At 45.5% G+C, this 72089-nt stretch overlaps 1 long non-coding RNA gene across 1 annotated transcript; it reads right to left on the bottom strand.

The window, feature by feature from the left end:
* Positions 1-31995: 31995 nt before the first annotated feature.
* LOC144694713 (uncharacterized) lies at positions 31996-68262 on the bottom strand. The gene is made up of 3 exons (XR_013579817.1): positions 68190-68262; positions 67604-67701; positions 31996-32053 (listed from the first exon to the last, which is right to left on the bottom strand). It is a non-coding gene; the product is annotated as an uncharacterized LOC144694713 (long non-coding RNA).
* Positions 68263-72089: the final 3827 nt, after the last annotated feature.

Below are 72089 nucleotides of genomic sequence, written 5' to 3'. Positions count from 1 at the left end.
TCCCACTATGCTTTGGCAATAATGCAAATATTGTCGGACGATTTGGTTTGATTACTACCAGGACTTTCAACATGTTTGTAACATGATAGCAACTAGAGGAAATTTCCCTTCTACAATTGTTACAGGTCACAACCACAACAGGAAGGGAAAAGCTTTGATACTATCTGATTTCAAATGGGGAACGTTTGAATGGGTCAAAATGTATAGTCTATGATGCTGTCCTGTCTCAATAGCTATTGCAAAGTTGTTGAGCTGGGATTTAGGTTCTGCTCCCTCCATGACCAATCCTGCTTCTGAGGCTCCCGTAATGATTTCTCAGGGTGACAACCATTTACATGTATACCTCAGCTGGGTTCCCCACCTGCCTTGTGCTGCAGTGTGGCTCTCAGCTTCTGAGTGATAAAAACAGGAAGATAGAGTGTAATCAGTAATTCTGTGGCTGATGATACTTCCTTGTGGCCTGTAATGCTGAAATCCACCACTTTCCACACCGAATCAACAAGGTACACCAGAAATACAAGGCATTCCTCATGCCCAACAACAGCATGCATTTATATAGCACCGTTAACATGGAAATACTCCCAAAGTGCTTCACAAGAGCATTATTAAACAAAAGGCAGTGTCAGCTGATACCGCGTCAGGTCCTGGCACCATATTTAAAAGGCTCGCAACCCTAAATTCACTGCTTGACTGCCTTCTATGTCCTACTGACTGCCTGCTAAACACCAGAGACTGCCTTCCTGGAATTCAGATTGAACAGTAACTTGCAGCCATACAGTGGCTGACGGAAGATCCCAGATGGCCCCACGGTTCAGCATCGCCTCCCTTCAGGCTCTCCTCCAGGCTGCAAAAGCAAGGCGGAAGATCCCCTTCCCCAGAGATGGAAGGAGGAGGCTAACCTGCCTGACCAAGCAAGCCTGGATGGAGATCGCAGAAGAGGATAGCAGCCAAGGGGACATTTCTGGATTGTGGCTGCATACAGATAGCATTAGTGTGCACCCATCGCAGATTACCGTGCTGCCGCTAGGGTAGCTGTTGTGCTTGTCTCCATAAGGAAAATAACAGTGTTCATTTTTGGTTTTGCTGGAGAAAGTGGCCCATAACATGAAAGAAAGGGCCAGGGTGATGGAGGGGTCCATATCTACACACCCTGGTCCACCTGGAGAAGGAGGCCTTGGAACTGGAAGGGCAGCAGAGCAATTGCACTATCGCTGATGGTCAAGCGGGAGTGAATGAAGATTGTGAATGAGCGAGTGAAGAGATGCAAGGGTGTACCTGGCACACACGAGGCAGAGAGCTCATGTGTCCACCACTGGACACGTGGAGCACTGCAGTTGGGATAGTGGAATGATGGAATGGAAAGGCCATAATCCTTCAGTCTATCTGTTCTCTCATGTAGGTCAGGGTCATGCTAAGGAGTGGGACACTAGAGAGGCTGAGGGCGAGGCTGTGTAAGATGACAAATAAATCAGAGAAAAGTTGCTTCAAGTGAAAATTTGCACTGGTGTCATATTTGGCACTGCCCTTTGAAACCAATTCTAATTCTTATGGATTATTTAGGAAAATAATCTCTGCTGATAAATCTTTGGCCTGACAATACAGCTCATTCCTAATAACCTGGACATTTCATTTGAATTAGTGAACAATTTTAATCTAAATTGGACTAAAATAAAATCCTGAATTGTTATTTTATTTCAGGGGCTGAATTCAAATTATTGATCATTCAGATTTCAAATTGTCAGCACAGACTGATAATTCACCATGGAATACCAACATCCGAGCACCTAATGCAATCGTCTGACAGCCCTCTCTCTGCTGTTTTAGCACTATTCTATTCTTATTCTTTTTTGAACAAAATTAAGCCTGTCCTTAAGCAGCAACGAAGCCTCAGATTATTGTATTAATCATTCATAAGCTGGTATCCCATCTTGTATTTTCAGGGTTTTAGTGCAGTCCTGAGGGAGGGCTGCATTGTTGGAGATGCCGTCTTTTGAATGAGCCTTTAAACTAAGGCCCCTTTTGGCATCTCAAGCAGATGTGAAAGATTCCATGACGTCATTTCAAAGAAGAGCACGGGAATTCTTCCCAATGTCTTAGCCAATATTTATCCCACTTCTAATTATAAAAAGCAGAAAATCTGCTCATTGTCTGATTGTTTGTGGGAATTTGCTGTGTGCAAATGACTGCCACATTTCCTACATGACAAGAGCTTCAAAAGTACTTTATTGGCTGTAAAGACATCCTGAAGTGGTGAAGGGCACTATATAAATGAAAGTCTTTCTTTCTTATTCAAAGCAAGCATGAAAAGCTGACTTCAAAACTAATTTATGCATGTTTATCAGAAACAAAATTAAAAATTTGGCTCATTTTGACCAGCCTCACTCCTTACTATATGGCTTTGTTGAGACTTTACACAATGGCGGTGATTTATAGTTCTACTATTGATAAAGGAAATGTAATGTTATAACATTACCACACACAGAACAATCCTGGCCGCTTATGTTTGGGCTTGCTTTATTTTTATAAACAGTTTTAAGTTTCAACTGAAAGAAAGACATACAGGAGTTGACCATTCAGGGTCATCACATCATGGCAAATTTGCATCAGTTTGGTAAATAATTTTAAGTAGTGAAAGAAACCAATGGATTATCAGAATGTCACAGCACTAAAGAACCCCTTTCACCTGGTATGCCAGGCAATAATTGTTAGAAACCAACCAGTATCACAGGTCTTTTAACCAGCCCGTTGTGTTGGAAAAATAAAGGCTACAAGCAACAAAAAGCAGTCCTTGGGGACTTATGAGATTCTAGTACAGAAATGTATTTTCAAAAGGAGAGTGCATTCTTTATCTCTTCAAATTTCATTGATACGTTGGGCGATTTATCCTGTAACAAGCTGAGAGATCAGGTGCGTTGTTATTTAATGATGGAATTCAGAGCTATGAGTTGTAGCGACCTGTTGCAATACATCCAGCAGCTCCCCGCGTTTCTTTGTTCTTTCTCTTCCATGACACACGGCTGCTTAATCGGTACAACAAATGTGCACAGGAAGAAAGAAGTATCGTGCATTTACATAGTGCCTTTCACGACCTTGGGACATCCCAAAACGCTTTACACCCACTGGCGCACGTCTGAATGTTGCAAATGCAGAAATATGCAGCAGTCAATTTTCACCCAGCAACATGATCGTGACTAGATAACTCGTTTTAGTGATGTTGGCTGAGAGGTAAATATTCGATAGAACACGAGGGAGAGCTCCCCCGACCGAGAGGGCAGATGCAGACATGGCTTAATGTCTCATTCTAAAGAAGGAAACATTAAAGATAGAGGGCAAAATTTGCATTTATATAGTGCCTTGCACACCCGCAGGACACTCGCTCCCAAAGAACTTTACAGTCAATGAAGTACTTATTGAAGTGAGTCACTGCCACATCCAACGACACAATACCATCTCCGAGCTCCCGAGCATTACTGTAGATTTTGTTCTCAAGGGCTGGATTTTACAGGGTGCCATTTTCCACACCACCAACGCACCCCCCCTCCCCCAAGCCACTGACAGAAATGGCGGTCGTCAGCTCCCTCGCAGTGATGTGTCGGGCAGCAGCCCTAATTGTTTCAGATTGGGACTCCCAACCCCCACCTGGGAGGAAGTCCCGAGCTGGAGCTCGGATCTGATTGGCCGGCAGCTCTGATGTCCCAGCAGTGGCCACACCACTCAAACCCGGTGCTGCTGGGAAGACAGGGCAGTCGCCCAAAAGGCTGCTGGGAAGGTAAGGCTGGAATTGTGGAAGGGCCTGGGTGGCAGACCCCAGCAAAGTGGGGGAGGGAGCGCGGGGGCTGGGAGAGGCTGGTAGGAGAAGGTTAAACATGGGGGATGATCTTGGGAGAGGGGCTCCCAATGGGCACTGGGTAACCCAAAAGGAGCTACTCCACTTCCTGCCTGACAACAGCCTGCGCAGTGAAAGCTGCTGGGATACCCACCTTGCCTCTGCCTTCCCCTGCCACATATAAGGTAGCAGTGGAGGCAGAATGAGGCCCTTAAGTGACCATTAATTGTCCACGTAAAGGTCTCAGTAGGCCTAGGTTGCCTTCCTATTGACTTCCCGCCCGATCCCATCTGCCATGATATGGGAGACAGCTCAGGGGTGGCCTTTGGAGTTTAGAAGAGTAAGAGGCAACTTGATTGAAACATGTAAGATCCTGAAGTGTCTTGACAGGGTCGATGTGGAGAGGATGTTTCCTCTTGTGGAAGAATCTAGAACTAGATGTCACTGTTTAAAAATAAGCGGTCGCCCATTTAAAACAGAGATGAGGTGAAATTTTTTCACTCAGAGGGTGGTGAGTCTTGAAGCTCTCTGCCTGAAAAAGTGCTGGAAGCAGAGCCTTTGAATATTTTTAAGGCAGTAGTGGGTAGGTTCTCAGCAATCAAGGGGGTGATCGGTTATCGGCGGTAGGTGGGATGCAGATTTCATATTAGTATCAGATCAGCCACGATCTTATTAAATAGTGGAACAGACTCGAGGGGCTGAATGGCCTACTCCTGATCTTTGCTCGTGTGTTCGTATGTTAACAGATCTCAGGTTACAAACAGTTCAGAATGTGCCGCCACCCAAAGAGTTGGTGAAGAGCATTAATTGGTTAGAGATGGGACTTCTGACCCTCACTTGGAACTCCCATCGCAGATAACTGCTGAAAAACCCGATCGGCCGCAGACCTGTAGCCGCAGCAGTGCCACTGTCAGCAGCGACCAGGACTGGGACTACATGCAGTCTCCAGATTCTAACTCACAGAGCCCAGGAACAGGTAAGTGCAGGAGGTCTCACAGCAGGGAGAGAAGGTGAGGCCCGGGGAGCGGTGGGGAGAGAGGGGTGGGGGCCCTGATGGAGAGGCCGGGGTGGGAGGAGTGCCTGATGTGGAAAGGGGGCCCTTGAGGCAGACGCCCACCCTCACTCCACTGCCTGCCTGAGGACCAAGCAGGGTGACCTGCCAGGTTTATCCCCCTCCACCCCCTGCCCCAGAACTCCTCCTACCAGCTTCAAAATTGAGGCCAGGCAGGACGTGGCCCTTAAGTGCCCAATAATTGACTACTTGAGGGCATCAATTGAGGTGAAGATAGGTGGGCTCCCCTCGGTCTCACCCATCCCATTTAAAATTGCAGACAGGTCAGGGGTGGGCAGGAGGGCAGGGGGATGGCCACTCAGGGAATTTCAAAGGCCCGTTCCCACCCCCCTCCCCCCCACCAGAAAACCCACTGGCAAGGGACCATAAAATTCTGCCCAGTCTTTTCATTCGTTGCTTTACTTCTGGCCTATATTCAACACTCAGCCATACTTCCATGTTGCAAATAATGTCAATGAAATAATATAAATTGAAACGTTTTATTTGTAAAAGTCAATTGTTGCATATTGGTCTAAGTCAGAGGGCATTTAACTGTAACTACAATCCCAGCTTTTTCCATTTCAATTTGTTTGCAATCTCTGTCTCAACAAAGAAACATAGGGGTGGATTTTGGCCTTCATTGCCTGGTTGTTAAGCAATGCCTGGGGCCCGCTTGATTTTTCCCAAATCTGGCCTGTTCTGTTACCGCCATGTGAACCCTTCCACCCAACCTGTCAAATGACCTTCCTGAGCCCCGCCCAGCTCTTGCTCCCTCGCTTTTCAGAAGTCCGATCATGCCAATACCCATCTTGTTACTGCAGCATCAGATCTGCTATAAGGAAATAGGACTGACAGTGAGTGAGGGAAGTGCCATTTACATGTATTTATTCTCTTTGGTATATCACACATGATGTGCAATGAGTTTTGTCTCACTACTCAGCCACCCGAAGTTGGGTGAGTGCAATGGTGTTCCAAAGTTGCTCAGTGAGTCTCCTTTAGTTGCCGGCTGCAGGTACTGAGGTGGAAGAAAATCAACACAGACTTGCTCCAATAAATGGATTTGGCCAGAAATTTTTTCACGTTGAATTGACTCCAGACTTCTCACTACTGGAAATAGACAGGACAGAAAGTGGAATCACACCTTCATTTATAAGGTGTCCAACAGGATATAAACCAGGGGCATTGATCACAGAGATATCAGCACAACTAATTGCTGCAATCCCAAACCAGTGCCATTTTGCAACAAACCAGCAGGAGTTTGATACCAAATTTCTAGTACAACAACAGGATAAAATACACTGAAGCAGAGTGAGGATTTTTCAGGCACTGACTACACTTTCAATTTAGTGTTTCCCTAATAGCCTTGGAATGTTAGATCATTTTACTACTGATCCAGAACTGCTGCATCACAAATGAACTCCATGCAGTAACCCACAGAGCAAAATTGCAAAGTCTTCATTACATGGGACTGAATCTAAAGCAGGCAGACCCCAAAATTAAAAAGTGTTAAATCCGATTACAGCACGTAGGCGTTTTAGGATTTGATGGACTTTGCATAATTTAAAGCCAGAATAAACAGCAAGATTGAATATCTTATATGCCTTTGAGTTGTTTAAACACTACAGTTATTTCATTATTGTTCATTGGACCTGCAGAAGACTTAAAAAGGAATGACACTATGGGAGAGGATCTTTATTAACCTGTAATTTTCCGCCACTCCATTTTTGTTTTGACTCCAGTTTTTTAAACCACCATATGATTCATTCTCTTTTACTGAGTTTAGTTTATTGAGATCTCCTTTACTGGTAAGCAACCAGAGAAAATAACCTGCTATAAAAAGGCTTTATAATAAGAATTTGTAATAATGACACTCTGCCATAACTTGGAGCCCAAATGGTTAAAAAGAAGTTATCTTCAAATTGGCAGTAATAAACTTTATAACCAAGCTGCTTCTGATGTTAGCAATGTTGCCAGCAATAGTTCTGTACATTGGCTCCAGTTCTTATTCTGTTTGTTCACCAGAGATAAAAACCCGCTTGCCTGCACATTTCATTGCCTCCTTGTGTGCGCAGTACATCATCCGTGACCATAGCAACTTGACATAATGAACTGTTGTTTTTCTTTGATATCTTACCAAACTGGAGAAACAATTTTCTGCAAGCTTTTAATGGACTTTCAGTTGGTTCAACAACAAAAAGGTCAGACATGTGAAGTGCTGTTGAATGGCCATTATGGACAAACCTGAATTATGTACCGTCTAGATTTGGTTCTAACATGTTTCTCACACTATGATACATGTTCTTACATTGAACTGGAGTGCACTTAAACTGGCAAAGTGGCAAAGTTCAGTATTGTTCCTATATTCTGTTAATTGATAGTAGGATGAATTGATAGTAGGATAGTAAACAATGGCTTGAACTTATATCGTGCCTTCAACTTATAATAAAACATTTCAAAGGCACTTCACAGGAGCATTATAAAGCAAAGTCTGACACCGAGCCACTTCCAACGCTGTTATAGCAAATAGCCAAAAGCTTAATCAAATAGGTAGGCCTCAAGAAACACCCTAAAGGAGGAGCAAGGTAGAAATGTAAAGAGATTTAGAGAGGAATTTCAGAGCTTAGCCCCCAAGGCAAAACCACAAATGGCAGAGTGATTAAAATCAGGGATGCTCGAGAATTAGATGAGTGCAGGAATTGGAGGTTTGTGGGGCTGGGAGGAGGTTACAGAGATGGAGGGAGGCAAAGTCATGGAGCATGAGCACACTGAGAAGAGGGCTTATGGTTGAAACAGGCTGAGGGCAGAATTTTCTGCCTGTCGGGCGGGCAGGCCTGACCCAATCTCCGGCGGGTGGGGAGCCGATCTCCACCGGAGAAACAGGCCCCGCTGCCATTTTACGTGGGCGGGCAAATTAAGGCCCACCCAGCGTGACATCCGGCGGGAAGCGCTATGCACTTCCTGTGCGGGCGGGGGGGGGGGGGGGTGGGATTCCCTAAAAGCAAGAGTGCGCATGCGCATGAAAGAGCGCACATCTCCCTGAGGCTAAGCGCAGCCTCAGGGACATCGCTTCCACTTTGAAAAATATTAAAAATAGAAAAAAAAAAATTCCTTAACATGTCCTGCCCCTTGTGACAATGTCACATGAGATGGGGCATGTTCATAATTTACATAATAACTTTACTAAAATTTTGAAATCCCTGCATGAAACCTCATCCCCCCGAATACTTTGCTGCGCCCCCGCCTTCCTGAATATTTAAATGGGGCGGGATGATGTTGGGGGTTCCGTCCAATATCATCCCGTGTCATTTTATGCGTCGGCGAGCAGGCCCCGCCCCCTGCTCACCGACGGCATAACTCTGCCCTTAGCGTGAGTTCGGACACGGGCGGTAGAGGTTTGGATGATTTCAACTGACACTCTGGAGAGAGTTAGATAGATCAGCTCTGATTGGACCAGAGCGCAGATATGTAATTTAGTTGTCAATTTAGAGTGATTGGGTAGTTTTTAACTTCAGACACATTCAGATGGGAAATGGGAGGAGTGTTTGCTACTTTGATAACCTTGGTCAACTGTGAGCACTGTTTACACTTAGGCAGTGATTCAACCACAGAATTGCACTGGATATTTCCTTCTCAGGGAAAGGGGCACGAGTAGTTGTCTAGTGAGGCATGAGGGATTACAGGCAGGCTGGAAGATTTTCAGGAGTCCAAAAATATTTCTAAAAGAACAGAAATTTAGCTGCTTTGGGTATGGCCTGCAGAGGTCCCTTTAAGGATCAGCACCAGGTACCCCATGAGCATAAGGTGAGAAGAGTCATACAGACTTGAAATGTAAACCCTGCTTCTCTCTCCACAGATGCTGCCAGACCTGCTGAGTTTTTATTTCACGTTTCCAGCTTCCGCAGTATTTTGCTTTTAGCATAAGGTGAGAGTTGCTTTGAAATTACATTGGGGACCTTGTAGCTGACATAGGACCTGGGATTTTGTGTTGAAAATAGGGTCCCACCTGGAACAAGTTGGCACCTGGGTTACCTTATTGAAGACCTTGAAAGAAAATTACATTGGCCATACTGGGCTGAAATAGAGGTTATAAGTGGAGTACTGCCATATTTCATCTGCTACCACACCATTGCAGTGAGCGTCAGCCCCATATACTCTGCCTTAATGTTTGTATTGCCATTATAAAATTGCCATTAAACTAGAAAGTGGGGGGCGGGGGAGGGAAGGGTAAAACTCCAAGAAGTATGACTAATGGGAAACAAAGCAGCAGGTTAGCATGTGGGGGGGTGGATTCAACTTCATGGAAAATTATGAAAAAACTGAAAAGAAAGGAGAGCCCAGGAGAGGCTACTAAAGTCTCCAGAACACAAAATAGGACAGAGTGTTTGGAAAGGGCAAGGAATCTAACTTCAAGCACATCAGGTAAAGGGACGACAATGAGAAAGGGGACAGGAAATACAGGACTGAAGGTGTTGTATCTGAATGCACGCAGTATACGAAATAAGGTAAATGAGCTTGTGGCGCAAATTGAAATTGGCAGGTATGATGTGGTGGGCATTACGGAGACATGGCTGCAAGGGGATCAGGACTGGGAGCTAAATATCCAAGGATATACATCCTATCGAAAAGATAGGCAGGTTGGCAGAGGGGGTGGGGTTGCTTTGTTATTAAGAAATGAAATTAAATCGATAGCAAGAAATGACGTGGGGTCAGATGATATAGAATCTGTGTGGGTAGAGTTGAGGAACCGCAAAGGTAAAAAAACCATAATGGGAGTTATGTACAGGCCTCCAAACAGTAGTCAGGATGTGGGGCACAAGATACACCAGGAGATGGAAAAGGCATGTAAGAAAGGCAAGGTTACAGTGATCATGGGGGATTTCAATATGCAGGTAGACTGAGAAAATCAGGTTGGTAGTGGATCCCAAGAAAAGGAATTTGTGGAATGTCTACGAGATGGCTTTTTGGAGCAGCTTGTGGTGGAGCCCACTAGGGAACAGGCAATTCTAGATTTAGTGATGTGTAATGAGGCAGATTTGATAAGGGAACTTAAGGTGAAGGAACCCTTAGGAGGAAGTGACCATAATATGATAGAATTCACCCTGCAATTTGAGAGGGAAAAGCTGGAATCAGATGTAACGGTATTACAGCTGAATAAAGGCAACTATAGAGGCATGAGGGAGGAGCTGGCCAGAATTGACTGGGAGATGAGCCTAGCAGGAAAGACAATGGAACAGCAATGGCAGGAGTTTCTGGGAGTAATTTGGGAGACACAGCAAAAATTCATCCCTAGGAAGAAGAAGCATACTAAAAGGAGGACGAGGCAACCATGGCTGACAAGGGAAGTCAGGAACAGCATAAAAGCTAAAGAGAAAGCATACAATGCGGCGAAGAGCAGTGGGAAACCAGGGGATTGGGAAGCCTATAAAGACCAACAGAGGACAACTAAAAAAGAAATGAGGAGGGAGAAGATTAAATATGAGGGTAAACTAGCCAGTAATATAAAAGAAGATTGCAAGAGTTTTTTTAGATATATAAAGGGTAAGAGAGAGGCAAAAGGGGACATTGGGCCACTGGAAAATGACGCTGGAGAAGTAGTAGTGGGGAACAAAGAAATGGCGGAGGAACTGAATAGGTACTTTGTGTCAGTCTTCACGGTGGAAGACATGAGTAACATCCCCAAAGTTCAAGAGAGTCGGTGGGCAGAGGTGAGTATGGTGGCCATTACCAAGGAGAAGGTGCTAGGAAAACTGGAAGGTCTGAAGATGGATAAATCACCTGGACCAGATGGATTACACCCCAGAGTTCTGAAGGAGATAGCTGAAGACATAGTGGAGGCGTTAATGGGGTGATCTTTCAGGAATCACTCAAGTCAGGGAGGGTCCCAGAGGACTGGAAAATCGCTAACGTAACCCCCCCTGTTTAAGAAGGGAGTGAGACAAAAGATGGGAAATTACAGGCCGATTAGCCTGACCTCGGTCGTTGGTAAGATTTTAGAGTCCATTATTAAGGATGAGATTTCAGAATACTTGGAAGTGCATGGTAAAATAGGGCAAAGTCAGCATGGTTTCATCAAGAAGAGGTTATGCCTGACAAATCTTTTAGAATTCTTTGAGGAGGTAACGAGTAGGTTAGACAAAGGAGAGCCAATGCATGTTATCTACTTGGACTTTCAGAAGGCCTTTGACAAGGTGCCGCACAGGAGGCTGCTCAGTAAGATAAGAGCCCATGGTGTTAGAGGCAAGGTACTAGCATGGATAGAAGATTGGCTGTCTGGCAGGAGGCAGAGAGTGGGGATAAGGGAATCCTTCTCAGGATGGTGGCTGGTGACCAGTGGAGTTCCGCAGGGGTCAGTGTTTGGACCACAACTTTTCACTTTATACATTAATGATCTAGATGAAGGAACTGAGGGCATTCTGGCTAAGTTTGCAGATGATACAAAGATAGGTGGAGGTACAGGTAGTATTGAGGAGACAGGGAGGCTGCAGAAGGATTTGGACAGGTTAGGAGAATGGGCAAAGAAGTGGCAGATGGAATATAACGTGGGGAAGTGTGAGGTCATGCACTTTGGTAGGAAGAATAGAGGCATAGACTATTTTCTAAATGGGGAGAGAATTCAGAAATCTGGAGTGCAAAGGGACTTGGGAGTCCTAGTCCAGGATTCTCTTAAGGTTAACTTGCAGGTTGACGCGGTAGTTAGGAAGGCAAATGCAATGTTGGCATTTATTTCGAGAGGACTGGAATATAAAAGCAGGGATGTGCTGCTGAGGCTTTATAAGGCTCTGGTCAGACCACATTTAGAATATTGTGAGCAATTTTGGGCCCCGTATCTCAGGAAGGATGTGCTGGCCTTGGAGAGGGTCCAGAGGAGGCTCACGAGAATGATCCCAGGAATGAAAGGCTTAACATATGAGGAACATTTGAGGACTCTGGGTCTATACTCGATGGAGTTTAGAAGGACGAGGGGGGATCTGATTGAAACTTACAGAATACTGAAAAGGCCTGGATAGAGTGGACGTGGGGAAGATGTTTCCATTAGTAGGAGAGACTAGGACCCGAAGGCACAGCCTCAGAGTAAAGGGAAGACCTTTTAGAACAGAGATGAGGAGAAACTTCTTTAGCCAGAGAGTGGTGAGTCTATGGAATTCATTGCCACAGAAGGCTGTGGAGGCCAGGTCATTGAGTGTATTTAAGACCGAGATAGATAGGTTCTTGATTGGTAAGGGGATCAAAGGTTATGGGGCGAAGGCAGGAGAATGGGGTTGAGAAACTTATCAGCCATGATTGAATGGCGGAGCAGACTCGATGGGCCAAATGGCCTAATTTCTGCTCCTATGTCTTATGGTCTATGGTCTTATAAATGCCAAATTCTACAGTCAAAACTGTCCATGTAATCTTGTAACCACCTTGCTAACAAAGACTGTACAGCACCACCAGGAGAAAAGCATGATATACCTATGAAGAAGGGGAATCAGTAGTGTGTTTAGATAGTTCTACTGAATTGTACTGTTGTGCAAGAGCAACAGCTTAAAAGAATGAAGGACCATCGAATTGACAAAGGGGCCGGGGACTCAGCTGTTAGTGGGACTCTGTATGAAGACAGAAAGTCTGACTGATATAAGATTATGGTGAGTGACCTGAATTGAATGGTAAATTGGCGATGGTGTTACCTGCGCTGTATTTGGTGTTATGTCAATGTATGGAGATTGTACAGATCAGCCGTGCTTTCACTGAATAGGTTTTGAGGGGCTGAATGGTCTACCCCTGCTCTGGTATCCTAGGAGTAAATTGGATAATTGATTCAATGTGATGTCTACAGGATGGACTCAAATTTATAGTTGACTCAGAAACAAAAACATAAATTGCTGGAAAAACTCAGCAGGTTTGATAGCAGCTGTGGAGAGAAAGTCAGAGTTAACATTTCGAGTCCATATGACTCTTCTTCAGAACTAAAGAGAAGTAAAAATGTAGTGAAATATATACTGTTAAAGGGGGTGGGACAGGTAAAGCTGGACAGAAGGCCAGCGATAGGTGGAGGCAAAGGAGAGATTGCGAAAGATGTCATAAACAAAAGGTCAAAGGGGTGTTGATGGTGATACTGGCTAAAGGAGGTGCTAATGGTGACATTAGGAGTAAAAAGCAGGGTGAGCAAGTGACAGATGGCCCTAGTGGGGTTGGGGTGGGGAGGCGTGATGGTGTGGAAGATAAGATCAAAATAGGCTAAAAGGTAGGGATAAACAATGAATGGAAATAAATTTTAAAAATAATAATAATAATAGAAATAGGTGGGAAAAAATATATATATAAAAATTTTAAAATAAATATAAGGAAAAATGGGATCAAAAAGGGATGAGGATGGAGGAGCGAGATCATGATCTGAAGTTGTTGAACTCAATATTCAGTTCGGAAGACTGTAAAGTGCTTAGTCGGAAGATGAGGTGCTGTTCCTCCAGTTTGCGTTGAACTTCACAGGAACATTGCAGCAGGCCAAGGACGGACATGTGGGCATGAGAGCAGGGTGGAGTGTTGAAATGGCAAGCGACAGGGAGGTCTGGACCATGCTTGTGGACAGACCGAAGGTGTTCCGCAAAGCGTTTGGTCTCTCCAATGTAGAGGAGACCACATTGGGAACAGCGAATGCATTAGACCAAATTGAGAGAAGTGCAAGTGAAATGCTGCTTCACTTGAAAGGAGTGTTTGGGCCCTTGGAGGGTGAGGAGGAGGGAAGTAAAGGGGCAGACTCAGGATTGTTCTCAGGTAGAAGGAAGTTAGACAGGAAGAATTGGTTGAAATTAACCATCTGGGAAAACATTTTATGAAAGCATGAAGGCAGTAATTGGGATTTATTTAAACCAAAGGTTTAGTGTGGGATGTGCTAAATGCTTTGGTAAACACAGATGAGCTAACAATTATTACCGATATGGACACAGGATGGTATTATATTATCCATGATAAACAAAGGATCACAAATATATCCGCTATCATAGAAAGGTGGGGACAGAGATTACGTTTGTAACACTTTAAATCTTTTTCCAGCATTCTATTTACAGACTATTAAACCCATTAGTTGCCGCTTTGTGAAAGTAGTAAGCATACTTGAATTCAATTAACTTATTTTTATCACTTAATGTAAAAACAGCAATACTCCACCGGTCCGACAGCGTCTGTAGAGAGAGAAACGCTGTTAATGTTTCAGACTGATGATTTTTGGGAATGTTTTTACACACTAGGTACTCACCTGACTGGATTTCTAATGCTGATTTCTAAATGGGCAGTAAACCCAGAGCATATCAGATACACTGGCCAAAGGACTTGAAGGCACAGATTCAAGCTTATGATAGTTGCTGGGAAGTATTTCTTGACAGAGGATGAGTGACAGCTGGACTGAGCTGGCATGAAGATTGTATTTGAGTGTAAAAAAAATACTAGATGCTGTATTGAGAAGGCAGTGAGGTTAATATTCTGGAAAAATGAGACTAAATGGTACTAACGGCCTTCTTCATCCAAATCCAACTTTTGTGGTACTCTTGAGTTTATGAGTAACCAGCAACACTTTTTCCAATGATTCAGTCAAATCAGAATTATTGAAATTAATTTTTTTTATGAATTATAACTTGTGCACTGGCTAAATGCTAAAATATTGGCTGAACATTCCTCACAAACACATTCTTTACTTTCCATTTTCCCCCTGTTGACATTAGTGGAAGGACCATATGAACATACAAATATGAACATACAAATAGGAGTAGTGGGCCATTCGGCCCCTTGAACCTGCTCTGCCTTTGGATAAAATCATGGCTGATCTTATTGTGTCCTCAACTCCACTTTCCTGTCTTCCTCCTACAACCTGTGACTCCCTTGTCTATCAAGAATCTATCTAACCCAGCCTTTAAAATATTCAACAAACCAGCCTCCACTGCTCGCTGGGGACATTCCACATACTAATGACCCTCTGAAAGAAAGAATTTCTCCTCACCTCCATCTTAAATGGGAAACCCCTTATTTTAAACTGTGTCCCCTGGTTCTAGTCTCTCCCACAAAGGGAAACACCCTCCCGGTATCCACCCTATCAAGTCCCCTCAGGATCCTGTGTGTTTCAATAAACTCACCTCTCAGTCTTCTAAACTCCAATGGATACAGGCCCAATCTGTCCAACCTTTCCCGATAACCCCTTCACCCCAGAATCATTCGAGTGAACCTTCACTGAATTGCTTCAAATGCAATTATATCCTTTCTTAAGTAAGGAGACCAATATTGTACACAATACTCCACATGTGATCTCACCAATGCTCTATACAACTGTAACAAGACTTCCCTACATTTATACTTGATTCCCTATGCCATAAACAACAACATCCCATTTGCCTTCCTAATCACTTTGTTGTACCTGCAGAATAACATTTTGTGATTCATGTACCAAGGCACCCAGTTCCCCCTGTACTGCAGAGTTCTGCAATCTCTCTCCACTTAAGTAACCTATTGTTTTTCTGTTCTTCCTGCCGAAGTGGACAAGTTCACATTTTCCCACATTATACTCCATCTGCCAAATTTTTGCCCACTCACTTAACCTATTTATATCCCTTTGCAGACTCCTATGTCCTCTTCACATCCTACTCTCTGACCTATCTTTGTGTCATTATGGTTATCATATCACTGATTTTTACTACCAAACAATTATTATTATTATATCATTAAGCTTGAACCTGTGCCCTAGTACTTCTGTCAGTGTATATGATATCATTATTATTATGACCATTATGGGCAATGCCCTCTGGCACTGCACATATGGCACCTGCAGCTGAGCCTCGGCAAGTTCCACCTGTACTCTCCATGCTGATTGCTTCATGGCTGCACTGAATAGAAGTAATGCCTAAAAATAAAGTATTTAGGTTGTTTTAAAAATGAAAGCGATGATTCTTCATATGTAAGACCCGCAGAATCCCTGGTGCATTGGTAATACACCACCTTTCCCACCTTGCCAAGCCCATTCCAAAATATATCACCTCTGAATTCAGACACTGAGAGCTTGAACAGCAAGCAAGAAAGTTGACATAAAATAAAACTAAAAGGCGTCAGGCAAGGGGGAGGTGGTGGCATAGTGACGTAGTGGTATTGTCACTGGACTAATAATCCTGGGTTCGAATCCAGCCATGGTGGAATATGAATTCAATAAAAATCTGGAATTTAAAGTCTAATGATGACCATGAAACCATTGTTGTAAAAACCCATCTGGTTTACTAATCCCCTTTGGGGAAGGAAATCTGCTGTCATTACCTGGTCTGGCCTACAATGTGGTTGACTTAAATGCTTTCTGAGCAAGGGGTAATTTGGGATGGGCAATAAATGCTGGCCAAGCCAGTGATGCCCACATCCCATGAATGAATAGAAAAAAATAGATCAGAAATTGTTAAATTCCCCCCTAAGGGAACTGTGGATATGTAGAATAGACTATCAAAAAAAGGTAGTCAATTGGCACCTTTAAAAAGGAACTAGATCAATACTGTCACTTAGCTGTGAAAATGGACAACTGTCAAGAAAGAAAACTCAACAACTTTCATCTTCGCTCTTTGTGGCACATTCTGGGCATTTCATGGAGGAACAAAATCATGAATGATGCAGTCCTCTCAGAAGCAAAGTTCCCAAGTATGTTGGCAGTCATCATGCAGAGGCAACTTTGCTGGCTCATGTTCACAGGATGGAAGATGGTTGCACACCTAAGGATGTTCTGTATGGCAAGGTAGTCAGAGCCAGATGACCAATAGGATGCCTGTTATGTCTTCTGGTTCCCATAAGTTAGAAATGACCACACTTTAGACTCTCAATGCTGGAGCTTCATTGGGTGCATATCTTGCTGTTCTCCATGTGGCTGGTAGACTGATAGACTGATACATCATTACTCAGCACATGACTACTGTGCAGCAGTGAATGTGGCATCCCGGGATATATATTCATATTACAATTATTTTCTAGCTCTTTACGAATAATATAACAATATAACATCGCTCTTTTTAAAATATATATATATTTAAAATCAATATAACTGTTCCAATCATTAACTGTTTTCTCTAAACTAAAAAAATTAACAATCGACTTTTATAAGTCAACTGAACACCTTAAAATTCTTTTATAGCTGGTTTTCATTATTCATGGTGACACGTTGGTGGAAGGCTGCTGTGCCTCCATCCTGTAGATTGGGCATTCATCGCTCTCAGTGCTGAGTTGGCATGCTGCACAGGCAAGGTTGTGCATGGCTCCTGGGGCGGACTTTTACGGCCTCTCCCGCTGGTGGGATTTTCGAGTCCCGCCGAAATCAACAGATTTTTGAACTACTTGCCACATTTTATGGCCCCACCCCCACAGTGACAGGGATGTAAAACTCCGACACTGGTGTAGTAGGAGTTGTACTTGATGCTACTGCTGTTATGTCACTTATCGTTGTTGTTGATGTCTCACTACTTGTTGGTGATGCTGTTGATGTTGTCTCACTGGTTGGTGATATTGCTGGTGTTGTTGATGATCTTTTCTGCTTTTCCAGCTCTGGTGTAGGTGGTATATGAACTCTCTTCCTTCTCATATGCTCACTGATTTCTGTCTCAATGATATACGACCTTGGACACTCAGCTTCATCAACAACTTTTGCTGGGTTCCAGGTTTTCATGATTGGATGCTGTACATGTTACAATTAGTTTCTAGCTCTTTGCAAATAATGTAACAATGCCCAAAGGTGATGGATAATTGTAAGCATGACATGAAGACCCTAAAGGTTGATTCTTGCATCTGGGAGACACTAACTGATGACTGAGAAAAGTGGCATCACCACCTGTGGGCCAGCATACACCATCATGATGATCAGTGGCTACAGCAGCTTGGCAACAAGAGCCAGCAACAAAAACAACAGCCCACAATGACACCTGATAACCACTTCGTATGTGACAGAACCTGCCTTTCACGTATTGCTCTCTTCATACATCAGCAAAAGAGCACCATATGACGCTACCTCTTCACCAACAGACTTGATTTCTTGCATGTCCATCATCTTATGCAGATGGAAGGATGTTGACAATGTCATGAAAAGCTGATTATAGCCACAAATTAATTAAGGCCTATTGAACTTTTTAAGGAAGACGTGTGTGTGTTTTTTTAAAGTAATACAAGCAAGGACATTCAATGGCATTACCATCACTGAATCCACCACTATCAACATCCTGGGGGTTACCATTGACCAGAAACTGAACTGAACTAGCCATATAAATACTGTGGCTACAAGAGCAGGTCAGGGGCTAGGAATCCTGTAACTCACGAGTAACTCACCTCCTGACTCCCCAAAGCCTGTCCACAATCTACAAGACACAAGTCAGGAGTGTGATGGAATACTCTCCACTTGCCTGAATGAGTGCAGCTCCTACAACACTCAAGAAGCTTGACACCACCCAGGTCAAAGCAACCCGCTTGATTGGCACCACATCCACAAACACTCACTCCCTCCATCACTGACACACAGTAGCAGCAGTGTGTACCAAATACAAAATGCACTGCGGGAATTCACCAAGGCTTCTTCGACAGCACCTTCCAAACCCACGACCACTACCATCTAGAAGGACAAGGGCAGCAGACTCACAGGAACACCACCACCTGGAAGTTCCCCTCCAAGTCACTCACCATCCTGCCCTGGAAATATATCGCCGTTCCTTCACTGTCACTGGGTCAAAATCCTGGAACTCCCTCCCTAACAGCACTGTGGGTGTACCTACACCACAGGGACTGCAGCAGTTCAAGAAGGCAGCTCACCACCACCTTCTCAAGGGCAATTAGGGACGGCCACATCCCATGAATGAATTTTAAAAACTGAGCAAAAGATGGCTGATAATGGAAAATTCCTCTGTGGATTATACTGACAGACCTATCCTGAGAGGACATGGAATGTCACACCTGAAAAGGTGTCATGGCCTTCTTCAAGTAGAGACACTTGAAAGGAGATGGAAAGATGAAAAAAATTAATCTCTTGTGGTTATTGAGATAAGGACTAATTACCACATCTCAGCAGTCATCTGGTCTCTGTATCCTGTTGATTGATGTCTCAGAATGTGTAAAATGGTTGGATATGAAAGAAAGCAGCCTTTCAGCACAAGACATGTTTTTTTTCCCTTACAGGAATACACAGGAAAAATGGGATAAAAAGCCAGCTGCAGAGCAGTGCACTATGTGTTGGTCTGATGTGTGTGTGGCAGCAAGTCATCACTGCAGCTGCAGACGAAGCCTCTCTCTCTCTGTCACTGAGGGCAAGGCTCAGCAGAAGCCATGGTCAAAGAGGAAATAGGACAGCCTCTTCAGCCAACCTGCAGGACTAAGTGTCTCCAAACCAACTGCAAAACCACCAGAGTCAGCTCTACCAGAATCACCCCAACTTAACGGCTGCAACATATCCCATTTACGCCCCACAGACAAGCCAAAGACTGATTTGTATATTTTTTTAACTTTTATTTGGACTCTTAACTATTCATTTCAGAGCTGTGTGTATGTGTGTTGTGTTTTTATTATTTTTCTCAGGGTTTGAGCACCTAATAAACTTACTCTTTCTTTGACTCAAGAAAGCCTGGTTAAATTGGCTCCTTCTAAAAAATAGATACATTTGGACCGGGCATTCCTCCTCATCCGGGAGCATAACAAAATTGGGGTCCCGTTTGGGAAGTCAGCGAATCGGGGGACCTCACCCGGGGACTGGTCGCAACAGCAATAACTATCAAGAAAGGAGATTAAGGTGACAGAAATATTAATGGCTCCATTTGATTCACATGGGGGTTAGGAGTCAACCTAGTGACCTTGAGTCAGGAGTCCATGAGAGAGATAGTCATGTGTGAACCGTGAAAGATGCGGACTCGATGAGCTGAATGCTCTTTTCTCATTCCAAGCTTCTAATGTGCAAACTCATACTTCTGACGGGCAATAGGTTTCAACAGGCAGATTTTTACGGCCCCTTCATGGTGGGGGTGGGGGGGGTGGCGGGGCCATAAAATGCGGCGAGCCGTTCGAAATTCCATTGACTGCGGCAGGACCGTTAAATTCCGCCCAATACTTTTTCTCCCTTTATTCTTGTGAAACTCTTGGAAATTGTACAGAACAGAACAAGCAAGACGTACAAAACAAGATTATTTTTCCTTTTAAAAGAGCTCTTTGCAACAAATGATTCTGAACAAAGGTATTTTCATCAATGACTTTCTAAGGCCACCAGGATGCCCGAGGCAGGTTTGAGGTAGAAAGCAGCTCGCCACTTGCTACAACAAACTGCCTATTTAGTCTAAAATAGATGATCTGTCCACTGTATCAATACCAAGCAAGTTATATGTATTACAGGTGCTAGATTGTAACTTATGTCTCCCTTTGCTTCCCGAAATGTAATTGCGGTTCCTTTAATTTGTCGCTTGACATTTCTTTTTTTTTCCCTTTCATTCTATCAGATGCTGGTCCTCGTAGCCACAGGCATAAATCTTTTAATAAAACAGCCTCTGTTTACATCAAAATGGTATTAAGAGCAAGGTTTCTAAGGTAGCCCCTAGGTGAGGCAAAGGAGCCAAACTATCCTGTAGCTTCTAACTCAGCTCTGCAAACAACCAGCTCCCGTCCATAAGACTGATCGCAAACAGGAAAGAAATCCTTCCATTTAAAGTGACTTATCGGTAATTGAAATCTCTGATCACAGTACCTAACATAGGACTAATAGAAAAGTATTAGGTCATAACAGCAGTGACAGACAGTAAACCCACAGAGAATTTAGTAGCACTGAAAGGCTTGCAACATGGATGGGGCTATGTTGTCATGTTCTTTTTTTATTCATTGGCTGGTTGTGGGCTTCGCTGGCTGGGCCAGCATTTATTGCCCATCCCTAATTGCCCCTTGAGAAGGTGGTGGTGAGCTGTCTTCTTGAACCGCTGCAGTACATGTGGTGTAGGTACACCCACAGTGCTGTTAGGGAGGGAGTTCCAGGATTTTGACCCAGCGACAGTGAAGGAACGGCGATATATTTCCAAGTCAGGATGGTGAGTGACTTGGAGGGGAACTTCCAGTTGGTGATGTTCCTATCTATCTGCTGCCCTTGTCCTTCTAGATGGTAGTGGGCGTGGGTTTGGAAGGTGCTGCCTAAGGAGCCTTGGTGAATTCTTGAACTGAGAGGAAGAAGGAAAATATTATTGAATAGGCACTGAGGATGTACTCAGTTCAATGAATGAGTTAACTCTCCAGAGACAGTCAGGGAATTTAAAATCATTAACTCCCAGTGCCTACAGCTGCAGATCATTGCCTTTTTCCCTACGGGCATTTCGTATCCGAATTTTCTCACTTCCTTCTCCGAGGTTGCGACGATTGGGAGTTCATATTCAACTTGACTATTAACTCTGTTTCTCCCTCCACAGATGCTGCCAGGCCTGCTGAGCATTTCCAGCACTTACTGGCCAGGATTTCCAGGTTGGCAAGCGGGGGGGTGGGGCCCGCTCACCGACGCGGGATGATGTCGGGCGGAACTCCCGGCGTCATCCCGCCCCATTTCAATTTTCAGGTCAGCGGGGGCTCAGCCGAATCAGCTGTGCGGCCGCTGACCGGTCACTGGCCAACTGAGGCCATTGACAAAGTAATTGATGTAATTAGTGGAACTGCCCGTCCAACCTTAAGGGAGACCTGGCGGGTATTAGAAAAAGCATAAAACCTCATCCACGGGCAGAATGAGGCTTCATGTAGGTTTTTAAACATTTAATAAAAGTGTAACTAAAAGTGATGGACATGTCCCAACTCATATGACAATGTCACATGAGGGGACATGTCAGGGGAATTTTTTTTTTCTGTTTTTAACATTTTTTAATGTGGAGCCGATCTCCCTGAGGCAGCACTTAGCCTAAGGGAGATGTGTCGCTCTTTCGTGTGCACATGCATGAAAGATGCACTTTCGGCTCAGGGAACCCCACCCCCGCCTGCACAGGGAGCGCATTGTGCTTCTTTGTGGATGTCATGCTGGGCGGGCTTTAATTGGCCCACACACATAAAGTTGTGGCACCGATCGGAAGCGCGCATCCTCGCGCCCGCTCCTGAACTTCGCACCCCTACGGGGGGGAGAATTCTGCCCTCTGTTTTTTTTTGGAATTCCCTACGCTTGGCCATATGGATCTGTCCTCAGGCTGCTCAACTATGGCGGTCATTACAGCTTGATCCTTCCCTAGCCCAATGCCCAAACCTATGGGACTGAAGTAAACAAGGCACCCAATTCACCATCCCAACCACTCCCACCCCAGCTAAAAACAGTTGGAGGGGAGCCCGCCGAGGGCAACACCAGCTGCCATGCAGCCATTTAACGGCCAATTGGCAGGTATTAAACTGGAGGAAGCATTTCCACCCCTCAGGGACAGGAAATCCCGCCACAGAGAGCTGCCAGTCAATCAGAGGCTGGAAACTCTCCAGTATTTCAAACCAGACACAGGTGTCAATAGACCCGGATTTGAGTCAGTGAGCGGGATTGAATGCCCTCCTCCTTGATGAGTTTGGTGGAGGCGGGTGGGGGGCATTTAACCAGTCAGGAGAGTGGCAGGTGGGGATCCCGCCATCTCCCAACCTCCAACGCCAATTAAATCCCTGGCGTGAAGGCCTGTGAATGGTCTTCCTGCCCAATGCCAATTAAGGCCCTTAAGTGGGCAATTAATGCCCACTCCAGGGCCTCGTTCCACCGCTGCTGGTATTAACCCACCGGCAGGTGGTGGGGCTCACCATGTGAGGAGCACAGCAAACTAACCCATGCTGGGTTACCTGTGGGCTCGGGGTGGGGCGGGGTCATGGGTCACTCGTTCAAAGGTACTCACTGGCTGATTGAGGGACCTGGCAGCAGGAAGTTGAGGGGGGCTCACTTTCCCTCCCCCGCTGCCAGCTGCATCCCCCCTTTCCACAACCACCCACCCCCCCCACTCCTGCTATCACTCACCTCTGGCCTGGGATCCAGTGATGATCCTCAGCCTCGGGTAGATGTCCTACTGGCTGCAGCCACTGCCTCCCTAGTGATGTTGCCATTCAACAGAGGTGCCAGCCTCTGATTGGCCTGCAGCTCTTGACGAGAGGGACTTCCTTGATCCGGCTGTCCAGATAAGTGCCTGAGTTGCACTTCATTCGGCAGGCCTTCCCTAAAAGAGGCAACAGCAGGACTCCTGCCGGCTCTCCAGACAGTGGGCCAGACCCCCATCACCTCCATTAAATCCTGCCTGGTGGTTGGGGGGTCTCGCTGGGTTCCAAGCCGGCAGGAGCCAGAGGTGGGGGAGGTGGGGCCTGGGGTTTGAGAGGCCAATAGGGGATGGACAACATTTGGTTTATGGTTTTTGGAGGGGCGGGGAAGGATGGTGGGGGCCTTCCAGTGGGGTCCATTCAGACGGGGCACGCCTGCCTGCCTCCAGCCCACACAGAGAAACTTGTCAGGCTGGCTGCTCGGTGTGGGCCTCTCCAGCTACTGGTTAAATCCTGGAATTAATTGCCCACTTAAGGGCCTCAAAGGACCCACTGGCAGGCAGGCTGCCCAATGCCACCCCTGCCGCTGGTAAAATTGAGGTGGGTCAGGAATGGATGGTTAAGCGACAGGCAGGCTGCATGCTGGATTTAACAAGAACCCGCCTTCAATCTCACCAGCAGAACAGCCCAAAATCCAGCCCACGTACACTTTTTGCAGGGATCACTTAACAGTGGGGGGTGAATTGAAGCCCTTGCCAATTTATTTCCCACGCATTGTGGAGGGTGCTGAGGCCAGTTACAATAACCATTAGTATTCGTTAATTGGGATTTAGCTCATTGAAGTTTTTATTAAAGTGTGTAACTGAAGCAAGATTGCTGAGTCTAAAACGTTAAATGTCAGAGATAAATAGAATTGTAAAGTCTTGCGATCGCCGTGGCTAACAAACACCTCTTTGGACTATTAGTGCTTGAAACAGGTTTGGCTGTAACATCTGAGTTCCAGGGTGTCATATTTGGGGGGATACCCCAAAGATGCATTGGGGAACCAACCCCCCCGGAATTTTCAAGATGAGGTTTGAATGGCGATTGCCCAGGGTGCAAACTTCTGATCGGCAATTGCACTGCACTGGGAACCATCCGAAAATGCAATTTAAATTGCAAACTTCAAATCGTTCCGACTGTCTCACATCAATAGTTACCCAGAAACAGTTAGAATTAAAACCAATTCGAACTCCTGGGTAACTATTGTACATTTCCACACCGACCTCCCCCACAGCACTCCACCCACACCCCGAACGCCCAGAGGACTTCCCCACCCCACGACTACACACCCTCCATGGGGATTCCCCCACCACCTCCTCCCAACAGGGACTCTTCCCCCAACCTGACGTCTCATTGCCACAAGGCCTGGCCTGATCCAACCGGACAACCTCCCAATCCTACCTTATACACTTACCTTCTCCCTGGCTTGTCAAAGACCTTTAAACCTGGATGAACCTTTAAACTTACCTGGTTTACAGCAGCTAGTACCGTAAAAAAAGGGCCATAGCTTACTTACCTGTGACTCTACAGCCCTCTACTCCAGGCCCCGGGGACATGCTGCACTGCTCAGGCAGGATAGTATGAACTTTCCTGTGGACTGGCAATCCAACGCAGTTTCCACTCCATCGGAAGTTAGAGCCTGTTATGTTCTAGCTAAGTTTTCATCTATTAAACTATAAGGTTCTGACTTGTAAAGTCCTGGCTGTTTGGACAAGAAAATTACATCTTCATTTCCCTACACATCGGAAAGAAAGGTTTGCACTTATATAGCATTTTTCATTACCCCAGGACCTCCCAAAGAACTAGGAAATGTGGCAGGTAATATGTGCACAGTAAGGTCCCACAAGCAGCAATGTGATAATGACCAGATAATCTCTTTTTAGTGATGCTGGTGACTTATGCTTTCAAAATATATGCTGGATTCTGACATTAATCCATATCAGTGAAGCTAGGCCTTTGCCAACTCTTTTCTTCTAAATTCTTAAATGAGCAGGTCAATAATTTGTGAATGATTCCAACATTACTTCAGTACATTTCTTCATTACATCTCAGGAAAGCAACAGCAGCCTGGGCTCCATATTGTTGCCTGTCCCAAAGGTGGTGCTGTTATTGATGTCCTGTGCCATTTCCCTGGGCCGGATACACCAAAAAGCCTGTGTGGTATCATGAATCCAATTTTGATATGACTATGCTAATTGCTTCTGTGTTCCTGCTGAGTTCCAAATACATTGAACATAAGAACACAAGAAATAGGAGAACACCCATATAGCCAGTGAAGCCTGCTCCCCCAACAGGACAATGATTGATCTTGAGTATGTCTTTGCAGCCTCTTTGTGTCCTCCTCACAGCATTCCCAAGCAGCTTTGTATCATCAGCAAACATTACTCTCTGCCTCTTCATTTAAGACATTAATAATTACTCTGCTTCCGGTCCATTAACCAATCCTCTATCCATGACAATATATCACCCCCAACTCCATGAGCTCTTATCTTGAGTATTAACTTTTTGCATAGCTGTGTATCAAATGCCTTTTGGAAATGCAAGTATACTACATCTACAGGTTCCCCTTTATCCTCCCCACTAGTTACATCCTCAAAAAACTTTAATAAATTTGTTAAACAGGGTTTTCCTGTTGGAAAACTTGTTGACTTGTTCTAATCATACTCTGCTATTTAAGTACATTGTTAAGACTCCCTTAATAATAGATTCCAACACTTTCCTGATGACCAATGTCAGGCTAACTGGCCTGTAGTTCCCTATTTTCCCTCTTCCTCTTTTTTTTGAATAGCGATGTTACATTTGCTAACTTCCAATCTGCTGGGACCATTCCAAATCTAGGGAGTTTTGGAAAATCATAGCCAGTGCATTTATTATCTCTGCAGCTATCTCTTTCAGAACCCTAGCATGTAGACCAATAGTGTTTCGTATCCTTAACCTCCTTACCAAGCCACAGGTCCGATCTTTTTCTCTGATTTTTTGTTCATCAATGGAATGTATTTTGTTAAAAAATGTTGACTTGCTTATTTAAATGTTTCCCATTGTTTATTTATCACCATACCTTTCAGTCTATTTACCAAATCAACATTGGCCAGCTCCCTCCTCATACCTATGAGTTTGGCTTTGTTTAAGTTTAAGATTCTTGTTTGTGATTGGAGTATGCCATTTTCAAAGTTAACATGGAATTCAATCCTATTATGATCACTATTTCCCAGTGGATCTTTTATTATAACATTACAAATTAACCCTATCACATTGCACAATGTTAGATATAAAATAGTTTTATCCCTAGTTGGTTCCATAACATATTGCTTCAGGAAACTGTCATAAAAACATTCCACAAACTCATTTTCCAGACCACTTTGCCAATTTGATTGGTCCCGTCAATAGGAAGATTCAAGTCCCCCACAACTATTACATTACCTGTATTCCAAGTTCCAATAATTTTTTGTTTAATGCTCAGTCCAATGGTATTATCTCTATATTTACTAGCGATTTCACTGTTTGGAAAATTACAGGGAATGCATCCACAGTTTCCTGATGAGCCTCCAACAGCGTGAGTAATTCTACAGGTGGCACAGGGTCTCAGGAACTTCTGTCATTTATCTATAAGTGCTCTTCTTGCTTCAGTGTGTTGAAACCCAGACCCATCTAACCCATACTTCGCACAATTTCAAAACCGTGGAAGGCATTAATTCCTCCAAATTTCCCTTCATTGTGCAATCTTCTTTAAAATCTGTTCGTGCTCATTCTGTGCTGCTGCCTTGGGCGAATTTATGCTCCACAGGATTTACTTGGCTGAAGACAGCATTGACCTTAGGAATATAGGAATAGGAGGAGGCCATTTAGTCCCTTGAGTTGTTCCACCATTCAATGAGTTCATGGCTGATATGCAGCCTAACTCCATATAAGCACATTTACTGGTAAAAGCTTCACCCAACAGACCAATTATTTGCTCCCATCCCTTAATGCCTTTGGTGCACAAAAATCTATCAATCTCAGGTTTAAAATTTACAATTGACCTTGCATCAATTTCCATTTGCAGAAGGAGAAGCCCAAACACTTACCACCTTTTGTGTGTAGGAATGCTTCAAAAATTCACTCCTGTGAGAATTAACCTCTTAGAGCAAGAAATTCAGCCACATCTTTATGTTCCCCGACCAGCAGTAAAACCAGGTAGAAAATTATCCTTAATGCACAAAGCGTCTTGCAATCAACCCTTTTTTTCCACAGATCTCTTCCAAAAGTGTTGGTTGAGAAAGTGTTCCATGTATTGTAACCAAATGAAAAGACATGTAATATTGATGCTAGCAAAAGACATGTAATATTGATGCTAGCAAGCATCCCCCTGCATATCAAATCATAAACCTATCCCCTTCAACCTATTCAGATTTTGAGTTAATTATTCATCATTTCTATATTTCTTGCCTGAATCTTTTCCCAGAACTTGTCAGAATTAAAGTTCACTCCATGGCCATTTGCCATTCGTTTTTGTCGCTTTGAGTTAACATAGTTTGACCATCTGGATGTTGTGCAAACTGCTGCTGATTTTGTGATGTTGCCAGTTGCTTTCGGGCAATATGCAATTTATGGGGTCATGCATTGATGAACCCAAAATTTTCCATTTTCTTGTCCTATGATACCACCTCATATTGTCCTTAACATTACGCAATGGTATTCGCCATGTTTGTTAGTTGATAGTTGTCATAATTTAATGGAACTGATATCTTACATTTTTTCATGCTTTCATGGCATATGAGCATCGCTAGCAAGGCCAGCATTTATTACCCATCCCTAGTTGCCCTTGAGAAGGTGGTAGTGAGCTGCCTTCTTCAACTGCTGCAGTCCATCTGGTGTGTGTACACCCAAAGTGCGTTAGGGAGGGAGTTCAAGGATTTTGACCAAGCGAGAATGAAGGAACGGCGATATAGCACCAAGTCAAAATGGTGTGTGGCTGGGAGGGGAAATTGAGGTGGTTTATGTTCCCATGCACCTTCTGCCCTTGTCCTTCAATGTGGCAGATGTCGCGGGTTTGGAAGATGCTATTGAAGGAGCTTCGGTGAGTTGTTACAGTGCATCTTGTACACATTGTGGGTTGGTGATGGAGGGAATAAATGTTCAAGTTGGTAGATGGGGTGCAAATCAAGTAGGCTGCTTTTTCCTGGATGGAGTCAATCTTCTTGAGTATTGTTGGAGCTGTACTCATCCCGGCAAATGGGAAGTATTCCATATCACAGTTCTGACTTGTACCTCATAGATGGTGGACAGGCTTTGGGGAGTCAGGAGATGAGTTACTCACTGCAGAGTTCCCAGTCTCTTACCTGTTCTTGTAGCCACAGTATTTATATGGCTAGTCCATATGATTATGATATGGGTTCTGTCCATTTATGTTTAATAGGGTTTAAGTAAAAAATGCTGACTACTGGATTCTTTTATTTTTCATGTGCAACTTTATTCAAGGTTTCTTGCCTTCATTATTACATTTCACTTTAGAAACTGTCACCATTTAGTTTCTTATTTTATAACCACAAAGCAGGATCCAGAGGTTTACCCTGTTTATCGAAGGATGTCATACTCTCGCTGCTATTCCTTGCCTACCCACCACCATTGTAGTGCTAACCTGCTTTGTATCCTCTTTGCTCCCTTCTCTAACTTGAATTTTATTACTAACCTGCCTTACACCCTCCCCTATCCATTCTGTAACCTTCACCATTGTGTTACCAACCTCCCTTGTTACTCCTATCGGTATGCTAGCCTAATGGGTAAGATACTGGACCAGCACTCCAGAAGATGTGAGTTTGAAACAACAAAGAAGTCTTGTATCAGTAAATCCTACCATATCAAGTCATGAAGCTGAACTCAATAAAAATCTTAATAATAATTTGAGGTTGGCACCAGTTAAGGTAACTGAAGATGTTGCCTAATGGTTCAAGAAGGAAGCTTTCCACCTACTCAGTAATACTATATGCTTGACTCTTAATGGCCTCCTGGCAAATAGGGATGGGCGATAAATGTTCCTCTGCTCCTGTTGCCAATATCCCAGGATTTAGATCATTGTATTCCTAAACTGCCTCAAGCCTTGCTCTAACCTCTGTCATGTGTTTTTTTTTCTGCAGTTTCTTTAGCATCTCTTCATTGTCTCTCATATGCTCAATCATGAATCACCAATTTGTATGCTTGTCTAACTTTTCTTGGCATGAGGCAGGTTATTTGTGCAATGAGGAACTTTGGAGAATTGATATTGGTGAAGCATAAAGCTGGTTAATAATACAACAGGGAAAGTTAAGGTGATGGGAGGGAACAAGGTCACTTAGTACTGCAAAAGAGAAATTAATAAGAAAGGATTCTGTATTGAAAATTCTGGTTCTGTATTGAAAATTCTGAATATCTGCAGAAAATGAAGATAGAGAGTCCCATAAAGCTGTAATAAGCTGCACTGTTTAGGCCCATCAAGCATACATCAATACCTATATGGAACGACCCAACACTTTTAAATGTTTTGGCTAGTGTTGCAGACAGAAGGGGGTCAATTCAAACAGCACTGATTTTTCCTCTTACCACCTGGCCGAAAACAGAAGGTGTTTTGAATGTTTTTTAGAATAACAGTGGCATATTTCCCAACCCCTCGATGGCCTTCATGTAGCTCTCTTTGAAGTTGGTCTGTGCAGTCCCAGGTGGTCTGTTAGAACCTCCTCAGACATAATGAGGTGTGATATTCTCAAAACTAAGAAGCGAATTCTTTTGTTCTGGTAACTCACAAACAGAGGGACAGCCATCTGAATTGTCCTCGTTTAGCAGAAAAGTCCAGGGGTGAAAGGTTGTCTGGGGGGGTAGGTAGGAATGTGGAGTGGAGGTTACAATCAGATCAGCCATGATCTTATTGAATGGCAGAGCAGGCTCAAGGGGCTGAATGGCCTACTCCTCTTAAATCATACATTCATAGTTTAAAAATAAGAAATAGCAATAAGGATAAAGTTATTTTTTTCTTAAATATAGTGTTGGGTTCTGTTCCGTAACATTAGGCATTCCAATACTCAATGAAAATAAAGATCAGCTTGGAAAAAAGATGAAGGTTCAAATCATGTGGGTATTTATCATGCAGACTTTGATCTTCAACATTTGTTTAATCTTCTTAATGATTAAGATTAAAAACAAAATCTGTCTTGTTTTTGGTGTGAAAGACATTTTTTTAATCAAATTCAATATAATTGTTCTCCATCATCGCTTCCTTCTCACAGTAATAATTCTCTGCATTGGGTTTCTTCAACATCAACTTCAATCCCTTCCCAACATTGGCTCCAGCCTCTCTCAGCTCTTCAAGCTAACATAACCTCATAGCTTCTAATTTGTCTCATCAAGTAATACAGACAAATGAGAGTGTTGCATTGATGCTTCCTATTTATTACGATACACTTGAAGCATGTGACAATAATATCCAATGATAATAATGTAAAGCCACCAGGAATGAAGGTATAGTGAATGTCACCATCAGATACCTGGTCATGTTCCTGCACATTCTGATGGCCAAATGATGCCACAATTCACCTGAAGTTGTTGTCATCTGATGCACAGATAATACAACAAGCTATCGCTATATTGTGCTGATAAAAGAATATACAGTGACAACTTGCATTCATATAACACCTTTAACATAGAAAGGTCCAAAGGAACTCCAGAGAGACATTGGAAAAGAAATCTTGAACCAAAAAGGTGTATAGTTTGGGTGATTGTGAGCAATGGAGTCCAAGGCCATAACTTCAGATCATAGCCTTGGCAGAGACTGGCATAGAATATAAATAACACAAATGCTGAAATTGACACCTTACTGTCTCATATAGCAGCAATGAAATAGTCAATTCTCCATCTCTAATTCCCTACCCCACTGGCCTAAGAATTTACAAGCAGAGGTGATGGGTGCCAGGATAGTTGGCAGACATGTAAAGCATCTGCTGCAGCACAAACTCACTTTTAGCTGTCACAAGGATTTATGCTGCCTGCAAAATAAACAATGGGGGCATCACCAACTCTTCATACTGCCCCTGGGTATGTCTTGGACCGTTGAGTGCTATTTTCAAAGCTCTTAACTGCAATCAGGAAGTTTCTCAGCCACCATCTGCTTCAATCATTTCACTATTCTTCCATAAAAGATGATGTTTACTGATTGTGATGTGCTTATAACTGTATCTCACTTTTCTCTAAGCGTTCATTTTTATGTCTGATGTTAATGATGGCTTTCTGAATAGTTTAGTGTAATTTTCAAATTCAGCCTTTGCCTCATTTAACGGATGTTTTTCTTTGTTTTATCTTAGTTGACAGTATGCGGTTTGAAGGAGTCTATGCAACAAGGCTATGAGATGCATAAGATTTCATTCAATTTCATTATTTCATAGCTTTTTGGTGGAGTGTGAGTGTTAATTGTATATTAATTGTGTTTATTGTATACAGGTGATGGACATTAACTGCAAATTCACTTGTGCGTCTAATGACACAGACTGAAACTGCGGTTGTTGGGTTAGGGGGTTCATGCTCGTAATGTGTAACTCTGTAAATAAATGCTTACAAAAGTGTGTAAAGATTGGCTCCAGTTCTATCCTTGACCTTTCCTTGGCTTTCTTGACTAGCACAGGGACTGCAAGTAATAATGAGGGACAAGGCATCACAGTTATATGGGACAGACTGGATGGGTATATAAGTCTATTGCTGTTCCAATTTCTGTAACCTCCACCAGCCTTACAACCTTCCCAAGATCTCTGCACTCCTCCAATTCTGGCCTCTGGTGCATCTCCAGTTTTCATTACTCCACCGTTGGTGACAGGCCCTACAACTGCCTAGCCCTATGCTCTGGAATTCCCTCTCTAAGCCATTCTGTCACGTTACATCTTTTTCTTCTTTTAAGATACTCCTTTAAACCCACCTCTTTGACAAAGCTTTTGGTCATCCATCCTAATATCTGCTTATTTGACTTTGTGTCAAATTTTGTTTGATAATATTCCTGTGAAGTGCCTTGGAACATTTTACTGCATTATATTTGCTGTATAAATGCAAGTTGTGTTCTTGCCTGTCAATTTTCTTCTATTTATATCGACTTATCTCTCATCTCCAGTTTTCTTCTGTCCAATTATGAAAGTGCTGGCTCATAGTGTGTTCTGCTTCCATTCTTCACGAGTGTGCTTGAAAAGGTAAGATAAAGTTCACCAATGTCATAATCCTACACAATGAGCCAAACCCAAATGACATCTTAGTCAGAGACAAGGTGTTAAGAAAATCGATTCTCCACCCCACGCTCCCTTCAGAAGTTATTTTTTTGCTGGGAGTGCAGATTGGATGAATTTATCCTAGTGATTGTTCTCAGGTTATTCAAGCCTTGAGGATATCACAGTGGATCCTGATCCAAGCCTCAATTATTTTTTATTCATTTATGGGATGTGGGCTTCACTGGCTGGGCCAGCATTTATTGCCCATCCCTAGTTGCCCTTGAGAAGGTGGTGGTGAGCTGCCTTCTTGAACCGCTGCAGTCCATGTAGTGTAGGTACACCCACAATGCTGTTAGGGAGGGAGTTCCAGGATTTTAACCCAGCAACAGTGAAGGCTCCATCAACAGCACCTTCCAAACCCACGACCACTACCATCTAGAAGGGCGAGGGCAGCAGATAGATGGGAACACCACTCCTTGGAAGTTCCCCTCCAAGTCACTCATCATCCTAACTTAGAAATATATTGCCATTAAATATTTCTAAGTCAGGATGATGAGTGACTTGGAGGGGAACTTCCGGATGGTGGTGTTCCCATCTATCTGCTGCCCTTGTCCTTCTAGATGGTAGTGTTCGTGGGTTTGGAAGGTGCTGTTGAAGGAGCCTTGGTGAATTCCTGCGGTACATCTTGTAGATAGTATACACTGTTGCTACTGCACATTGGTGGTAGAGGGAATGAATGTTTACGGTTGTGGTGCCAATCATGCAGGCTGCTTTGGCCTGGATGGTGGTAAGCTTCTTAAGTGTTGTGGGAGCTGCTCTCATCCAGGCAAGTGGACAGTATTCCTTCACACTCCTGACTTGTGCCTTGTAGATGGTGGACAGACTTTTGGGAGTCAGGAGCTGAGTTACTCATCGCACAATTCCTAGCCCCTGACCTGCTCTTGCAGCCATAGTATTTATATGGCTATTTCAGTTCAGTTTCAGTCAACCCCCAGGAAGTTGATAGGGGGCATTCAGTGTTGGTAATGCCATCGAGTGTCAAGGGGTGATGGTTAGATTCTCTCTTGTTGGAATGGTCATTAACTGACACTTGTGTAGCGTGAATGTTACTTGTCACTTGTCAGCACAAGCCTGGATATTGTCCAAGTCTTGCTGCATTTGGACATGGGCTGCTTCAGTATCTGAGGAGTCGTGAATGGTGCTGAACATTGTGCAATCATCAGTGAACATCCCCACTTCTGACCTTAGGATGGAAGGAAGGTCATTGATGAAACAGCTGAAGATGGTTGGGCCGAGGACACTACCCTGAGGAACTCCTGCAGTGATGTACTGGAACTGAGATGATTGACCTCCAACAACCACAACCATCTTCCTTTGTGCTAGGTATGACTCCAACCAGTGGAGAGTTTTCCCCCTGATTCCTATTGACCCCAGTTTTGCTAGGGCTCCTTGATGCCACATTCGGTCAAATGCAGCCTTGATGTCAATGACAGTCACTCTCACCTCACCTCAGGAGTTCAGCTCTTTTTTCCATGTTTGAAACAAGACTGTAATGAGGTCAGGAGCTGAGTGGCCCTGGTGGAACCCAAACTGGGCGTCAGTGAGCAGGTTATTGCTAAGCAAGTTGATGAACCCTTCCATTACTTTACTGATGATTGAGAGTAGAATGATGGGGTGGTAGGCCAGGTTGGATTTTTCATGCTTTTTGTGTACAGGACATCAGGATATACCTGGGCAATTTTCCACATAGCTGGGTAGATGCCAGTGTTGTAGCTGTATTGGAACAGCTTGGCTAGGGGTGCGGCAAGTTCTGGAGCACAAGTCTTTAGTCATACTGCTGAAATATTGTCAGGACCCAGAGACTTTGCACTCTCCAGTGCCTTCAGCACTATCAAGTTTCTTGATATCACGTGGAGTGAATTGAATTGGACGAAGACTGGCATCTGTGATGCTGGGGACCTCTGGAAGAGGCCAAGATGGATCATCCAATGGACAATTCTGGCTGAAGATTGTAGCAAATGCTGCGATGGACCTTGCAGTCCACTCTGCTCCTAACTCTTGTGTTCTTGTCTGTTTTCTTGCTACTGCAACTTGTCCCTTGTCCACACATGTTCTGACCTTAGTCATGAGTTTGTTATGCAATATCTTATTGAAGGCCTTTTGAAAATACAAATACATTGCATCTACTACATTACCCTTATCTACCCTCTCTGTTACTCCTATAAAGAATTCAATAATATTGGTCATGCATGAGCTCCCTTTTTCAAATACATAGGGCAGAATTTGTCCCAGATTTGCACAAAATGCGGTAGTGGGTGGGAAACAGGATGTTTTACGTATCGGCCACAATGACTGGTTTTCACGCCATATCGTCCCATTCACAGCGCATCCTACCTCATTAATAATGCATTCCCATGAAACAGGCTGGATCGTCGGCGAGGCAGCCTCTGATTCACCAGCACTGCCATCACCTGAGGCCTTCAGTAATCCGGATGCCATATTTAAAGGGTGCTCCCGCACAGAGCTAGCTCTCTCTAAGGCATCGGAAGCTGCGGGAAAGTCATGGCTGCCTAAGGGAGGAAACATGCTGTCCCCAAAATTAGTGACACCTCCCTAGGGCACCTACCGGATGCAGTGGAGTCCTGTCGCGAAGTGCTCTTCCCTCGTTCTGGGTGAAGACCAGCAAGTAAGGAGAAAAATCCAGCATTGGAGGTGGTGGTAGTGGTGGTCAGCACCAATGCCCTGCAAAAGAGGGCAGCCACCCAGGGCTGAAAGAGGATGAATGATCTCCTCCGTTCCGCCGGAGTAAGTCACTCTTCTCATCACCCTCAACTCACACATCACAGTGATCTCACTCACTGCCAGTTCAAGGGACATCACCATTCATTCTCTTACACACACCTTCATTGTCCTCATCGCATCCGTGGCATCACTCACCACCCACACATGCTTGGCATCCTTCTCATCTGGCCTGGCAGGCATCCTGCTTACACTCTCTCCATCTGTATTCATGCAGGACAAGCTGGCACACAACAAAAAGGAGAGATCAGAGGAATGCCTGACATCAAGGTCCTCACAGGCTTTGAAAATAGAGTCATCCAGCTGGCCGGCGAAGATCTGGACCGTTCCTGTGCTGATGGTGAGATTAGCGCTGCTCAACCACATGAGGATCCAGCAGTGCAACATCCATCAGATAACCATGCTGTGAGTGAGTTCCCCTGTCCTGCAGTCTCCTGCCGTGCACTAATTATCTCTCCTGGCTTTCACAGGCACATCTGAGAAGAAGCTGAGTGGGTCCAAAAGCCAGGTCCTCGACTCTAGTCCCAAGGACACCTCAGAAGAAGAATTTGATGATACCCTCATTGAAGACCCATCACAGCGTCACCCACACCCTCCACCAGCACAGAGACAGACACCTTGGTGGGACCTAGTTCTGCAGTAGCCTCGGGGGTCACATCTGGTGAGCACATCGCACTGTCTGATCCACAGCAGGCAGCAGTAGGGACTTTGCAGGTTTCCGACACTCAGAGGACTGCTGGAGGCCAGAAATCTGTTGAGTCCAAGTCAGATGAGGAGCCTCTGGACTCGGTCATACCTCAGTTGCTGGAGCTGCAAAGGCAACTCGGGAACATCAGGAAGGGATGTCCGCTGCACTCCTCAGATTGCAAGGCACGATGGAGGAGTCCGGCTGCCTTCAGTCTGAGGTTATAGTGCCAGGATGCCAACACACCTAGGTCAATACTGGTAGCATAGTGGGTGCCATGGAGACCTTGGTCCAGGACATCGGTCCTGCACTGGCTCCATCACTGATGCCATAGTTGGCCCCAGCAGTGTCAATGTGAGAGGGGTGCTGGGCAGCTTGATCTCACTCCAGCTCCCTCTTCTCCTCAAGGAGTCAGCCAGGGGCCCTCAGGCACCCATAGGGAGGAGGATCAGCAGGTGACACCAGGAGTGTCCGGCCCATCCGAATCCCCTCTCCCTGTGATCCCAGCAGCCCCAGCTCCACAGGCCGAGGAGGGTGCCACTGCCACACAGCAAGATCCCGAAAGCAGGTCGGGGCCCTCCAGGTCTCAGCCCTCCAGAAGACACTCATCAAGGTCATCACAGACAGGGTGTCGCAGACAGCAGGCTGCTTCCACCTCCGCTGTGGATGTCTGGGGAACACCAAGACTAAGCGGCAGGATTAGGAAGATTAAGAAGGTGTAGTTCCACAGCCTGGGCATGGGTGTTAATCACTTGTACACAATGTTCATATTGTAAATAAACTACCAAGAATGTCTCCTTGCCTAGGGCTCCTTGTTATGACGAGCAGTGTTCGTGTCATTCAGATGTGAAACCTTATTTCCTGCACAAGATAAGGGCAGGTTTCTCAGTCCAGGGCCTTCTCCCTGTGCTCTGTGCAACCTTCAGATCAAAGTGATGGTCCAGCCTCACACTCACTGGACACATTACTGATGCCTGCACCTCAATGGTACTTGTCATTGCTGCCAGAATGTTGTGGGCAGGCATCACAGAGTTCCGTCATTCTCTCTGCGTGCTCTCTTTGTCCCCCATCTCTTCAGCATCTGTGTCTGGTGATGCTGTGTTCCTGAAGGGGTTCAGGTGCTGAAGGCTGACGAGAGATCAGGTGCATTTAAAGTTTCATGGCTGCGTCTCTGTGACATGACCCTGGTCACAGAGCGCAAGTGAGCTGCCCTCAGCCAGACAGGAGTCAGACATTCACAGAGGCAATGGGAAGATCTATGGAGTGTCCTCACTGCAAGTTGTCATCAGCCTCCTGGAATCTAGCGACCATCAGGGTCTCCATGACATGAGCCTGAGCACTGAGGGTATGTGCGCTGCCATCAGCCACACAGGAGTCAAACATTCACAGATGCCAGGTGAGGATGTCAGGACTGTCCTCACTGCATCTCGTCATCATCCTCCACAATCTTGCAGCTATGAGGGCTTCCCGAGTGTGCCTGCCTCGTCTCGCCAGTGCGATGGCCTCATCGCCGGCATCCTCACCTTCCAGGACCTCATTCATCATCATCGTCCCCTGCGACTTCCTCCTTATCAGAGGGGAGATGCAGCCCTTCTATCTCTTCCTCAGCCAGGACCTCCCCCCTTTGCAGTGCCAGGCTGTGAAACATGTGGCAAACGATGATGATGCACAACACCCTCGGTGGGCTGTACCGCAGTCTCCACCGGAACTGTCGAGGACCTGAAACCCATTTTCAAAATGCCTATAGTTTGCTCCACCAAGTTGTGAGCTGCAGCTTGAGCCTCGGTATCCCGTCACTCTGCTGCAGTCTGAGGCCGCCACACGGGCATCATCAGCCACGGCCTCTGTGGGTGGCCCTTGTCCCCGAGAAGCCAACCCTGCAGCTTCTCTGGACCCTGGAAGATGTCAGGGGTCTGAGACCTGCTAAGGATGTAGGAGTCGTGGACACTCCCTGGGAATCGTGTGCAGTCCTGTTGGATGTATTTGTAGTGGTCGCACACCAGCTGAACATTCAGCAAATGGAAGCCCTTGCGGTTGATGTAGTTGACTGCTTGTTGCCATGGAGATCTAAGCGCCATGTGAGTACAGTCAATGGCACCCTGCACCTGTGGGAAACCCGAGACCTGGGCAAATCCCAGTGCTCTTGCTTCCTGGCTTTCCTGCACAAGATAAGGGCAGGTTTCTCAGTCCAGGGCCTTCTCCCTGTGCTCTGTGCAACCTTCAGATCAAAGTGATGGTCCAGCCTCACACTCACTGGACACATTACTGATGCCTGCACCTCAATGGTACTTGTCATTGCTGCCAGAATGTTGTGGGCAGGCATCACAGAGTTCCGTCATTCTCTCTGCGTGCTCTCTTTGTCCCCCATCTCTTCAGCATCTGTGTCTGGTGATGCTGTGTTCCTGAAGGGGTTCAGGTGCTGAAGGCTGACGAGAGATCAGGTGCATTTAAAGTTTCATGGCTGCGTCTCTGTGACATGACCCTGGTCACAGAGCGCAAGTGAGCTGCCCTCAGCCAGACAGGAGTCAGACATTCACAGAGGCAATGGGAAGATCTATGGAGTGTCCTCACTGCAAGTTGTCATCAGCCTCCTGGAATCTAGCGACCATCAGGGTCTCCATGACATGAGCCTGAGCACTGAGGGTATGTGCGCTGCCATCAGCCACACAGGAGTCAAACATTCACAGATGCCAGGTGAGGATGTCAGGACTGTCCTCACTGCATCTCGTCATCATCCTCCACAATCTTGCAGCTATGAGGGCTTCCCGAGTGTGCCTGCCTCGTCTCGCCAGTGCGATGGCCTCATCGCCGGCATCCTCACCTTCCAGGACCTCATTCATCATCATCGTCCCCTGCGACTTCCTCCTTATCAGAGGGGAGATGCAGCCCTTCTATCTCTTCCTCAGCCAGGACCTCCCCCCTTTGCAGTGCCAGGCTGTGAAACATGTGGCAAACGATGATGATGCACAACACCCTCGGTGGGCTGTACCGCAGTCTCCACCGGAACTGTCGAGGACCTGAAACCCATTTTCAAAATGCCTATAGTTTGCTCCACCAAGTTGTGAGCTGCAGCTTGAGCCTCGGTATCCCGTCACTCTGCTGCAGTCTGAGGCCGCCACACGGGCATCATCAGCCACGGCCTCTGTGGGTGGCCCTTGTCCCCGAGAAGCCAACCCTGCAGCTTCTCTGGACCCTGGAAGATGTCAGGGGTCTGAGACCTGCTAAGGATGTAGGAGTCGTGGACACTCCCTGGGAATCGTGTGCAGTCCTGTTGGATGTATTTGTAGTGGTCGCACACCAGCTGAACATTCAGCAAATGGAAGCCCTTGCGGTTGATGTAGTTGACTGCTTGTTGCCATGGAGATCTAAGCGCCATGTGAGTACAGTCAATGGCACCCTGCACCTGTGGGAAACCCGAGACCTGGGCAAATCCCAGTGCTCTTGCTTCCTGGCTTTCCTGATCCCGGGCAAAATGCACAAAGTTTTGTGCCTTCGTGAAGATGGCGTCTGTGACCTGTTGCATACTCTTGTGTGTGGAGGTCGCGAGATCCCACACAGGTCACCTGTGGAGACCTGAAAGGAACCACTGGCATAAAAACTGAGTGCCACAGTCACTTTCACAGCCACTGGCAGTGGATGCCCTCCATGACCCCCTGACACCAAATCCTGCAGGAGGTGGCATATGTGACCAACCAGTTTCTTAGACATGTGCAGTCTTCAGCGACACTGGTTCTCAGTCATCTGCAGGAATGGCAAGCGCTGTCTATAGATCCTGGGTCTAGCGAGGCGCCTACGAGTGACGGTTCTCTGTGGATCTTCAGCTGCGGGCACAGAAGGCCCTGCCGCCCCTTCATCTTGAGGGAAGAGCTCCTCCCTTCGCTGAGCCAGGCACCTCCGCTGCTCTCTTTCCTTCTCTGCTCCCTGTAAACCATGAGACATACTGTGAATCACCAGACTCCATGATCCTGATGCTCTCCTCTTGCAGGATCAAAGAGAGAGACATGTGGGTTAGCATGGGTGTACTAAGAGCCTCTCTTGATTAAGTCTGAAGAGCCCTTCACGCATGCAGGAGAGTGCTGATCCCCGCTTGGATGGCCAGCGTTTAGTGCGTTCATTGGCTGTCGGAAACCCCACCCACCTCCGCCCTACCCCACTTGACCAATTGGCAGCAGCTTCAGCCACTGGACTGCAGGCTGTGCTCTCAGCTCAGGCACAGGCATTCTCCTAACCCGCTCAGCAAGGCTGCACTGTTAACTTGAACCATAATAGATACTGGCCCAAAGCTTAATAAAGACATTGCAAGGGGCTGTGAGCGTCTCCATCAGTGACTGCCCCATGGCCGCCTTTCGCAAGGGGATTGTATAACTTACCCAGTCGGCCAATTTCTCTGCTGCCCCCTAAAACGCACATTAATTTGCAGTCTGTGCCTGAGGGGTGAAAAGTTCTGGAGCATTTGGGGGCACTTTCATGCTTTTCTGTTGCTAGAGTGGGCAGAAAAGCTTCAAAGGCCCAACTCCAAGCGCGTCAATGGAGTTGCAGCTGAACGGTCTCAGCTGTGGAAGAATGCTCACTTTTGCCAAGTTTCACCAAATGCATAGCCACTTCCCTCACCCCCCCCAAGACTGAGTATTTCCTGCAGTCTGTGCTGCCTTGCCCCCCACCCCAGTCTGACCCACACTGGAGCCCTTGCCCCAGCACTGCGCTGAAAGGCAGCCGGGAGAAAGCGACTTGCCTGTTCCCCACCCCCTCCAACCCCCACGGTGAATGTGCAGCGCCTCTTCCTCGATGTCCTATGGGTGATGCTCGTGAGCGCTGTGCAGGGTTGTGCGCTCTCACCTCCGAGTTCCCCTCGAAGTTCAGGTTGGCAGGTGCACTCCTTTTAAAGGCGGCCGTGAACCACGCCGTTCTGCAGTCACGCCGACGTGGGCAGTAAATTTGACGTGGGGGGGTGATTCTGGGGCTTATAATTAGATGTAAATGTATTAAAATAATGCTCCCGATGTGTAGCAGTGGGGAACGTGGAGCGGACAATCACAAATTGGTTTCACAACAGCGTAAAACTGATTTTTGGCCTTCTTGCCACATTGACCCCCTCATCACCCGCCTGCCATGATGCCCAACGCCAATAGGGCTGGAAAATTTTAGATTTTTTTTGATTACATCTTTTGAGTAAGGATACCATTGTCTTTCCTACCACTGGCCTTAAGCTCATTAACCTTGACTTTTTTTTAATCTCTCTTTTTAAATAGAGGAATCACATTATCCAATTCTCTGATGCTGTTCCCTTTTCGGATGAATTTTTAGATATGTGTAATATTGCCTCTGCTATCTCTTGCATGACGCCATTCAGTAAACATTGTCAAACCTGCAAATTGGAGCCTATTCCCGTCACACCAGGCTTTCACCCCACGGTGGGTGAAATGCTGTTCTTATAAATTGAAACTGGACAGGCCTTGGCATGCTTTGCCTATTTTATGCTCCTTTCATCCCATTTTCTTCTCAATGGTGTGGGGAAAGTGCGACTGACCTCATTGATTTTATCACTTTGGAATTAACTGAGCGTCCTGTGGTTTGATTAGTCAGCTCACGTCCATTGGCCCTGGCAACATTGCCTAGATGCAGCCTGAAGCCAGAGTGACACCTCACTGATTTGAACATCAGCAAGTAAGAAGGCAGGAGACTAGGATCAAAAGTTTAGAAAAAAATTTAAAGATCAACTTAAACTGCAGGGAGGGTGTAGTGAAGCATGGGTACAAAATGTTTCCATTGGCATGCTGTTGGAATACAACAGAGCTTGGAAAGAGAATAACAGCCTGTTCCTCTGATGTTGAGATTGCCGCTGTTGTATGTGGCCAAGATGTAATGTTAATGAGTTGATCTGTAGGTGCTTCTTGGGTGGAAACTTTTAAGTTTATTTACGATATACTCAGTAGCAACTACACGTGTGCTTTCAACTCTAACTCTACACTGACTGCTGAGGTAGCCCGCGCTACTCTCTTATTGGTTACTACAGATCATGTGATCTTGTCTAACAGATTATTATTCTTAAAGGTACATTACACACTAAATGAAACCATAAAATTACGACAACCCCAGGGGAGAGTACAGAGAGCAGTTCCTGCAGGGGCTGTCAGCAGTCTTGAGCTACAGACGGCAGCTGCTTCCTCAGAATGCAAAATGGTTAATTGACATGCAAGATGATGACAAACAGCAGCAAAGCAGTAATTTGGCACCTTGCAGAAGTGAAAGTCAGCCAGTATGGTCCGGTACTGGGACTGTTTCTGGGGAAGGTGGGACCTGTACAAGCGGGATGGTCTACATCTGAACCAGAAGGGGACTAACATCCTTGTGGGCGGGTTTGCTAGTGCTGTTGGGAGGAGTTTAAACTAATTCGGCAGGGGGAGGGGACACAGAATGTTAGCAGAATAGGGACACATCATAATACAGTAAAAGCATCAAGTCAGAGGGAGTACAGCTGCATTAAGTTTCAAGGGAGTAAGGCAAGGCTGGATGGCCTATACTTTAATGCCAGGAGTATTACAGGTAAAACGGATGAGTTAAGGGTGAGGATTGACTCATGGAATTGTGATATAGTAGCCATCACTGAGATGTGGTTGAGGGAAGGGCAGGATTGGCAGCTCAACATTCCGGGATATAGAATCTTCAGGCGAGACAGGGGAGGGGGTAAAAGAGGAAGAGGCGTTGCATTATTAGTTAAGGAGTCATTTACTGCATTAAGGAGAGATGATATCTTAGAGGGGGCATCGAATGAAGCTTTGTGGGTAGACATTAGGAATAAAAAAGGGGCAGCCACATTGTTAAGTGTTTATTATAGACCCCCAGATAGTCAAAATTTAGGAGCAAATATGTGCACAATTTGTGGAGGTGTGTAAAAACAATAACAATAGGGTAATTATATTAGGTGATTTCAACTTTCCCAACATTAGTTGGGATATACATAGTGTTAAGATGGAGTGGATTTCTTGAAATGTGTACAGAACATTTTAGGTCAATATGTAGAGGGTCCAAAAAGGGACGGTGCATTGCTGGACCTAATTCTGGGGAATGAAGCCGGACAGGTGGCTGAGGTGGTGCTGGGGGAACATTTTAGTGATAGCGACCACAACATGGTACAGTTTAAGATTGTTATGGACAAAGAAATAGACAAGTTGCAAAAAAATCTTTTGGATTGGAAGAGAGCGGATTTTAGTAAAATAAGGCAGGATCTGGCCAAGGTAGACTGGGAACAGTTACTTGTGGGGAAATCTGCAGTGGAACAGTGGGGGGTGTTCAAAAAGGAAATGGGGAGGGTACAGACTCAACATGTTCCCTCTAGAGTGATAGGAAGGAGTAACAAGCCCAGAGAACCATGGATGACCAGTGATATTCAGGATACGATGAGAAGGAAAAGAGAGGCTTTTAGCAGGTACAAGGGAAGTAAATCAGCGGAGGCATTAGTGGAGTACAGACAGTGCAGGGTGGAGCTTAAGAAAGCAATTAGGAGAGCAAAGAGGGGATATGACAAAGTTCTGGCTGGTAAAAGTAGGGAAAATCCCAAGATATTCTGTAAGTATATCAATGAGAAGAGGATAACCAGGGAAAGAGTAGGGCCCATAAGGGACCAAGGGGGCAATCTATGGGTGGAGCCAGAGGACATCGGTAGAGTGTTGAACGAATACTTCATATCCGTCTTCACCCAAGAGAATGAGGATGAATGTATCGAACTCGGGGAGAGAGACTGCGAGGTTCTTGAACAACTTGATATAGGGAGTGACGAGGTATTGGAGGTGTTGGCAGGCTTAAAAGTGGACAAATCTCCAGGTCTGGATGATTTGTGTCCCAGACTGCTGAGGGAGGCAAGGGAGGAGATCGCAGGGGCTCTGATCCAAATTTTTAATTCCTCTCTGGCCACCGGGGAGGTGCCAGAGGACTGGAGAACAGCTAATATGGTTCTGCTATTTAAGAAGGGTTGTAGAGATAAGCCAGGGAATTACAGGCCAGTGAGTCTCACATCAGTGGTAGGGAAATTATTGGAGAAAATTCTGAAGGAGAGAACCTATCTCCACTTGGAGAGGTAAGATTTGATCAGGAATAGTCAGCATGGCTTGGTCAGAGGTAGGTCATGCCTAACAAATTTGATTGAATTTTTTGAGGAGGTGACCAGGTGTGTAGATGAGGGTAGTGCAGTTGATGTAGTTTATATGGATTTCAGCAAAGCCTTTGACAAAATTCCACATGGGAGACTTATAAAGAAGACAAATGCACATGGGATACAGGGTAATTTGATAAGGCATTTTCAAAATTGGCTTAGTTGTAGGAGACAGGGTGATGACAGAAGGATGCTTTAGTGACTGGAAGCCAGTGTCCAGTGGCGTACCACAGGGACTGTGCTGGGTCCCCTATTATTTGTCATTTATATAAACAACATAGATGACTATGTGGGGGTTAGGATTAGTAAGTTTGTGGATGACACAAAGATTGGCCGGGTGGTTAACAGTGAGGTTGAGCGTCTTGGGCTACAGGAAGATATAGACTGGATGGTCAAATGGGCAGTTAAGTGGCAGATGGAATTTAATCCTGAAAAGTGTGAGGTGATACACTTTGGAAGGAGTAATTTGACAAGGAAGTATTCAATGAACGGCATGACACTAGGAAGTTCTGAGGAACAGAGGATCTTGGCGTGTGTGTCCATAGATCTCTGAAGGCAGAGGGGCATGTTAGTGGGGTGGTAAAAAGGGCATATGGGACATTTGCCTTTATCAATCGAGGCATAGATTACAAGAGTAGGGAGGTCATGTTGGAGTTGTATAGAACCTTGGTGAGGCCACAGCTGGAGTACTGTGTGCAGTTCTGGTCGCCACATTATAGGAAGGATGTGATTGCACTGGAGGGTTGCAGAGGAGATTCACCAGGATGTTGCCTGGGATAAAACATTTACGTTTTGAAGAGAGGTTGGATAGACTTGGGTTGTTTTCGTTGGATTAGAGAAGACTGAGGGCAACCTGATCGAGGTGTACAAGATTATGAGGTGCATGGACAGGGTGGATAGGGAGCAGCTGTTCCCCTTAGTTGAAGGGTCAGTCACGAGGGGACATAAATTCAAGTTGAAGGGCAGGAAGTTTAGGGGGGATGTGAGGAAAAGCTTTTTTACCCAGAGGGTGGTGACGGTCTGGAATGCGCTGCCTGGGAGGGTGGTGGAGGCGGGTTGCCTCACATCCTTTAAAAAGTACCTGGATGAGCACTTGGCACGTCATAACATTCAAGGCTATGGGCCAAGTGCTGGTAAATGGGATTAGGTAGGTAGGTCAGGTGTTTCTCACGTGTTGGTGCAGACTCGATGGGCCAAAGGGCCTCTTCTGCACTGTGTGACTCTGTGATCCTGTGATTCTGCACCAGTAAGAAAGCGGCTGAAGCATTCCCCCTTCAGCCCACCCTCCCAACCCAGTGGTACCGGGGTCAATTCCCAGCACCCAGCCTCATTGTCTGCCTGATACCAGTTAACACAGCACAGGCCCAGCATATGGAACTTGAAACCACTCTGGTTTTCCAACTCAGAACCATTGACCTTAGGAAAATTCAGACGACACCAACCCAAATTAGGCTGCAGTACGAGTGAATTGTGATTCTCGCTGAAGGTTATTGGATTATTTCTAATTACTCAGGAAACCTTTCAGATCTCAGTCAGCAGGGACTGCAGGAAATGGCAATTTCTATTTGATTTCCAGCCATTTGGACTGAAATCTGCCTGAATTGTGTTCAATTGTATATCAATGAAATCAAAGCAACAAAACCCAGGATTGGGACCCCATCGGCTCTGAGGGCACATCGCCAGTTAATCATTTGTAACAAACCTCTCCCGGGTTTAATCTAAACCAGCATTGTAGCAAGTTTCCAAATTGGCAACGAAACAGTTGGGTGTAAAGTCGAAGCCAAGTATCACGAGCTATATGGCTGGTGGGTTTGGTGAGATCCAGAACAGACTCCTTTCCCCTGAAACTGCCGGTAATTTCAACAGGAAACGTCGTTAGCAACAGTTTCCAAGGACGGGGCTGCCGACCAATCCGGAGCGGCTGCAGTTGCCAGTCTGGAATTGGATACAAGATATTGCGATGCTGTCCCCGCAGTGAGGCTGGGATGTCTCAATCCTGGGCTCTGGGCTTTTGGGGAGGCCCGAGGTGAGCTGAGCTTCACGCTTCAATTAAAGGGGTCCCACGTCTCTGTGCCTGTTGCTACCTGGTTGGTTTCAGTCTGCACTGTTTGATTTTTGAGCAAGGTACCCAGTAAAACTGCTAAACAAAGAACTGGAATCTCACATGCTTTGTGTGTGTGTATAACAGATGGAGATGTGTTTTTCTTTCCACTCGTGCTAACATTTCACGATGAAGGGGCATCCATTATGAATATTTCTCATTAATTTTCTTCAATAGCAAGCAAGTGGGAGTTTAATTTATATGTTCACATTTTTCCTCTCCTACCAACAGCGCTCGTTCCTCGCTGAGGTATAATCCCATAACAAATTAACACCTGAGTTAAATTAGCTGGTAAAGGAAGCTTTAAAACAAGCATTTACATTAATATCACAGCATAAATTCAAGGTCAATGTGACAAGTACAGGGCATGCTACTTCCTGGTGATTTAGGGTGGGAAGGGGGGCTGTGAAATTTGTTACTTTCACTCCTGGCCCCCTGTTTTTAAAGAACTAACTAATAAACAGATCCAAATCCTGGCATTCTGTACATTAATTCAACATGAGCCAATTAAAAGTGCTTAAGTTACAGAATTTGGTTCATCATTCATCCCTACACTGTCTGCTTTTATTTTACCATCATTTTACTGGCATTTAAAGTGAACCACATTGATAAGATATCTGACAGTTTCACTTCCATATTGAATTAAATTAGTTCAGAGTTTACAGTGGCACTGTATTAATGGACAATCCCCATTGAGACTAATAATTAGAGTGCAATCTGCACAATTAACTATCAGTTTCACCAATTAAAAACAATTACACTGAAGTCAGCAGGGGAGCATAGCAGCATTTAAACAAACTTGGGCAATAGGACGTGCAGTCCTTGGCCAAACATCTTCAGCTGCTTCGTCAGTGACCTCCCTTCCCTCATAAGGTCAGAAGTGGGGATGTTCACTGATGATTGCACAATGTTCAGCACCATTCGTAACTCCTCAGATACTGAAGCAGTCCATGTCCAAATACAGCAAGGACAATATCCAAGCTTGGGCTGACAAGTGGCAAGTAACATTCGCACCACACAAGTGCCAGGTAATGACCATCTCCAACAAGAGAGAATCTGACCATTACCCCTTGATGTTCAATGACATTATCATCACTGAATACCCCACTATCAACATCCCTGGGGGTTAACATTGACCAGAAACTGAACTGGACCAGCCATATAAATACTATAGCCACAAGAGCATGTCAGAGGCTAGGAATCGTGCGACGAGTAACTCACCTCCTGACTCCCCAAAGCCTGTCCACCATCTACAAAGCACAAGTCAGGAATGTGATGGAATACTCCCTACTTGCCTGGATGAGTGCAGCTCTCACAATACCCAAGAAGCTGGACACCATCCAGGACAAAGCAGCCCACTTGATTGGCACCACATCCGCAAACATTCACCTCCTCCACAACCGACGCACAGTACCAGCAATGTGTACCATCTACAAGATGCACTGCAGGAATTCACCAAGGCTCTTTAGACAGCACCTTCCAAACTCGTGACCACTACCATCTAGAAGGACAAGGGCAGCAGATAGATGGGAACACCAACTTGGAGGTTCCCCTCCAAGTAACTCACCATCCTGACTTGGAAATATATCGCCGTTCCTTCGCTATCGCTGGGTCAAGATCCTGGAACTCCCTCCCTAACAGCACTGTGGGTGTACCTACACCACATGGACTGCAGCGGTTCAAGAAGGCAGCTCACCACCACCTTCTCAAGAGCAACTAGGGATGGGCAATAAATGCTGGGCCCAGCCAGCGAAGCCCACATCCTGTAAATGAATTTTTAAAAATTCTCGAGAGTGGTACGGTATATGCATTAATTACTATTTCCAGTGCCTTATAATGCAAGCAAATTAATTGCTGTTAAGCTGAATAAGAAAAACATCACACTTTATTCTCCTTTCCATGGCATGTCACATGTTCAGAATTAGCTGTGAAAATGTAAATATCACAAGGTGTTTTTCTTATCATGTTCTGTCCTATCCAGTGAAGTGTCTTCCTTTCTTGCTGGACCTGCTCTTTAGCTTCTCCATTCAAGGAACAAACCGGGGCTCATTCTAGCAATTGATTTACAAGGTTGCCAGTTCTTTGGCTAACCAGGATAATTGGTGGGCTCCTGTTAACATCATGCTGTCTTTCAAATAAATAAATAAATAATCAGAGAAGACGAGAAGGCTAAAATTTCCCTAAGATTTCAAAAGAACTGTTGCTCATCGTCCAGCATTAAGGGAATTCTAATGTCAGTCTGCAGAGCAGTAAAGCAGAGGCTGACCAAAGGGTCTATGTTAATATCACATAACCTCATCGCAGTAACAACCATATAAAAGATTTGCTCCTGGTTCTGCTAAACGTTGTTACAGCTCATCAATATCTGTCACTGTACTATATATAGCAGTGTGTAGCATAACCTTTTCTAACTCCATTCTTCTCAGAATGACAGTTCAACACCAGCCTCAGGTTCTGATTCCACGTGAGCAGATCTTTCTGAGTGAAACTAATTATACTGGCAATTGTACGGCTATAAGGGGTCACAATGGAGCTGTTTGTATGCACATTTACTGCCCATGCTGTACTCACACATATGTGGTTGATTTTGGTGTTTTGTTGGGCGGTATTTTTGTAAGAAAATGTCATCACTAACATTTTAAGAATTTCAAACCCATATTAGCCATATTTCCCCTGTGGTGTTTGCTGCCTGTGGGAACCTATCACTAACAGGATGAGCACAAGAATAGTTCCATGGAGAGGTATAATCAAGGATTTCACAGATGAGTGAGATCTACAAGCAAACAATATGCCCACAAATAGGACTAAGCAGGACATCCTTATTTGATTTTGGTTGTAGCACTTGTATTGGGATTTACCTAGTGTATAATGAGGCAAGAAAATGCTATAGTTTTATCAGCTGACAGGTGCACACCAACACAGTGTCAAAGCAGTGCAGAAACATTCCTTTGAAATTGGTTCCTTTGCCCTTGATTTTGACAGTGTCATGTGTCATCCTGTTTAACAGGCTTGTGGACTGACAGATTTCCTTGGCTAAAAGTGACAGTAAAATGAAGTTTATATCCTAGAACTCAAACATATGTTTTATACACTTAAAAAAAATGATTAAATAAATATAGAAAGTAATCTATGCAATAAAGATTCCTTCTTTGCACATTCAATGGAGCTTTAAAGTCACCTTGATATTAAAATTTCTCACCCTTTCTTTCAATCCCCTTCATGGCCCCACCTCTCTGTAATCTCCTTCAGCCCCACAACCCTCGGACATACCTGTGCTCCTCTAATTCAGGTCTCTCGAGCATTCCTGATTTTAATCTCTCCACCATTGGTGACCATGCCTTCAGCTTCCTCGGCTGAAGCTCTGGAGTTCACTCCTGTCATTTGTTATAATGATATAGACGCCAATCACTCATAAGGGATTGGGTAAACACGTTGTGGGTTCATTTATTTAGACTAAGCACATGGGAATATTTATACATAGGTAGAATGTTTGAAGACATCAGCAGCAGAGCTGTGTATATGTGTGTGCTCTGCTCATAGGAAAAGTGAAACTAAGATGGGATCACATGACACACTTCCCTTCTCATGACGTCGTGCTGCTATCCCTTAAAGGCATGTTACAACAGCTCCCTACACCTCTCTACCTCACTTTCCTCCTTTAAGACAGTCTTTAAAATCTAACTCTTTGACCAAGCTTTTGGTCATCTGACCTAATATCTCCTGATTTGGCTTGGTATCATACTTTGTTTTATAATACTCCTGTGAAGCACATTTTAGGATATTAAAGGTACCATTGTTGCTTTATTATTTGTTAAGTAAAACTGCCTTGCAGAGAAATGCAATAGAGTTACTCATGGCTTGGAGTTCATGGCGTGAAACAAGTATCCTTGTTTGCATGTTATGTACTGTAGATTAATTTCATAGAGATGCCTGTATATAATTGATATAATCTGCGTGGCCCAGCACTGTTCCAATAACTTCAGCAAAATGGACCTGAATGGCTGGACTTGAAGCCAGCACCACACCAGACTCCAGCCTAGCGTGAGAATTTACAGTAGACTCTATAAGGGGCGGAGACTCAGGCCTAACTTTTCCAAGGCCTGTGGTGTAAGGGGGAATGGGGATTTCAAATGTCAGAGGTCTCACTTCTCCGACCTCAGTCAATGGAAGCAGAATTGGCAAACAATACATCCAAGTGATGTACCAGGTGCATCAGGCTGCGAAATGGCCTTAGAGGCCTCGAATGGAATCTAGAAGAGGAACCTCAAATAAGTCTTTTTCTCCCCAATGTAAATGTGGCCCTTTACAAAGATGATCATGATGGGGGTGAGTGGTTGGATGGACAGATTGAAACTCCACCCAGACCCAATGACCTGAGCCAGACTTTCCAGCCCCCATAATGTGGAAGGTGCTTTAAATGTTCCATAGTGGCACATTTGCCACATTAATTAGTTGACCTTCCCTGATCATGGGATGAGTGGCAGGGAGTCCCAGGTGCTTACCCCAGAATGCATACCCTCCACTTTCAGACATTGGAGACAATCATGTTTCATAATATAATAAATAGAAATACTTCTAAATAACAATACAAAACTTTCCCCTGGTTATAATTATGTTTCTCTGCATACACAATGTCTGTTCCATGTGTCTGGCTCAATACCCTCATTAAAGATTCAGTGGGCAAGTGTACTATGTACTGCGACATACAGAAAGTTTCCAAATGTACCCAAAAGATGCCAGATTCGTTCCCTGCTGTGTGCTAAATTGCCCAGTCTTAGCAAGAGTGGTTGTGATAAACATCAATTAATCACAATGTCCGTGAGCTATAGAGCAAAAATAGAATTAGACAGTGTATGCCCTCCTTACCCCCTGCTGGAAGCATTTGTGTGGGTAGCTTAGCTCTGAATCTGTGCAATGGTCCAATCTGTCAAACAGCCTATTGACACTCATTGATCAGGCTCTGGGGAGGCGAGGGGGCAAGGGAAGTAGATTTTAGAGGATCTTTCAGACATGACTCCTGTCAACCTTTATAGATGAAGAATGTGGGTCAGTGAAGAATAAGAGAAAGCCCTTTGACAGATTAGACATCACTTACACTGTTGGAGACATAGTTAATCTCCTGGCAAGGACAAAAACAAAACCACAGTAAAACTTGTAAGAAGGTAAACTCTGTAGAATATCTCCCTGACCTCTAATCATTGATCAATACTTCAGAAAATCAGGCTATCATGATTTACTGCTTTACTCAAGCATGATCCATTACAGGTGGCAGTTCTGTGTCCTGAAGTGTACAGTGACTATTGCATTTGTGAGGTTATATGGTCATTTATTTCTCTACTTATCTTTGTAATCTTCAAAGATAAAAAAGAAAAGCTGTCAACATCAAACAGAAATTGCTGCAAATACACTGCTGGGATGAGAATGGATGTTTTTTTTTTAATATTTTGGGGAATATTGTGTTATTCTGTAAAGAAAGCTGGGCGTCTATATGTGTGTGAGATTTAATTATGCTGGGCAGATTTTGATAGGAGTGACGTTGTCTGGGGGGGTTTGGGAACATGAAAGTGATAGAGGTGTTAAGCTTCAGGTATAAGTAAATAGGTTAGGTCTAACATTTGCATTTTTAGATAAGTTGAGAGCTTGCTTGAATAGCAAAGGGGAGTCAGAGCTGATAAGAAACATGTTTACATCTTGCAGGAGTTCCATGGGTGAATAGTAGTGGGGATATTATCCTTTATTGACCCAAAAACAAAGTCAAAATGGAAGCATGAAAGATCGTATATTTGGAAGGGTTTGAGTTTCAAAGAGGTGTGAGAACAATGAAACTAAGATGAAAAGAAAAAAAGGTATATTAGAGTTACTGTGGATAATGTTGATCTATAGATGGCTGGAGATAGCTGGAGCTGTTTGAGCTGTTGAGATAGCTGGAGCTCTGGGCTGGGAGAGGATGCAGTTTTAATCATCCATCCAGTCAACCCAGCAAAGTTTTGGGCTTGATTCCAGTGCAGAGTGGAAGATGGTAAAGGTCATGTGGTATGCCCTTATTGAAACTACAGCAGTTTGCCTTGTGTAATATTACTGGATTTCATAGTAGACATCTATAAGGGAGAGTTGCCTGGAAGATGTTTACTTGTGAGTTTGACCAAGTAGAGAGTTTTGGGAAATGTTTTGTAAGGCTAGCCTTCATTGTGTAACTGTAATCTTGTGTGCTTAAGTTTTCTTTTTTTGTTAATAGAACTTTTACTTTTAATTTTTGAAATCCCTGAAGTGTTACTGGACCTCTTACTGCTGAGATCAGTACATCTTCTTCTTGTTTTCAGAATACAAAAAAACGGTATGGCCTGTAAGCCAAGTTTCCCTCTGGGATTTGGTTCACACAGCAATTAGCACCGGCTGTGGTCATAACACTGGTCGATCAGCATCTGAAAGTGATTCCCTACTGCCTGTTTTAGTTGTTCTCATTACTCTATTGCTGCAATGCAGTGCTCCCTCAGTGAGTTCAGCACTGGTGGTAGAACCGTGCCTGGGCTCAGTTCAAGGCTTCTGGGATACTCACAGTTGACGATCTCCAGGAATTTGATACAAGAGGGTCCCAAAAGCAGATGGCAACAACTCAGCATCTGCTCGGGGTCAATCTGGTCAGCTGGACAGCCGGCACCATTGGTTCAGGGAATGGTGAGGTTGCATAAGTACATGAGAAATAGGAGCAGCAGTAGACCATTCGGCCCCTTGAGCCTGCTCCGCAATTCAATAAGATCATGGCTGATCTGCTTGGGTTTCGAATCCCACATTCCCATCTACCCTCGATAACCTTTGATTCCCTTGCCTAACAAGAATCTATCTATCTCTGCCTTAAAAATATTCAATGACTCCGCCTCCACCACCTTCTGAGGCAGAGAGTTCCAAAGTCGCACAGCCCTCTGAGAGAAAAAAAATTCTCCTTATCTCTGTCCTAAAAGGGCGACCCCAAATTTTAAAACAGTGCCCCTATTTTGCAGACATGCTGTCATCCCTGGGAGAGAGCAACCTGTTTCCCAGCTTATCCAAAGAAATGGTGGACCCCAGAGCCATCCTTGTTATGTTATCAGTATCCCACAGAAATGTTACTGCTGGCACCACTAACTCCAACAAGGTGAGCCCAGGCGTGGCACCCATTGAGGTGACCACATGCTCCATGTGTTAATGCCACAAAAAAAACTTGCATTTATACAGCACCTTTCATGACCACCAGAGGTCTCAAAGCAGTTTATAACCAATGAAGCACTTTTTAAGTGCCATCGCTGTTGTAATGTAGGAAATAGAGCAGTCAATTTGCTCACAGCAAGCTCCCACAAACAGTAATGTGATAATTACCAGATAATCTGAATTTTGTAATGTTGATTGAGGGATAAATATTAGCCTGGACACTGGGGGTAACTCCATTGTTCGTCTTCAAAATTGTGCCATTGGATCTTTTACATTCACATGAGAGGGCAGCTGGGCCTCAGTTTAACACCTCATCTGAAAGACGACATCTCCAACAGTGCAGAACTTATTCAGTTCTACACTGGAATGTCAGTCTTTATTTCTGTGCTCAAGTCCTGGAGTGGAGTTTGAACCCAGAATCTTCTAACTTACAGTCAAGAGAGCTACCAATGGAGCCACAGCTCCTAAACCCAACACAAGATTGTGGTGGACTCCTCTATACTCTTCGACATGTTCTAGAAGCTCCCTGGCAGATGGTCCAATCAACTGAGAAATTGTTGTTGCATTTTCACCAAAGCAAAACAAATTACAAGTAATTATGAGAGAAGGACTGAAAGTTATGAAAAGATAGCACAAGTTTGATAGATCAAGACTGCTTCAAGGAGTTGAGATCTCTAGAAGGAAGTTCCAGAGGCAAAAGTATAATGATTTAGAAACAATGCAGGATGAAAGAGTTGAAGCTGTAGAGTTCGCTTCTAGTGCATGAGACAGAGACTATGGGCGGGATTTTCCAGCCCTGCCTGCTGCCGGGGTCATCTGCTCCTGCTGAAAGCCAATGGGCTTTTGGCTGGGCCGCTGACTCCCCCGTGGCGGGTCCCACAACACCGGAGCCGGAAAATCCCAGCGTATGTCAACATTCAGAGTTAATTTGGATAGGTGAAGAAACAAAGGAGATGAAGGAATTTGGGAAAAGGATGGGTAAATGTGATTAGAATTTTTTTGCCCGTGCTTAGAGTAAGTGCCAAAACACATTGGGTCTAACAGCTGCACAGAGAGTAGGAAGACTTTCCTTGACTGTCCTGGTGAGGTTGTTAAGTTTCTTCCTTCACTGCAGACAGGCCCCGTGACCTCTCAGCCTCTCTCTATTTCTACTGGCCAACTTAAGGGGACACATTCTGTCCATTGAAGAGAAAGACGAAGACCATTTCACACTCACCTACAAACACTCCCTCGGCTGTACCAGGAATCGGGGAGCCCTGACCCACCTCGTTCTGCCTGCTGCATCAATAATTTGCTCCTCACTTTAAAGAGCTGCAGACTGCCATGAAGCAACAGCACCCTCACTTGACCCACCCCCGCCCCCCTCCAATCCACAAGGTACCCATAAGGAATGTGATTGGTGTTGATGGTTGCTTTCAAATGAAGCTCCATCACAAAACTCAACCGAGTCTCCCGCTGATCTCACCTTGAAGAAAGAACAAACACTGCTCTCCTGCTAACCCTGTATACGCTCAACCCAAGAATTAACCCCCTCCCCTTCACCCCCCACCCCCCCCCCCCACCCCCCCCCACCCCCCCACCGCCACCCCGGTACTCTGAGAAGGAAGCTAGTGTTTTGAGGAAAGCTCAAACATCCTGATCAGTTAATTGTCATTATAGTGACTACAAACCATTACAGGCCATGCCTGAAATATTAAATAAAAACAGAAAATGCTGGAAAAACTCAGCAGGTCTGGCAGCATCTGTGGAGACAGAAACAGAGTTAACATTTCGGGTCCGTATAACCCCTCTTTACAACAACATAAACTTGCATTTATATAGCACCTTTAACATGTTAAAACTTTGAGGTGCTCTACAGGGACTTTATCAAAACAAATTTGCCACTCAGCCACATAAGCAGGTGTTAGGAGAGATGACCAAATGCTTGGTCAAAGATGCATGATTTAAGGCCCATCTTAAAGGAAGAGAGATAGGCAGAAAGAAAAAGCGATTCAGGAAAGAAGTTCCAGAGCTTAGGCCCAGGCAGTTGGGAAGAGCAGCCAATAGCAGTGTGATGCAAATTGGGGATGTGCAAGAGTCCAGAATTGGAGGAGCACAGTAACCTACAATGGAGTTGTAGGGCTGGAGGAGGTTACAGAAAATGGGGTTAAATTGTGGCAAGATCTGTTATACATTTCTAAAGTTTCTCAATTTTAGTTCTTATCACCTTCAATTTTAGCCCTTAACCTGCAATTAATGAAACTGTTTACTTTAGATATGCCAATTACGTAGGAACATAGGAGCAGGAGTAGGCCATTCAGATTGTTGAGCCTGTTCCACCAATCAAAGAGATCATGGCTGATCATCTGCCTCTGCCATTTTTCCCCACTACCCCTTGATGTCATTTGTATAGCTGTGTATAAACAGTGTTAGCTGATTTTGTTTGTTTCACATATCCACTATTCTCTGGGGAAAGGTTTCTTCTAGTTTTCAACCTCGCTTGAGGTTAATCATTTTTGTATTTGTTTACCCTCACACCCTAAATTGAAAACTGTTAAATAATCTACACTATCCACACTTCCCTCAACTCACAAGCCATGACCCAAAACTAATCATGAAAAGGAAATTCTTACAGATTGAATCATTGTCCCAGATGCTGAAGCTAGAGTCTTGTACACAAAATAACTCTAGGGGGCTGTTTAATTTATAAAGAGTTGTGCACATTCCTCTGGGCCAGCTACGCCATTGGCCTGCCACATGCACCTTGTATTGCAGTGGGTAGGGGTCTTGTGCAATGGGTAGCATCCCTGCCTCTGAGCCAGAAGCTGGGGGCTCAAGTCCGGCTCCAGGACTTGATGGCCATGGAAGGTGTGGTCACAATGTGACTAACAGGTTGATTGTAAACCCTTCAGATACACCTATGGCAGGCGGTTAGAGTGGGAGAGTCTCCTGGTCAGCCAGAACCATGTGGTAGCTACAGCACAACAGCCTCGCCACATTAAAAAACTCCATGTGCAAGTTCTTGCCATCAGCTGTAACTCGACAGCAAGTGTTCTCCCTCGCTGGGACTGCTGCTGATGATGATTATGAGGAGATAAAGATTAAGAGTCATATATTACAGCTCTTAGAAGAAGCTTTATCTGAAAGCACTCCTATGTGTTCAGGATGGCATCAGGATCATGAGAATGCTGGGAGCAGTTAGGAAAAAGCAAAACATAATAATTCATCTAAATGAGACAGTAAAGTCTGCTGTTCATAATTGGAGGTGCGCGGTACAGAATTTAGCTTCACAATGCAATTCATCTTCATCCTGCGCTTTTCTAAGATTTACTCAATCTTCACACACCCTGAGCACATATTGGAACATTTTGGGCAGTTCTGCAGGCTGAAAACTTGCATTGGAGGGTCATGGACAGTGAGCCCATGGGTTTTCATGGCTGCTAAATCTGGTACGCACCCGCTGACTGACCTATTGCGCGACTGCGCGTTGACGTTGGCATGCTCGGCCGTTGTCAACGTACGTAATGTCACGCTCGAACAGGTCGGGCACGCGCCCGCCCACCAAGCAAAAAATTCTGCCCATAGAGTCATAGGATGTTACAGCACAAAGGAGGCCATTTAGCCCACTGTGCTTGTACTGGCTCTTTGAAAGAGTGACCTTAGTCCTATTCCCTGCTTTTTCCCTTTAACCCAGCAAATGTTTCCTTTTCAAGTTTATACCTAATCCCCTTTTGAAAGTTATTACTGAATCAGCATCCGGCAGGTATTCCAGATCAGAACCATCTGATTAAAAGAAATTCTCTTCACCTCCCCCCTGACTATTTTGCCAATTATCTTAAGGCTGCATTTGTTGCTAACGCCGGGCATGTGCAGTCAATTCTGTTGCTCCCTTACACCATAGCGAGCGATGGAGTCGGCAGCAGCCAGGATCAAAAATGGCGCCGCTCAATAATAATCAGCCTGTTTTCTCCTCTTGATCCGGTTGCTTTGAGTTATTGGGAACGTCTGTTACTTTCAGTCCTACATCTGCACTTTGGATTTAAAGATAACATTCCCGTTCATCATTCTTTGTTCATGTCAATTTAATTTCATTAAAAACGGAGAATTGCGGATCTGATTGTTTGATTATTGCCGAATACAATACAGGAGCCTGTGGCATACTTTCCCTTTAGGAGGAGGGGTTGGGGACAGGGGGTGAGGAGGAGATGGAGGAGGAGGAGGAGGAGGAGGAGATGGAGTTGGAGGAGGAGGAGATGGGGTGGAGGAGGATGAAGGGGATAGGGGTTGAGGAGTGGGGGGGTGCGATGAGGAGGGGTCGGGAGTGAGGACAGTCTCTCTCCCCATGGACATGCTGACTCAGTCCCCAGGACACCTGTAAATACTGATACACTTAACAGGGAGCCTTTGTAGATTACTGGCACCTTCCTCACAGACCCACAGTGAATACTGACATCCTCTTTGGCGAGTGGACACGGACCTCAACATGCCCTGTAAATACTGAGAGTCTCCCCGGGGACCCCATTTGAAATGGTGACAGATTCCTAAGGGATCCCCTGCAAATGCTGAGAGACTCTTGGGAAATTGCATGTTAATGCTGAGACACTCCCCGGGAACCCCTGGTGAATTCTGTGCTCTGTAAGATGTGTGGGAAGAACTGGCCTCTTTTTGCAATGAGGATCTTCAGTTCCCTACAAGTTTATACACTTCAGGCTCCCCAGGCTTAATGTTATCAGACCTCACTTGCTATGTAGTGGCCCACTCTGCAAGTTTGCTAATGTCTCATGGGGAATCTTGTTGTGAGATGTATTCCTGCGATACTCAAATTGAAACAGGAGCAGATAATGAGTAACAATAAATAAAATTTACCCCTCTCCAACGGGAGGATTTTTCATCACGATAGATGAGGTTCTATTGCATAATAGAATTTCCTACTCGTCGCTCTGTACTGCAGCTTTTCAGAAACCTTTGTCAGATTAGCACTTGTTAATTACAGACACATTGCGAATTCACTGCATGGAATCCAGCCCACAGGGTCCGTTCCCACAAAAACTGTGCTGTCCAGCTCCAGCTTAATCCCACTTTCCTGCTCCTGAATCATTGCTCTGCGGATCCTGACACTTCTAGTGAATCTGACCACATCCTTCCTGTAATTCTGTGCCCAGGCTGCATGCTTTGCTCTGGCTGTGCTCAACCTAGTGTTTTATACATCTCTAGTTTAACCTCTCTGCTCTTATATTTTGTGCTTTGACTAAGAAAGAAAAGTATGCCTTACGCCTTCTAAACCACTTTACCTACCTGCCTGGCAGACACTCCACTTTTCCTCCATTCTCCTAAACTTCTCAAGTTAGCACCATTTATTTTGTCATTCCTTGCCTGGTTTGGCCTCCCCGTCTCAGCCCTCCCTCCATCACCTCCATGCGGGCTGCCCCCTGAAGAGAGTCGCAACCTCAGGAGACCAATAGTTTGCTCCACATGGCCCACCCTGAGCCATAGCTATCATCAAACCTCTCTTCTGCTTCACTGAGAGGGTCCCTAACAGGGTTCACCAGTCACATCTGCAGCAGGGAGCTCCTGCTGCCACTGATCCATCTGTAAATCTGAGACAAACAGTTGTGACACTTGTGACAGCACCAGCACCAACGCATTGTGGCTGCTGACTGATATTGCTCTTACACTTTCCCCTTTAGCTTCTGGGCAGCCATAGCAACCTGGACACTGAGCAAGTAGAAGCCCCCACCTATGTCAAGAGGCAATCTCGTTGCAATGTACAAAGATCGGAAGGGGCTTGATAGGGTAGCTGCTGAGAGATTGTTTCCGTTGGTTGGGCAGTCTGAAACATGAGATGCACAGGGCGGAATTTTCTGTGCCCACTGGCATCGAGCGTGTTTGGCGGTTTGAGCGGAAAGTATGGTGAGAGGCCAAAAATCGGTTTCACAACGTCATGACCCCAGTTTGCAATCGTCCGCTCTGCCTGTCAATGGCAGCCATGCTTCCCACCGGGAACCTCATTGTAATACGTCTGCATATCATAAGGCCAGCCCGCCGGAATCATCCACCCCCCCAAAGCTGGATCATCCCAGCAGGTCGGCATTATTGCAGCGTGGGTTAGGAGAATGCTTGTGCCTGAGCTGAGAGCGCAACATTCAGGCTGAAGCTGCCTCCAAAATCGGTCAAGTGGAGAAGGGCAGAGGTGGGTAGGGTTTCGGGCAGCCATACAGCGCACTAAACTCTGGCCATCCAGGTGGTGGCCAGCACTCTCCGGGATGCGGCAAGGGGCCTTCAGGCTTAACCAAGAGAGGTTTTTAGTACACCCAAGCTAACCCACGTGTCTCTCTCTTTCATCCTGCAGGAGTAATACATTAGCAGCATGGAGCCTGGTGAACTAGCTGTAGGTTTTGTGCCACACAGAGTGGGGAAGAAGGAGAAGAGAGCAAAGGAGGTGCCTGGCTGGGTAGAGGGAGGAGCAGCTCCTTAGGAAGAAGGGGTGGCTGGGGCTCCCGCACAGGCCGCTGAAGAGCCACTGAGAGCCGTCGCTGGTCGGCACATCGCCAGACCCAGGGTCTATAGACGCCGCCTTGCATTCCTGCAGATGACCGAGAACAAGTGTAGCAGAAGGCTGCGCATGTCTAGGGAACTGGTTATTACATCTGCCAACTGTTGCAGGATTTAGCGCCACAAGGACATGGAGGGCATCCACTGCCAGTGGCTGTGAGAGTGACCGTGGCGCTCAATTTTTAACCAGTGGCCCCTTTCAGGGCTCCACAGGTGACCTCTGTGGGATATCACAAGCCGCCATCCACAAATGCATCCATGAGGTCACGGACGCCATCTTTGAAGTCACAAAATTTTGTGCATTTCGCCCAGTACCAGGGCAGCCAGGATGCAAAAGCAATTGGATTCGCCCAGATCTCGGGTTTCCCATAGGTTCAGGGTGCCATCAACTGCTCATGTGGCGCTCAGATCTGTGTCACAACACGTGGTCAACTATGTCAACTGCAAGGGGTTCCATTCACTGAATGTGCAACCACCACAAACCCATCCTGCAGGTCTGCGCACGGATTCCAGGGGAGTGTTCATGACTCCTACATCCTCAGTCGATCACAGATGCCTGAAGTCCTCCAGGGTCCACAGAAGCTGCAGGGTTGGCTCCTCGGGGACAAGGGCTACCCACAGAGGCCGTGGCTGATGACACCCGTGTGGCAGCCTCAGACTGCAGCAGAGCGACGGTATAATGAGGCTCATGCTGCAACTCACAACTTGGTGGAGCAGACCATCAGGATGCTGAAGATGAAGATCAGCTGCCTGGACTGGTCTGGTGGAGCCCTGCAATACAGTCCGCAGACGGTGTCACACATCATCGTCGTCTGCTGCACCCTTTACAACCTGGCACTGCAACGGGGAGAGGAGCGGCTGAGGAGGAGATGGAGGAGCTGGGGGTCCCTCTGATGAGGAGGATGTCGACGGGCTGAGGGTGAAGACGTCCTCGAAGACGATGATGATGGGGATGAGGCCCTCACACTAGCCAGACGAGGCAGGCGCACTCGGGAAGCCCTCATAGCCGCTAGATTTGTGGAGGATGGTGACGACATGCAGTGAGGAGACATCATAGATCCTCACATTGTATCTATGAATGTTTGACTCCAGTCTGGCTTATGGCAGTGCACATACCCTCTGTGATAACGCTCCTGTCATGGAAATGCAGTGGAGGCCCTAATAGTCCCTCGATTGCAGGAGGATGAAGACAACATGCAGTGAGGACACTCCATAGACCTTCACATACCCTCTGAGAATGTCTGACTCCTGTCTGGCCGAGGGCAGTTTGCTTACACTCTGATCAGGGTCATAACATGCAGATGCAGCCGTGAAACTTTAAATGCACCTGATTCTTTGTCCGCCTTCAGCACCTGAGCCCTTCAGGAGCACAGCGTCACTGGTTACAGATGCTGAAGAGATGGGGGCCAGCCCCACATTAAAGGTGCTGAGAGCACACAGAGAGAATGAGAGAACTCGGTGACGCTGCCCTGCACCCCTCTCCGGTACAAACTGTTGGAAGCCAACTGTGGCTTCAGCGATGTAGTTCAGCCCGCACATCAGTGCAGGACCAATGCCCTGGACTAAGGTCTCCATGACGGTCGCCATACTGCCAGTGTTGACCTCAGTGCATGCCGGCGCTATCACCTCAGCCTGAAGGTAGACGGACTCTTCCATTGTGCCTTGCAATCTGAATACAGCAGAAACCCCTTCCTGATATTCCCAAGTTTACCTTTGCAGCTCCAGCAACTGAGGTATGACCAAGTCCAGAGGCTCCTCATCTGACTCAGACTCAGCAGATTTCTGGCCTCCAGCAGTCCCCTGAGTGCCGGACACCTGGGAAGTCCCTGCCTCCGTCTGCTATGGATCAGACAGTGCGATGTGCTTACCAGATTGTGATCCTGAGACTACTCTAAAGCTAGGTCCCACCGAGGCGTTGGTGGAGAGGGTGGTTGGACACTGTGATGGGTCTTCAATGAAGGTGCCTTCAGATTCCTCGTAGAGGTTTCTTCAGGGCTTGATTGGAGGTCCTGGGTCATGGACTCCATTGGAGAAATAATTAGTGGGTGGCAGGGGACTGCGGAACAGGACACATCACTCACAGCATGGTTATCTGATGGACATTGCACTGCTGGATCCTCACTTGGTAGAGCACCATCAACCTCACTGTCAGCACAAAGGAATAGTCCAGACCCTCACCAGCCAGCTGGATGGCTCTATTTTCAAAGTCCGTGAGGACCTTGATTTCAGGCATTCCTCCACCAGCCTGCAACCTCTCCCTCTTGCTTTGCGCCAGCTTATCATACAAACATATGAATTAGGAGCAGGAGTAGGCCACTCGGCCCCTCAAGCATCCTGCACCATTCAATAAGATGATGGCTGATCTGAATGTAACCTCAACCCCACATTCCAGCCTTCCTCTGATAACCTTTCACCCTCTTGTTAATCAAGAACCTATCTAGCTCTGCTTTAAAAATATTCAAAGACTCTGCTTCCACTGCTTTTTGAGGAAGAGAGTTCCAAAGACTAACAATTCTGAGAGAAAACATTTCTCCTTATCTCTGCCTTAAATAAGTAACCCCTTATTTTCAAACAGTGACCCTTAGTTCTAGACTGTCCCACAAGAGGAAACATCCTCTCCACATCCACCCTGTCAAGACCCCTCAGGATGTTAAAAGTTTCAATGAAGTCACCTCTTAATCTTCCAAATTCCAGTGGATACAAGCCTAACCTGTTCAGCTTTTCCTCATAAGGCAACCCACCCACTCCTGGTACTAATCTGGTAAACCTTCCCTAAACTGCTTCTAATGCACTTACACCCTTCCTTAATAAGGAGACCAATTCTGTACGCAGTACTCCAGATGTGGTCTCATCAATGCCCTGTACAACTGAAGCATAGCCTCCCTACTTTTGTAATCAATTCCCCTCACAATAAATTATAACATTCTATTAGCTTTCCTCATTACCTGCTGTACCTGCAAACTAACCTTTTGTGATTCATGCACTAGGACACCCAGATCCCTCTGAATCTCAGAGCTCTGCAATCTCTCACCATTTAGATAATAAGTTTATTTTTTACTCTTCCTGCCAAAATGGACAATTTCACATTTTCCCACATTATACTCCATTTGCCAGATCTTTGCCCACTCACTTAACCTATCTATGTCACTTTGCAGCCTCCTTATGTCCTCTTCACAATTTACTTCCCTACCTATCTTTGTCTCATCAGCAAATTTAGCAACCATTCCTTCATCCAAGTCATTTATATAAATTGTAAAAAGTTGAGGCCCCAGCACTGATTCCTGTGACACATCACTCGTCACAACCTACCAACCAGAAAAAACCCATTTATACCAACTCTTCTTCCTGTTAGCTAGCCACTGTACCATCCATGCCAATATGTTACCTCCTACACCATGAGTTTTTATTTTCTGCAATAACCTTTGATGTGGCACCTTATCAAATGCCTTCTGGAAATCTAAGTACAGTACATCCACAAGTTCTCCTTTATCCATAGCACATGTGACTCGTCCAAAGAACTCCAATAAATTGAATAAACATAGTTTCCCTTTTACAAAGCCATGTTGACACTGCCTGATTGCCTTGAATTTACCTAAGTGCCCTGCTATAACATCTTTAATAATAGCTTCTAACATTTTCCCTATGACAGATGTTAGGTTAGCTGGCCTGTAGTTTCCTGTTTTCAGTCTCCATCCCTTTTTGAATAAAGGAGTTACTTTTGCTATTTTCCAATCTAATGAAACATTCCCCGAATCTAGGGAATTTTAGAAAATTAAACCAATGCATCAGCTATCTCACTAGTCACTTCTTCCAAGACCTTAAGGTGAAGTACATCCAGACCTGGGGATTTGTCAGCCCGCAGCCCTAACAATTTGCTCAGTACCATTTCTCTGATGATTGTAATTTTCCTGAGTTCCTCCCTCCCTCCCATTTCCTGATTTATAGCTAATTCCAGGATGTTACCCGTGTCCTCTATAGTGAAGAGGAAAGCAAAATACCTGTTTAATTCATCCACCATCTCCCTACTTTCCATTATCAATTCCCAGACTCACTTTCTATAGGACCAATGATCACTTAGTTAACTTTTCTTATTTAAGTATCTATAGAAATTCCATTTTTATGTTACTAGCTAGCTTTCTCTCATACTTTAATTTTCCCTCCTTATTAATCTTTTTGTCATTCTTTGCTGTTCTTTATATTCTCCCCAATCTTCTGACCCCATCGTTGCATAATTATATGCTTTTGCTTTAAGTTTGATACTGTCTTTAACTTTTTTACTTAACCATGGATGGTGGGCCCTCCCCTTGGAATTTTTCTTTCACATTGGAATGTATCTATTCTGTGTATTCTGAAACATCCCTTTAAATATCTGCCACTGAACCTCTATTGACCTATCCCTTAACCTCATTTCCCAGTTCACTTTAGCTAGTTCCACTTTCATGCTCTCATAATTGTCCTTATTTAAGTTTAAAATACTAGTTTCTGATGCACTCATTTCTCCCTCAAAATTAATGTAAAATTCAGCCATACTATGATCGCTGCTACCTCAGGGCGCCTTCACTTTGAGGTTATTAATTAACCCTGTCTCGTTGCTCAATACCAGATCTGGTATAGTATGCTCTCTGGTTGGCTCCAGGACATCTGCTGTTCTAAGAAACCATCCCAGAAACATTCCATGAACTCCTCATCAATTTTACTTTTGCCATCTGATTTTCCAGTCTGTATGTAGATTAAAATCCCCCATGATTATTGCTCTACCTTTTTGACAAGCTCCCATTACCTCTTCTTTTATACTCTGTCCTACCGTGTAGTTACAATTAGGGGGCCTGGACATCACTCCCACAAGCAACTTTTTGCCTTTATCATTCCTCACCTCAACTCAAACCGCTCCTACTTCCTGGTTTCCTGAACTCAGGTCATCCCTCTCTGATGTGCTAATATCATCATTAATTAACGGAGTCACCCTTCCATCTTTTCCTAACTTCCTGTCCTTCCTAAATGTCACATACCCTTCAATATTCAGGTCCCGATCTATGTCATCCTGTAGCCATGTCTCTGTAATGATTATCAGATTATACTTATTTATTTCTATTTGCATCATCATTTCATCTGTTTTGCTTCAAATGCTATGTGTATTTAGATACAGAGCCTTTAGTTTTGTCCTGTTATTATTTTTGTAGCGACTAGCATTATCTGCTGATTTACTCTTAGAATTGTACTCTGTCCCTTCCTGTCACAGTCTGTTTATCATTTCTCATATTAATACCTGTCTCCCTTGCCTTGTCTCTACTCTTTGGTTTGACACATCTTCCCAAATTTGATCCCTTGCCCCACTATTCAGTTTAAAACCCTCTCAATTCCCTAGTTATGATGCTCACAAGGACACCAGCCCCAGCACGGTTCAGGTGTAGACTATGCCAATGGTAAAGATCCCACTTTCCCCAATACTGGTGCCAGTGCCCCACAAACCGGAATCCACTTCTCTCACACCAGTATTTGAGCCACACATTAATTTCTCTAATCTTATTTGTCCTGTGCCAATTTGCACATGGCTCAGGTAATAATCCAGAAATTATGACCTTTGAGGTCCTGCTTCTTAATTTGGTGCCTAGCTCGTCACACTGACTATGGAGAACCTCCTTCCTCATCCTGCCTATGACATTGGTACCTACATGGACAAGACCACTGGATCCACCCCCTCCCACTGCAAGTTTCTCCCCAGCCCTGAGCAGATGTCCTGAACCCTGGCACCGGGCAGGCAACATAGCCACCTGGACTGTCGCTCTTTGCTACAGAGAAGTGTCAATCCCCCTTACTATACTGTCACATACTTCCACTACATCCTTTATTGCTCCCCCCGCTTGGATGGCTTCCTGTCCCATGGGGCCATGGTACAGTTTGCTCATCCACCCTGCAGCCCCCACTCTCATCCAAACAAGCTGAAAGAACCTCAAACCTGTTGGACAATTGCAGATGCTGACACTCCTGCACTCCTGCACTCTGGGTCCCCTTACCTGCCTCACTCGCAGTCACACCCTCCTGTCCCTGACCACTGACCAAATCAGAAGAGCCTATCCTAAGTGGTGTGACTGCCTCCTGGTATAAAGCATCCAGGTAACTTTCCCCCTCCCTGATGTGTCGCAGTGTCTGCAGCTCAGCCTCCAGCTGAATGACTCTGAGCTGAAGTTCCTCAAGCCACAAACACTTACTGCAGACGTGTTTGCCCTGGATCACAGTGTTATCCAGGAGCTCCCACATGCTGCAGTCTTGACACATTACCTGTCCTGCCATCCTTGTGTTTTAAATAATTACTTTAATCATTAAAGTGATTAATTATATAAATCGCTTATTTATGTTGTTTTCTTATATAATTTATTAACTTTACCACCAAATTGTGTACTATTTTAAACCTTACAGATAGAATAGAACTTAACTACTTACCAGAAATTCACCAAACAGCTAGCTCCTTTCCCTGTAGTTGAGCAAAGGAAGCAACACCACCCCCTCACCCCCTCACCACTCCCCCCCTCCCCCCCTCCCCACTCCCTTCTCGCCAAACTCCAAGTCTTCACTCAGTTAGCTCAGCTGCAGATGGAGAGATGGAAGCAGGACACCTGCCAGGCCAGATGATAAGTATGCCCGGCAAATGCGGGTGGTAAGTGGTCCCATAGATGGGATGAGGACAATGAAGGTGTGTGTGAGAGAGTGAATGGTGATGTCCCTTGAACTGCCGGTGAGTGAGATTCCTATGGATGTGTGATGGGTTTGTGAGTGTGTGAGTTGAGAGTGGAGAAGAGTCACTTACCCTGGCGGAACGGAGGAGATCATTCATCCTGTTTTGGCACTGGGCGGCTGCTCTTTTGTAGGGCATTGGTGCTGACCACCACTGCCACGCCTCTCATACTGGATTGGTGGTGTTGCTGTCCCTCTTGCGTCCAGCATGGGGATAGGGGACATCACGGTGAGCCCCCATGGCGTCCAAAAGGCATTCGAGGGACACATCATTAAACCAGGGGGGCTGCAGTCTTCTTGCCTTTCAGGGCCATGTCTTCTTTGCAGCCGTCCTGGGCTGGAAACGCTGAGAGGTGGGCGCGTGGCTGGAATTTAAATATGGCGCCTGGTGTGATGAAGCAGCGAGGTGATGGCAAATGAGTGGCAGTCGGCCATGGAAACAGCGTGTTTCCCGGGAATGCATTATTAATGAGGCGGGATTGGGATGATACGGCGTAAAAAGTTGCCATTGCAGCCGGCTGGTAAAATGTCCCTTTTCCCGCCCACTACCACACTTAGTGCAAACCTGGGACCATTCCACTCACTGCCTCAGGACAAGGGGCTGATTATTTAGGACTGAGATGAGGAGAAATTACTTCACTCAAAGGTTGTGAACCTTTGGAATTCTCTGCCCCAGATTGTTTGGAGGCTCGAGTAGATAGATATTTGGTCTCAGGGAGTGAAGGGATACGGGGACCGGGCAGGGATGATGGAGTAGGCTCAGTGGGCCATGTCGTGCACACTCCAGCTCCCTTGTGCCATGCAGTCAACACCTTCAAGCTGCAGGTGATGGCAGGATGGGAGATCCCACAATGGAGGTGGGTAACTGCGTCCCATGAAATGGTTGGTCTGTCCAGGCATAGGCTCACTGCCCTTTGCAGGCATGCCTGCCTACGGCCTCTTCTAAGTGAACATGCAGAGGGCTTGCCAAGTGAGAAACAAAGAAGAGAGCGGGCGTCAATGGCATCAGTTGAGATAGGCAATCGACAGTCAGCGCAATGGAGCTGAGTACATGTGCAAAACTGCCACTGTTTAACAATAGGTTCAGGGGCTAGGGCACACTGGCTCTCTGAGCTACCACCCCCTGGGATCTGGGGGGTGACAGGCTCCTCCTTGTGATGGGGAATTGGGTGGAACAAAGAATCAGACAACAACATCCACAAGCTCGTACTAACACGGCACCCTTAACTTTGGAGGACGTGCCAAGGGGTATCCCAGAACTAACTGGTAAGCAAGATTTGACGATGAGGTACAGAAAGTGTTATTGGGAATGTGGGAACATGTGCAGTGATGTGCTTTATAGACTGTCATTGATGGCTTCAGCGCACAGGAACAAAGGCCTGTCTAGTGATGCCAGCAGAGCCCTCAGCAACTCCCAGGTGACCTCCAACACCAGCTTGGCCCTGCAGAGTGGGAGAAGAGACCGTTTGGATCAACAAGTCAAACAGACTGTGACCAAATAGATGGTGCATGTGACAACCTTCACTGAGTTCCCCCCTCCAGGGCAAACAAAGCACAAAGCACGTTGAAATGGTTGCTATGCCTTCAGTCAATGTGGGGCAGAATGTATTTCAGATATATGGGGGCGCGGGGAAGCAGAGTTAGTGGTTAGCAGAGTTAGTGGTTAGCACAGTTAGTTGTTAGCAGAGTTGGTGGTTAGCAGAGTTGGTGGTTAGCAGAGTTAGTGGTTAGCAGAATTATTGGTTAGCAGAGTTAGTGGTTAACACAGTTAAGGCAACAAGGAAAATCCTGTGCAAGCAACGCTGCAGCTGAGACTGGCTAGGCCAGAGCAGAGGTAGGGGAAGCATGGTCACATGCAGACACGAAGGTGACCGGACGAGGGTGGTGAGGCTGAGGATGTGGTTGAAATGGATGGGCAGGGGTACCTTACCTTGGATGCTGTTCAGGGGCATTGAGGCCAATGTATTCATCTCACAGACCTCGCTTGGAACTGTTTTAAACACAGGACATTAGCACCTCAGCTCTTTCATTCGTCACCTACATTGGAGAGAAAGAGTTACAGACACGTGTGCTCAAATGCTCTTACATAAAGAAACCCATTCGTGTAGATTATTGTTGAGACGTAATGCAAATTGTCAATCAAACAGCCATGGTTCAGCTGTGTCACACTGGGGGATTCTGATGGCCGTCTACCTGCTGACGTATTGACAACTTGGTGTTGCTGACATCAAATACCCTCTCGTCCTCGGCCCTGGTGTCCTCCTCCTCCTCAGCTTCATCCTCCTTGTCCTCAGTGCCCTCCTCCTCGGCCCACTCCTCCACCTCCTCAGTATGCTCCTCTTCCTCGATGTCCTCCTTTGCCTCATCCTCGGTATGCTCCTCCTCGGCCTCAGCATCCTCCACCTTCTCCTTGGTATCCTCGTCCTCATCCTCGGCCTCCACCTCGTCCTCATCCTCTGCCTCCACCTCCTCCTCATCCTCTTTCTCCTCATCCTCGGCCTCCACTTCCTCCTCATCCTCGGCCTCCACCTCCTCCTCATCCTCGACCTCCACCTCCTCCTCATCCTCGGCCTCCACCTGCTCCTCATCCTCTTTCTCCTCATCCTCGGCCTCCACCTCCTCCTCATCCTCAGTGTCCTCCTCCTCCTCAGTGTCCTCCTCCTCATCCTCGGTGTCCTCCTCCTCCTTGGCTTCCTCCTCCTCCTTGGTTTCTTCCTCCTTGTCTCGGCTCAGGAAGGCTGCAAATGCAGCACACACAGGAGAAATGAGCTGAAGGGCACACAAGGCTCTTCATAAAAATGGAAGGAGATAAAACGGACTCTCGCACAGGAAAGCAGTTCCTGGCCCGGCAGTAAATTGTAGGCAAGTAAAGCTGATAATGCAGGAACATACTGTCAGGGTGTGGGCAATGTACAGCAATCTTCTCAAGACAAATGCCAATAAAAGTTACATTTCAATACTTAACATGACACAAATTATTGAAGCCGCTGCAGTAGAAGGTTCCAGTACATTAAGGGTTAACCTGGGACTGCGTACAGTGCCGCCCACCAGTGATGTAAGAAGGCACCTGACCTAGAGCTTAGGTTGCCAGTTTGGAGCTGGGCAGTGACACGTAAGGACACGTAAGGACACACCATAGAGTCCTCTCCATACCTGTACCCTCTACTGTCAATCAGTACATAGTTCAGTAATGTTAATAAAGATGTAACTTTTACAAGACTGCTGAATGGTGTCTAAGCAGTACACACCATGAGCAGTGACAACCCAACAGAACAGACACAGCAGTGTAGACAATGGTAGCAATGATTTTGTGGAAGCCAAAGGTTCAGAATGAGATCGCAGGAAAGGAGCAAAATGACTTCCAGCCATCGTTTCTCTCTCTCTCTCTACTGAAAGGAATAATGACATCTTTTAGCAACAAATAACATTGATTTTATTTACTCACCTCCCAAGAAATTGCACTGCAAAAAAAAGCCGGATGAATTTCCTCTGGAAAAGCAGACACAAAGGCCAGAATTTTCCGGCCCCTCACGCCAGCGGGATCTTCTGGATCCACTGATGTGAATGGAGATTTCAATGGCTCGCCGGTCCCACTGCGAGGGAACCCGCTGCAGGGAGGGCTGGAAAATTCCGGCCTGAGTCTCCATCTTCAGTCTCTCTCTCTCTCTGAAGCTTCGGCTAACCACCAAATTTTGAAATTGGCACATGCCCAATCCTTCTGACTTTCAGCTTCAGGCAGGCCTTAATTGTGCATCACGTGACATCACCACACACAAGGCCGCACTGATGTCACTGCATATTTGCGTGGTGACATCATTCGTTCATGCGCACAGGTGTACTGGCAGGGTGGGCGCAGCGGAATGACATCATTGGCTTTCTGGGCACATGTGGGCCAGCGCACATGCGCAGACCGCTTTCAGGGGCCATCTCGCATTGGCAGGAGTCACAGTGTTACCTTAAATCTGTGTCCTCTGGGCACCAACCATCCCACCATTGCTTTCAATTTAAAAAAGAAAAGTATTTATTTTTGCACCAGCATCAAGTGCGTTGACAGCAAAGCGAAGTCATTTCTTTCGCATCTTCTACAATGAATCAAATTAATTAAGACTCGCCTTCCATGGACGCGTCTGAATCAGCAGCTTCTCACTTCAATCGCCTGTGATCGTCAACCAAAAATTGCAATTTCAATATGAAATTTGCTAAAGTTTAGTTTATTAGCTGGGCATAACTTTCCATTGCTTTTGTTGCAAATGGTTAATGAAGAGGCTGCTACTTAACAGTATCTCTGATGCATTACAATCCAGGGCAAGTTCGGCCTCTTCATTAGTAAATATGGACATGCTACATTGGCAGATCAAGAATAATGAGCTTACTTTCTAGAGAAGCGTGAAATAAATTTGGTTTTAATTAAGTGCAGCTTATTTCAAGCTAAATCTGATTTACATAGATAAGCTATTCACTTGTTAGTTTTTATTTTAAAAAGTTATTTTGCACTTCTAACTAAAAGTTGTTTAACGCTCCTTGTGTATTCCAGACCATCTTCAAGTGTAAAAATAGCTGGAAAAATTCAGCAGGTCTGACAGCATCTGCGGAGAGGAATACAGTTAACATTTCGAGTCCATATGACTCTTCATCAGAACTGAAGAATCACTTCTGTTGAAGAGTCATACGGACTCGAAACGTTAACTGTGTTCCTCTCCGCAGATGCTGTCAGACCTGCTGAGTTTTTCCAGCTATTTTTGTTTTTGTTTCAGATTTCCAGTATCCACAGTATTTTGCTTTTATCTTCAAGTGGAAGTGGTTTTCCAAGATGCTGGTGCTCAATGCTCTTGGATCAGCTCCCCAAGATGTCAGGCCCACTGGATACAGCAAAGGCCCCAACAACAAAAGCAGCTGTGATGCTGATGATTTGTGCACCATTACTCGAGCTATTCCAGTGTAGCTACAACACTGGCATCTACCCGACCAAGTGGAAAATTCACTAGACATGCCCCGTCCACAAAAAGCAGAACAAATCCAATCCGGCCAGTTACCACCCCATCAATCTACTCTCAATCATCAGCAAACTAATGACAGTAAGTGGCACTTACACACCTGTAACCTGCTCAACAATGCTCAGTTTGGGTTCTGCCAGGGTCACTCAGCTCCAGATCTCATTACAGCCTTGGCAGTGACTTGTATCCACTGGAGTTTAGAAGAGCAAGAGGTGACTTGATTGAAACCTTTAAGATCCTGGGGGGTCTTGACAGGGTGGATATGGAGAGGATGTTTCCTCTTGTGGGAGAATCTAGAACTAAGGGTCACCCATTTCAGACAGAGATGAGGAGAATTTTTTTCTCACAGAGGTTAGTTAGTCTTTGGAACTCTCTTCCTCAAAGGGCAGTGAAATCAGGGTCTTTGAATTTGTTTAAGGCAGAGCTAGATAGATTCTTGATTTTAAAAAGGGGATGAAAGGTTATCAGGGATAGACAGGAGGTTAGTTAGATCAGCCATGATCATATTGAATGGTAGAGCAGACTCAAGGGCCGAGTGGTCTACTCCTGCTCCTAATTCGTATGTTCATATGTTTGTGTGGACAAACAAATTCACTCCCAGAGGTGAGGTGAGAGTGATTGCTCTTGACTCAAGGTAGTTGACTGAGTGTGACATCTAGTAAAATTGAGGTCAATGGGAATCAGAGGGGAAAACTCTCCACTGGTTGGAGTCGTGCCTAGTACAAAGGAAGATGACTGTGATTGTTGAAGGCCAATCATCTCAGCCCCAGGGCATCACTGCAGGAGTTTCAGGGAAATGACCTAAGCCCAACTATCTTAAGCTGTTAAATCAATGA

The sequence above is a fragment of the Cetorhinus maximus genome, chromosome 20, assembly GCF_964194155.1.
Source record: "Cetorhinus maximus chromosome 20, sCetMax3.hap1.1, whole genome shotgun sequence".
Taxonomy (NCBI): Eukaryota; Metazoa; Chordata; class Chondrichthyes; order Lamniformes; family Cetorhinidae; genus Cetorhinus; species Cetorhinus maximus.
Note: the sequence above shows the minus strand (reverse complement) of the source record. Positions and strands in the feature narration are given on the sequence as shown.